The 70933-nt window shown below is 41.0% G+C and overlaps 5 protein-coding genes across 6 annotated transcripts; 3 read left to right on the forward strand and 2 right to left on the reverse strand.

Moving 5' to 3' along the window:
• Window positions 1-9359: 9359 nt before the first annotated feature.
• On the forward strand, window positions 9360-13810 carry tor1 (torsin family 1). 2 transcript variants are annotated; one of them, XM_040007238.1, is made up of 5 exons: window positions 9360-9723; window positions 11248-11513; window positions 11604-11779; window positions 12120-12247; window positions 12328-13810. In XM_040007238.1, exons 1-5 carry the CDS (start codon window positions 9525-9527, stop codon window positions 12570-12572), a joined length of 1014 nt encoding a protein of 337 aa, XP_039863172.1. In that variant the 5' UTR covers window positions 9360-9524; the 3' UTR covers window positions 12573-13810. The 2 variants fall into 2 exon arrangements, with proteins under 2 accessions (XP_039863172.1, XP_039863173.1); XM_040007239.1 differs by lacking the exon at window positions 9360-9723 and adding an exon at window positions 9803-10282.
• A 1409-nt stretch (window positions 13811-15219) lies between these two features.
• nsa2 (NSA2 ribosome biogenesis homolog (S. cerevisiae)) lies at window positions 15220-18128 on the reverse strand. The gene is made up of 6 exons (XM_040007241.1): window positions 17992-18128; window positions 16556-16743; window positions 16317-16467; window positions 16000-16179; window positions 15682-15874; window positions 15220-15489 (listed from the first exon to the last, which is right to left on the reverse strand). The coding sequence occupies exons 1-6, from the start codon at window positions 17992-17994 to the stop codon at window positions 15422-15424; spliced, it is 783 nt and encodes a 260-aa protein (XP_039863175.1). The 5' UTR covers window positions 17995-18128; the 3' UTR covers window positions 15220-15421.
• Window positions 18129-18249: 121 nt separating this feature from the next.
• On the forward strand, window positions 18250-24189 carry gfm2 (GTP dependent ribosome recycling factor mitochondrial 2). The gene is made up of 20 exons (XM_040007236.1): window positions 18250-18687; window positions 18786-18870; window positions 19246-19291; window positions 19385-19482; window positions 19605-19730; window positions 19801-19889; window positions 19990-20078; window positions 20179-20239; window positions 20639-20824; window positions 20917-20997; window positions 21103-21251; window positions 21946-22086; window positions 22205-22304; window positions 22397-22583; window positions 22679-22755; window positions 22837-22975; window positions 23068-23253; window positions 23402-23517; window positions 23599-23781; window positions 23879-24189. Exons 1-20 carry the CDS (start codon window positions 18646-18648, stop codon window positions 24005-24007), a joined length of 2310 nt encoding a protein of 769 aa, XP_039863170.1. The 5' UTR covers window positions 18250-18645; the 3' UTR covers window positions 24008-24189.
• Window positions 24180-32444, reverse strand: hexb (hexosaminidase B (beta polypeptide)). The gene is given in 15 exon segments (XM_040007237.1): window positions 24180-24551; window positions 24701-24805; window positions 26007-26097; window positions 27034-27208; window positions 27970-28042; window positions 28130-28216; window positions 28303-28483; window positions 28576-28708; window positions 28795-28896; window positions 28989-29099; window positions 29223-29269; window positions 30119-30184; window positions 31823-31977; window positions 32122-32255; window positions 32257-32444. Coding segments are annotated over 15 exon segments (1641 nt in total). The 5' UTR covers window positions 32374-32444; the 3' UTR covers window positions 24180-24487.
• A 6624-nt stretch (window positions 32445-39068) lies between these two features.
• On the forward strand, window positions 39069-51538 carry enc1 (ectodermal-neural cortex 1). Its single transcript, XM_040007350.1, has 3 exons — window positions 39069-39402; window positions 44158-45973; window positions 49065-51538. Exon 2 carries the CDS (start codon window positions 44164-44166, stop codon window positions 45937-45939), a length of 1776 nt encoding a protein of 591 aa, XP_039863284.1. The 5' UTR covers window positions 39069-39402; window positions 44158-44163; the 3' UTR covers window positions 45940-45973; window positions 49065-51538.
• The last annotated feature ends 19395 nt before the right edge of the window (window positions 51539-70933 follow it).

Below are 70933 nucleotides of genomic sequence, written 5' to 3' on the forward strand. Positions count from 1 at the left end.
GTTATAGCGAAATGATTTATTCGGGCATTTAAAAAATAACAGCACCACCGTTCAGCTCCAGTGCTTCTGCAGATGTTAATGGAGTGAATTGATTGAACCCAGTTTTTAGAGCTGTGTACATCCTGGGATTCAAAGTGAGTAATTTTCTTCCTGTGTGTGATTTTTTTTTAAATGAAGGTATGTAATGACCTTAAATTGAGTTAGAAAGTTACATTTATTTCTTTCATTCTTAGTTTTGTTTCTCGTTGGTTTTCTCTTTGGTCGTTCCCATACACAGTTTACAGGTTTGTTTTAAAACGGTACTAAATTGATGCATGTAGCTCTCCATTCAACCAAGTATGTTTACATTTTTATCAGCTTATTAGTTCCTGGCAGGTTCTCGGGCTCGTTTTCTACATTTGGTCTGTTGTAATCAGCTCCACTGATTACATCTATCCACAGAGGACCTTTCAACATGACACGGCCACATGTTTTTCACTATACTACAGTACTACACTTTACAAAATAAGATAAACAAACAAACAAAAACAAAACTATGTGGGTCGATGTAGATAAGATATATTTTATTTCCCCATATTTTGTAATTTAAAAAGAGCCTAGCAGAAGAGTACTATAGCTCAATATAATAGAAGACAGTATGATAGAAGGTAACAACTACTGTGAAATTGATATACAAAATAAAGTAAAACAAGTAGAAATATAAATAAAAGAAACCACATCCACATTACAAGGAGCTGCTCAGCCATGGAAACCGATGCCTTATAAAGCATACAAAATGCATTGTTTAAAATATTTCACCTTTAGAACGATCCATTTATTTAAATTGTTTATTTTCCTTCTGCAGAGTCACTTGTAATTTAGATTTTACACACGTTTTTTTCATCGCTAAGTGACTTTCCATGCACAGCATCAGATAAATGCGTTCATTTGATTTTGCTGTTTTTCATTAAAGCAAACAACCTTTTGTTCAGATTGTGTACCTCAATTCTTTTGTTCTCTATTACGGCAAAATGCAAACCATTTTTGTATGCATTTCGTTTTGTGTTGTCTTACTGGCTGATTTGTAAATCTGAGCAACTAGCTATGCAAAATAAAAAAATTAAAAATGTAATATGTTATATAAATACAGACTCCTACAAATAAATCTTTTGGTTACGTTTTTGATTGCTTAATTGACGGCCTTATTTGATGTTTGGTATTTGCATGAAGAAAAGAAAACACTAAAATGGACTGTTGTGTTATAAAATGCATTTATGCTTTATGTGTGTAAGGTGTTTATTTTACACATATCAAAAATAAAACTAAGAAAGACATTTGGTGGTTTTACTGTTAAATTACATTAGCAAAGACTAACTAGCTCTTCCATCACTCCCTTTCCTTGATCTGAGAGTCGGGTGCCAGGATCGTTCACCACCTGAAAGAGGAAGGCTGAGGCGGATGTTGGATATGAAATCACTTCCTGCTCGGGGTCTGAATATAGTCGTGATTCGGTAAAGAGAGGATGTTTACATATTGGGCTGCTGGCCTGACACAATAGGAACAGCTCAGAGCATCTTTGTGGCATGACGGCAAGCATTGTTGTGCAGAAATGTTCTTTCTCTCTCAGTCTCAGAGTAAAGTTCCACTTAGTCCTTATTGTCCTGCTGCATGCTGGGATATGTGTGTTCCTATTTTGCTGGGAAAAATGTAGCTTTCTGGAGGCTGATGCCTCAGAGGATGAACATTGCCTTTCACTATCTCTGTTTATCTACTTGTTGTGCGCCATGTTTGTCAGAATTTTTCCTTGAGGGTCGACTGTGAGAGGTTTTTGCTTATCTTTAGTGATGTTCGTATCTACGCCAGGATGAAGCTAATTTCGGTTTATCATGAAATAATTATTCATTCATTGCAGCTTGAAAATATTTGCAAGCCAACAAAAAACCCAGCTCACTCCTGCAGGGATCCAGAGAATAATGTCACACATATGGTGCAGTAGTACAAGCCTGAGAGCAGGTGTTCCATGTTATCTGTGGAGAATTGACTCTGCTCTCCTGGCTCATTCACGTTTCTCTGTGAGCTGCTCAGTTTATATATGAACATGAAATGTGGACGGAAGAAGACACACACAGACACAGTTGGTTTGAGTTTGAGTGTTTTGGGTGATTTTTTCCCATATTTTAATGTATCAAGGAAAGCAAAACAAGACCCCAGCAGGTGACTGCCATACATCACAGCACCAAGGCAAGAGATGTAATCTATAATAACAGTGATGTTAGCATCAGCAAAGGAAGATGTCATGTTAGGTCATTTGATGTTGGCTTTTTTTAAATTTTTATTTCTTTTTTTTTTAATTTTTAACTATGTTGTCTGAACTGCTGAAAACATTACAATGTCAAATCTTAAGTAGGTCGACCACTGAAACCAGTGGTTTTAACTGTTAAAAAACCCTCAATCCAATTACTCTCTTTCATTTAGTGTACTTGCTAAAAATGTTCATATTTCATAATTCATTCTTAAAACTGATAATAAAGTGCACTTTCAGTAATGCTTAAGTTTTTCACATTAAGGAAATCTAATGTTATTACTGCCGTAAATCACCAAAACTATCTTTTCAAACCATCTTTTCATGTATTTCACATTAGTGTGGACCACTGTGAAGTAAAAGACAAAAAACAAACAGGAGATCCTCGGTCATTTAATGTTTTATCTATCGACAAAGGAAGACATTTTCTGTAATGTCTGTCTCTGTAGGTTGTAAAGTGACGATGACAGCCAATCTCGTGATGCAATCTATTCTTAAAGATTTAAACGTTACACTTCCTGCTGTAAAATGCACTCACTAATCACCTAATGCTAGCCTGGCTGTGGAGGCCTGTCATGTTCAAGAAAACAGTTTGAGATGATTTGAGCTTTTTGATATACAGTGTGTTAGCCTGCTGGAAGGACCCATCAGAAGATGGGTACACCGTGGTCATAAAGGGATACAAAAACACTACTGATTAATTGTGGTGTTTAAACAGTTTCCAGCTTGTAGTAGAGGGCCGGAAATGTGCCATAAGAATATCCCCCCATACCATTATGGTATTAGTTTAGCAGAATGGAGCCATGCTTTCATGTTGTTTATGCCAAATTCTCACCGTACCGTCCAAATGTTAAAGCAGAAAGTAGTTGATCAGTAGTAGCTCATCAGACCAGGCAACATTTTTCCATTCTTCTAGTGGCTCAAGAGTTGGGAGTTTGCCTTGTAATCGGAAGGTTGCCGGTTCGAGCCCCGGCTCCAACAGTCTTGATCGTTGTGTCCTTGGGCAAAACACTTGACCCGTTGCCTACTGGTGGTGGTCAGAGGGCCCGGTGGCGCCAGTGTCCGGCAGCCTCGCCTCTGCCATTGCGCCCTAGGGTGGCTGTGGCTACAATGTAGCTTGCCATCACCAGTGTGTGAATGTGTGTGTGAATGGGTGGATGACTGGATGTGTAAAGCGCTTTGGGGTCCTTAGGGACTAGTAAAGCGCTATATAAATACAGGCCATTTAGTGCTCATCTTCTGTTAGTCTTTGAGAGTTGTAGCCTCAGTTTAAGCTAACGGTTTGACAGTTTGGTGTTTGACATCCTTGGCATATACTGTGAATACTGTCTGTCAACTTTTAAAAATCCAGTTTTATCCCTAGCAATACACCCATCAAATCTGATGCAGTTTTTATTCTTAGCATTCTGATCATTAAATAACATAAAACGCAAGTATCTATGATCTGTGCACAGAGTTTGTGTGGCTTAGATTTTTGACTTTTGGCTTATTCTACACTGTTTGCCCATTTTACTTACCAAATTCATCACTGTGTTAAAACTAAATTCAGCTCCCTAAGTAAGGATTAATCGTATTCTTCTAAATTTATTTATTATTTTCGAGATCAGGGTGGATAATCTCAACTTATTTTAAGAGCAAGCAGTGCCATTAATCTTTCCAATAGTAGTGAGTAGAGGTCAGGATCAAGGTATTTGTGCCGGTCCAGGAAAAAGCAGCAAACCCTGCAACAGCACAACAGGAATGAGGAATGTTTAGCCTGTAGAGGGAGCTGTAATCTACACAAACTCTCACATACAAGTCTCCAGATAAGCATGTAGCTGATCATTGGTGAGCTCCCTCTCCTGCAGCACCACCATCAGGTGGAAGAAACTGCAAAGAGGCAGTCTGCACTCTTTTCAGCATATCATCGATCAGTTTTGTGGAAATTATTTGAAAGAGATGTTTTAATAAATGCTTTGGCATCACCAGCAATACAAAATACAATCCTTCTGAGGATTTTACTTACAATTTAGCCAAAAAGCATGTTCATTAAATTGCATTTTTCCTTGATTAATCAGCAAAAACAGATGATGTTGCTTAGCTCTGAGCTCTCATGTAGAACACATTGGCAATCAAAATGTGTTACACAGACTTTTAAAATAAACTGTTCTACTTTTGAGTGGATTTATTCCAGTGTCTGATTATCATGATGCAATAAATGCGGCTCTAAGTGCCCACTACGCGTGACTCATTTTTTTGGTATTGCAGATCCCATGTCTATTTTTGTTTCCCCTTCTGTTTCTCCTCTAGTTTCCATTATCACACACTGCAACATGAAAGCGGTGAACCCCTCGTGGTGGCGGTAAGCCTGATTTTCTCACTGTTCACTTCACAGGAATTTGCTTTCAGCCGGGTTCGATTCTTTAAGTTCAGCCACAGCTATCGCTGTGAGGGGGGTTAAGGCGAGGGTTAGATGAGGTGAAAAGAGAGGGGAGTGGGGGGTCAGTGTGAGGTTGCAGTAGTGCTATTTACAGTGGGATTAGAGGTTGACCCGTCTCCTCTGTTCTTCCCTCTGAAGCTCTGATGCTTTGGGGGACAGAACAACAGCACCCATGAGAAACTGGTGGGAATAAAAGAGGAGAAAGGACTTCTAATCTGTTACTAACTGGTAACAGCAAAGTTATTTTAAAACGAGTCATATATTTTTACTCTGCAAAGTTATTCTTTCCCACTTGATGGCTGTTGAGAAGGTGCCCGATTTGTCAAGCGCTGGAGTCAGAGAGGGGAAATCCTGTAGCTTAGCAAACATAATGAATACAGTCATAGTTAAAGAAGCCCTATCTAAACTTGGTAAAGTGCTCTCAACCCACCTCCACCAAGGCCAGTGTGCTATTACTTTTAAAAGCATCTTAATCTAAATAGATTTGTTCAATGGAAGTAGCACAGGTTAACCTCTGGTTAATTTAGCTTGTTTAGCAATTGTTGCAGTAATAGGAGCACATTTATATCAATTTATGAAAGGCAGCCCTCTCACAGTTGACTACCTTGAAGGACGTTTGCAGCTGATCTGCAGAATCAGGGAACTCTTAGTGTTTCCTGTCAAGTTAATTGATAAAAACAAGGAAAGCAGCACAAATATATCATTGTTCCGTGTTAATTTTCCAGCTGTTGTGCTGGTAAACACAAATGATCTATCCACCATAAATCCCACGTGTGGTCCAACTAGACCCCACAGTGGAGCTAGTCCTGGTTTTGCTGGTTAGTTTAACTTTTTGGGATAATTATATCATTTCTTTCTATTTTTGCCTATGCATGCACATCCCACAGTGGATTTTAAGTCATATTTTAAAATTTGTCTTAAACCAGTAAATAATTTTAGATTCAAAGGGTTTTACAGAGGTATTGCATTTACTGTTTGGGAGTTCCACTCGAAATGACGTAACTGCAGAGCTGCTTGACAGGCAGCTTCAAGGCCACGCAGGGTCTGTTTTCTCAATATTTCATCACAAGCAGATAACAGATCTGGAGAAAGATGTGAAGGTGAATCCAACTGTCAAACTGGAGGCTATCGTTCTGCTTATTTATTTATTTTTTCATTTATTTGTTTTTTAAAAAAAATATATAGTGGCTAGTAGTGTCCTACCATTTCTCAAGCATTGCATTGTAGGTTTAAACCATTTCACTTCCTGTCATGTGGGACTTAGTCAAGCCTAATCTGTTCATTATTATAAATACCCTTAATCAGTTATGTTTGCACATCTGAAAGCTGCAATAACAATAATGATTGTTAATATACCAGCAGAGTGAAAACATATTGTGACCATTTTAAAATTAAGCTGCAAAAAATGATCCAGGTTACACTCTTCCCAATCAGGCCTTGCACTAGTTGTCTTAACGTGCTAAAAACATTTATGTCAAGCTGAGGCAGGAGGCGACCTTATAGGACATGAAATTTACATTATCTGCACATTGTTTAAGCAGGTAAAATCACATCACATAGTCATCACCATGCAGAAATACCAAGAATGGAGTTGTGAACATTGGATAAATCAAAATTCTGGTTGAATACTGTCAGCAATTTTTTTTAAAATGATATTTCTTTTAAAAAATAAAGCCAGCCATGTGTGACAGAACTCTTCGGGCTGTAAGTAATGTAGTATGGTGAAAAGTCAGGGCATATTGCTTTCTTTCTCTGATTTAAAAGGGCTTTTAGAGAACAAATACTTCATAAGACCCAACGTCCCTTTTTGCAAATATTCAGGGAAATTATTTTGATCTGTATCAAAATAATTGGGCTTTTTTTAAGCCTGCAAATCTTTGCATGTCATTGCAAAAAGACATAAAGAATTCTATCAATCAAGCTGTCGTGTATGTAAATGATCTGTTTGGATCTAATTGTTTGTAAAAATAGTGGCAAATATATGTTAGAATATATGTTTATATGATAGGCAAAAAAAACAGTAATGGTGGAAATAGCTAGTTAACTCATGAATTTCACTTTATGTTATGACATCTAGACACATTTTTGAGACATTTAAAGATGATAAAATGGTTAGGGCTAGGAAGCACCCTAACTGTGGTCTATCTTTAGCAAGATTTGAATTCATAATTTAAGCCCATAAACATGTCCTTCTTTGCTTTGTGATTTGAGGAAACACAACACCAGGAGAAGGAAACTAAACTGACTGCTTGGAAGACGAAAAGACAAACGACTGACAGGGAAGGACAGATGAAAGTATGCAGAACAGGGGCACAGAGGTAATCCAGAACTGAGAAACAGAATAAAAGTGTAGGATGAGAGAGAGAGAGAGAGAGAGAGAGAGAGAGAGAGAGAGAGAGAGGACAACAAGAGGTTTAAAAAAAGAAAAAAGAAAACCACATTTTCCTTAAATTTCCAGAGACTTAGCCAATTAAAAAAAAAAGAAAAGCTAAAACAACATGTTGAGTGTTTTTGTTCCAGCTTCTACTGTTCATACCGGCTATTACGAGGTCCCTGTCAGTGTAAATGATGGTGGAGAAAATCCACAGAGCTGTAGTGCAAATACGAAACTGGAAAACTAAATCTGGAAAACAACTGGCTTTAAAGTTTCATGATACGCTATTGATTTGACCAAGTCAAAGCAGTGATGCCTCACACTGGTTTAGGATAAACTTTGAAAGTGAAAGTTGCTTATATAAACTTTTATTAAAATGGATCTGGAAACCCATCTTTTAACATTTAATGTGAAGACGTGGCATCAAATTCCTTATCTTTCTGTAGTTCACTGCTCTTCCTGCTCCCAGAATAGCTAACAAGCCAGTCTAAACATCTATTTAAGCAACATAATTTATATAGATAGAATCATTATTTACAGCAGAAAAAAATACTTAACTTTATTGAACATCGTCTTTCTCTCCCAAGTCCTTGTTAATAAATTATTTAATATTTATTCTATTTTGAGTGTTAATTTCTTGAAGGAAGAATATGTTGGTTTAAAAGACCCATTTCCTACTTAAAAGGAGTAGAACTGGCAACAATCCTTACTGATGAACTAACCCTAGACAGAGATGTAATTGATTGTCTTACCATTATTTGGGCTTTTATTTGAAATATGATCAGTTTATTTTAATTAAAAGGCCAGATAGGTTTAAATTTGTTGTAATTAGACCATTACATAGTCAACCTTTGTTTGATTCAGATGCCTTAGATGGTCATAGACCAATTTCTCACCTTTTTTTAATTGCAAAAATTCACGAGTTGTTTTGTGATCACATCAATGGTTTATTTGAAGACTTCCAGCCACGGTTTAACATTCTAATTACACGACTGCCTTAACACTACATTAAATTGATTAATAGACTCAACTGGCCTATCTCAAATTCTAAATGAGCCCATCCATCATCTTAATCACACTCTCAGTCTTGTCATGACACATGGTAGAGAAATGGAAATCCTTCTTTTGTCTAAGAATTTCTTAATAACCTATTATCAGACTTTTCTGAAAACTGTGTGAGATGCTTCTAGTTCATCCAAAACACCACAGCCAGAGCGCTACCCATGACTATCCAGACACTCTTTTTTTATAAGATTGTATTTAAAACTTTCTTTTTCCATAAAGTTTTTAGTCAGGGTAGATTAGGTGACCCCTCCTTTAGTTATGTCAGATGCTGTTAAACTGTCTTCTCTCTCCTATAGTTTGTTTTTTGTCCTCTCTATTTCTATGCTCTTCTTTTTCTCCTGCCAGTCTGATCACCATGGTAGTGTGCAGATACTACCATGGTGATCAGACTGGCACTGGAGTGCAGATAGATGCTGAGTGCTCAGCTCTTTGAGGATCAGGATCAAAAAGACATCAGACCACCTTCTTCCTTAGGTCCACCTGAGGCCTTTGTTTCATTATAGCAGAACCAGAGCTGTCATATTTATACAATTAAAAATAAATATCAGTGCAAAGATTGTTGTATTGTTTCTTTTTTATTTATGTAAAATGTTATATTACGTATACATGAATAGCTTACAATTCATTTTGTAAGTACCAGAATTAGTAAAAAAAAAGAAAAAAAAAAGAGTTTGGATGTTAAACAGATGTTTTTACTGGACAAATGGCTCCGTCAGAAGTTCAGTGAATTTTGCAATAATTTTGAATGGTCTTTCAAAACTGTCATATCCTGATTTAGTCTGCAGCTGAGGTCAGTGATTTTCCTCCATAACTGTTATGCTGTGGGAAATGTTTGTGTTTGGCAATGCTCTCCACCTAAAGACCAGCTTCACAATACACAAGACAACAAAACAATATATAGTATATATAAAATATGGCGGCCTCTCCTTGGTACCAAAACTATCCTGATTGTTGACAAGTCCAATGTGACCTGGGGATATTTGGCTTACTGTAACATATTGTAAATAAAGACCTAATGTGAAACCATGGAGGAGCTTTATGAGCACAATTCCAAAGACCACATAGTGTGGAAGAATATTGTAAAACACAAATATTTAAAAATTAAAAAAAAAAAAAAGAAAGAAAGAAAAAAAAAAGGAGTGCACGTCCCTGCAGGAGTCACTGACTGCAACATCCGGACCTGGGAGAGGCAGACGTCACGCGCGAATTGTCAATCCTGCCGAAAATAGATAAGGAGAAGAAGACGCAACCTCACCTTTGGACCCATGACAACCGCAGCGCCACCTTCGCCAGCTGACTGTATCGAGTTCACTCACTCCGCTCACAGGCTCCTTGCTTTTGTCTTTTTCCTACTCTGTTTTATGAAGCGGTGACATTTGTGAGAAATGAAGCCGAGTACGCGGCACATCCTGCTGCTGTGGATGCTGGTGTGCTCCGGCACGACGCAGGCGATAGAGCCGATTAGCACCACCATAGCTGTCGGCATGGCCGCGGCTCTCACCGGGATTTTAGCTAGGTATCAGAACATTTTTTACTATTTCCACGAGTGCTGCCGACCAGAGTGGATTTCTTTCAACAAGACAGGTAGCATACCCACCAAACACACCTGAACCTATTCTGAACTGCACACAAACAACACCCCAACTGTCGCTAACTGCCGCTTTAACGTTAGCTGAGCGGGGGATGTGCTACATGATAAGCTAGCGATACGACTAGTTTATTGGTATAAACATGTATAGTACTTTTCTTTTCTTGTCTTTTTGCATCTTTAAACTTGATAAACATTTTTTTGCCTGCTGAGCGTAGAGCGACGCATTTGTCACGTGTTCGTGACGAATAAGGAAGTTCTGCGTTGTAGAGCAAGAAGCTAGTTGGTTTACATGTTTAGCACGGTATCACCGTGGTGCTATGACTATTTTGCCACAGAAAACGACTCATATCCGAAATTAGTTAGTTTTAACGATGAGAGCGAGACACGTATATGTTCTTTTGCATATTTTTTTGACTGTCGGCGTGCTAGTTAACGCATTTGATCCGATCACAACAACAGTGGTTATCGGTATAGGCGCGACTCTAGGGCGGACTATCTACAATTACTTTCGCGAAAGCTGCGATTCCAAATGGATCGCCTTCAATGCGACAGGTGAGCAGGTGCCCCGTGCAGTGTAAACATAATAGCTCTGTGCACATGGTTTGTTTGACCTCGATTAAAAGTGCAGGCAGCTGTAACGTTAATTAGTTACGTTATCGTACGGCGCCGACGTTACAGTGCTATCGGTGTGGCTTATTTTAACCCTCGAAACTGAAAGCTAACTATCAGAGTAAAAGACTTTTAGATCACCTTTCAGCAGTGAACATTATGTAGACCCATCGGGTAACCTGATCTAAACCAAAGACCGCCACTGCTGCCTCTTTAAATTCGTGAAAGGACTGAAGGAGCTCACTGTAGATGTGTATAAATGTGCTGTGAATGTTTACATTAACTTTTTATCAGCCTGTAAAATGATGGAAATGTTTGCTTATGTTTGACACCACTGTTCTAGGTAGTCTTAACTGCTCATCTCGTCTCCGTGCAGTGTATGATTAAGAGGGTGTTCTAAATGAAGTTCTTCTAAAAGGCACGATGTTAGCCATTTTTTATCCTCCAAGCTGGTCAGCTTGAGGATCTGGGAGCATCTTAAAGTACTTTGGTCACATGAACCATAAACCTAGTTGCAGCTGGAGTTTGATTCAGACCTTTTATGGCCATAATACAAATTTAATTATCCATCCGCCTTCACAGCTTATCCAATGGAGAATTGGAGGTTACCCAAGCTGTCAGTGCACTTAATTAAATTTTTTTAAAGTATTTATTCAAATTTTTATCCATTCTATTTTTTAACCATTTGATCAGTTACTCTTTCTTGCGCACAAAGTTTGTACTGTCCTGTCAGGTACTTGTTGATATATCTTTCCACTAACTACATGAACATATGAACTTATAAATGGTTTATGATAATGAAGAAGGTGAGACTTTTAGCAGCCCTACTGCTGTGGCTAAGGAATACAAGAAAATAGTTTTAGACTCATACATTTAGCCGTTAATTCCTTTGACATTCTGCTGTGTAGGTCTCCGAAATGACCTGGATACCAAACTCTTTGGGCAGCACATCGCTTCACGCATCCTCTTAAAAGCTGTGAGTGGATTCATGAGCAATGAGAACCCGAAGAAGCCCCTGGTGCTCTCCCTGCACGGATGGACGGGCACAGGGAAGAACTTTGTCAGTAAGCTGATTGCTGAAAACATTTACAAGGAGGGAATGGACAGCAGCTTCGTTCATGTGTTCACATCCACACTTCACTTTCCACATCAAAGTCAAAGTGCATGCTATAAGGTACGGAGAGCCACGCATTTAGCTTTTGATTGAAACCCAGTGGTCTTGCTCTGTTTGGTCCGATTTATTCTGCTGCCTCTCTCTCCTCAGTCTCAGTTACAGCAGTGGATCAAAGGCAACGTCACAAACTGCGAACGCTCCATGTTCATTTTTGACGAGATGGACAAGATGCATCCCGGCTTGATCGACAGCATCAAGCCCTACCTGGACTACTATGTCAAGCTGGACGGAGTTTCTTACCGCAAATCAATCTTCATCTTTCTCAGGTGAAAAGCTGAATGCATTTCCACAGGACTAAGTCACTTTAAGCAGGTTCTGTATCTGTGTGGGTGTTGCACAGTGCATGTGAACAGCAATGCTCCTACTCCTCAAAAACACATTTGGAAAGAAGTTTCTGAGATGGTAATGGCTAATGGGCTCTTATTGTCTTATTGTTGTTATTAAATCAACTGAATATGAGCAGTGCTGTCCACAAAAAAAAAATCCCTAGCAGTATAAGGAGTGTGCTATACTTATTCTCAACAATGAAGTAAATAAAGGTATAAAGGCTGTGAGTGATAACAGACAGTTGAACGCTAAATCTTATGTTTCTAATCTTTGTCATAGCAATGCTGGAGGGGAGAGCATTATACAGACGGCGTTAGATTTCTGGAAACAAGGGCGAGATCGAGAAGAGATTGAGCTCAAAGACCTGGAAACATCGCTCTCTCTGTCAGTGTTCAACAACAACCAAAGTGAGTGTAAACGACACTAATATTTCTGCCATTATCCTTTATAAATGAGTAACTGCTCCACATGGAAATCTTTGTTCCAGGTGGCTTTTATCGTACGAATTTGATAGACAAGAACCTGGTGGACTTCTTCGTCCCTTTCTTGCCTCTGGAGTACCGACACGTCGTCCAGTGCGCCATGGCCGAGATGAAAGCCAGAGACATCAAGCCAAACCAGGACGTGGCAGACATGGTGGCCAGAGATTTAGTGTATTTCCCCAAATCTGAGAGGGTTTTCTCTGTGAAAGGCTGCAAGACGATAGAGAGCAAGTTGGACTACTACACATAATGTCAGCATCTGATGGATGCCGGGCTTGGTCACTATGTGCACTTTTTTTCCCCCGAGGAAAACACTCAGCCAAAAGACTAAAGAGCTGACTCAAGAGGTCTTTGTGACAGTTTCTGTGTCTGGCCTTGTGGTCATGGAGATTATATCAGGAGGCCTTCTGTAGTGTTACATGTCACTCGCACTGAATGAAGGGCTGATGAAGAGCGCAGTGCCAGCTGAATGAAACATTAATAAGAATGAAATACTTTCCATTGCAACTGATCAAGGAGCTTGATGTCTGCTTTTATGTCGCAAGAATCTCAAAGAGAGATTTTCCTGAGAGCTTCTTGGTTATTAAGGGTGTCCTTCAGTCAGTGAAACTGTCACTGTGGTGCATTTGTTTTTATGAATGTGTAATGCATCCATATAGATTACTGGAAAACACCTGCCTTACTACTTAATTTTAAATTCTTTTTAGTACTTTTAAAGTTAGGTTTGTTTTTTTTTGTTTTTGTTTTTTTTCCCCCCCACTGGTCCACTGTACATGTAATTAAGTCAAAGGAGGACTTTGTAGGTGAGATCATCACAGTGAAGCTGTTATAGAAAAGGATTACTGTGCAGTCCAAAAAGTAATGACGCAGAATAGTTTTACATGTGTCATATTAAAATTAACATTTGCAAAACATGTGTGCTACTGTTAATGTCTTAAATTAGCTTCATGTGATTCATTGCAAATATATTATATATGATAATATATTATGAATATGTTTGTAATGCATGAATATAATCTTACTTGAAAGGACACCACAGACTTTTTTTTTTTCTTTTCTCATCACTGGAGCTGCAATTGGGATTTTTATTATTATTGTTTTGGTTTTTTTTTTTTTTGATAATTCAAAAATGTGGTTGTATGTGACTGGTTATCTTATTTTGATTTAAAAAAAAAAAAAAAAAGTAAAAAATGATTCCCCTCATAGCACAATACTGTCTGGGAAAGGAAGGGCAGGGAGCATGAGAGCATACACTTGTGTTATCGTGGCACTTTCCACAGGAGGAAATGATCTGCTGGTTCCCCCAAGTCTGACACTTTGTTGGGTTTTGAAAACATTTCAAGGATCTTTTTCATATTCTGCACAGCTGTTTATGGCTTCCTCTGACTCTGAGAAAATTGGTGCTTATGGAAACTTACCTTACCAAGCTTCTTGGCTGTAAACACCACCAGAGTAGCAATGCACAAATAAAATATCCAGTTTTCTTTGTGGGATTGTTTTTTTTTTTTTGTTTTTTTTTCCCCCAACATTTGGTTAGAACATAGGCACATAGCAGGACACAGTGGTATACAGGTTATATAAGGAGTATCTGAAAGCCATGCGGAAACAAATTAAAATAGCTAAATGTTAATTGTTACAGTACTCGTTATTAAAAAAGAAAAAACGTTAGTGGTTAAGCCGTCTACTTGCAAGGTCTTTATGAAGTCGTCATTCCTTAATGAAAGTGGTTTGACTTTTTTAAAGCAGGGGGTCTAAGCCATGAGTTGCATAATAATCAAACAACTTGCAAAACCTGACTGTGCAAAGTCTAAATGAGTGAACCTGTCTGAGTGAAGAGGAGCGTAACTTGATATACATTCAAGTACGACCTTGCTCTTGTGCCAATATAAAGTCTAGTAAAATGTGAAGCTAAAAACACATTACAGAGCAAAAATCATTGTTTTATTGAAAAAATTAAGCACTGCAAAAGTAAAGTGTGATGTCAACAGTTTGAGGAATATTAACTAAGCTTTATGATGCATATGTGCAACTTTATATTGCAACAGACAAAATTTCAGAGTTCAAAGTATATGTGTCCCATTTCGTGTACTAGAGACAGACTAATAGTGAGTTTTGAAATTAATCTTTATTTATGGGCATTATTTTATTTCAGGATAAAACAGTATAGTTTGATTTATCTGAGAATAAAGTTGAAATGTGGAGATTAACAGTGTTTTTTCAAGTCAAACAACTTTATTCTCAAAATACAATTTTGGGTTCTTATCTCAGTCTCTACACCACCACAACAGGTTTTAAATCAATCGCCTTTAACTTAAATTCAAGGGATTTTACAGAAGTATTGCTGTTCTAGAATTTCAGCCATTTTTCTACAAGGTCTCTCATTTCCAGAGGCTCAAAAGCAACTGGACAACTGACTGACAGGCAGTTTCATATTCCGGTAAAGCCTGTCCCTTTGTTTTTCCATGACATTTATGGAATTGATTCTATACACTGAATTTACATTTGGTATCTTCTAGCTGGAGCTCTCAATATGAGGTCCAAAGACATGTTAATGCAAAAGAAGGACGCCCTCATGTTTCTATGATGCTTTTCAACAGCAAAGGGATCCTGTTGCTAGTGCTTAATTATTATCTACCATACACTGCTGTAAACTAAGCAGTTTGTACGACGTTAAAGCGTCATGAACACATAGCACTCATATGTCTGATTATAGCTGTGATCTGGCTTTATGTAACAGCCCGTCAGGATCCCACACAGTCCTCCTTTGTTGAACACAGTATCTGAACCCTCAATATTATCAGCAACAACCAGTATCCCTGTTTACGCAGTGGAAAACATCATGACTACTTTACTATTTTTCATATGTGTGCACACAAGTATGCAAGAGTCAAAAAGGATCTGGTGTCATTTCAAGTTTATTTATTAAATTTAACACAGTAATTGCCACACTTTTTCCCCTCAGAGTGTCCTTTTTGTTACAAACAATGTTACCAAGCTCAGCACCAAAATCTTCATCAGTCTGCAGATTTCATTGCTTGTTGCAAATTTAGGTGGATACACAACAGCTACCAGGCACGGTCAGAAGGCAGGTCCAAAGTCTTATACCAGCAGAACTGCATTAATGCAGCCGTCGTTCTCTGGGTTATTTGTCACCTGAGCATATTTACCTAAGGAGTGAAATAGATGACATTTAAATATTTAGCATTTGTAGCCTGAAATACAGTAAATATACACACCGCTGCACTCATCCAAGAATATGTAACAATTTGTCAACACTGATATTTTGTCATCATTTACCAAGACTGGTGAGTGATCGGACTGTTGCAGCACATGTAAATGAGCTGAGTTTAAAGACTCACCCCAGATAACTTTTCCTCCTTGTGTTACCAGGCCCAGCTCACTGACATTGACTTCTATAACTGTTCCTTTTGTGATGACTCCTAGAGAGGTGTAGAGGGGTGAGGAAGGGTTCTTCTTCACTCCCAGGATCGGAAGACAGAATGTTGCTTTCAGCTCTGGGTGTGTGACGTGAGCCTTCTTAAATCTCAAACCCTGAAAACAGAACAGAAAAATGGCAATAAACAATGAGCATGTGAAGGAAAGGTGTTTCCTTCAAGTGCAGAATATAACGTGTAACACGTGCAAACATTTCAGTCTGTCATCTGCTTCCATCTTACCGTCGGTCTGATGAAACGTTCATACTTTGGAGGTTTACGGGTAAAGCCGTCGCCCACAAAGCAAACTTTTGTGACCATCCTCTTCCAGGCTTTCTTTTGTCTCTTTCCGGTTCTGATAACTTTAAGCACCTCTGTCTCTCCTTGTGCGCGCACCTTGGGCAGAGGCACTTCCCATTTGCCCTACAGAAATGAATCAAGGTGGAGTTTACAAACAGTGACAATATTTCCACACATCGCACATCGCAAAATGAAAGATGGCACTGAAAAAACAAACTAGAAAAGCTGCAGCTGATGAGCAGATATTTGCCGTCACTTACGGCCTTCTCTTTCCTCTTCTGTTTGATCATGTTGGAGAGAACTTTGGCACGAGACTGTCCCTCTCTGTCCAGCAGGTAGGCTGGCACTGCTCCCTCGGGGGTCTTATCATCGTTCTTCTGCTTCGTCTTTCTCTGTTCGTGCATTTTGATGCTGCAAAGACACATTAGATATTTGGATGTTTATGGAAGTTGTATTTTTGTGTTTTGTAATTGACTTTCTTTTTTTTTTTTTAACTCACGTCTTCTTCATCTGGATCTTCTCTGCGTGTCTCTGTTTGTGGTACAGTTTGGCCTTCAAACCTATCATCTTCTTGGCTTTGTGAGACCGCTCGTGGGCCTCACGGCTCTCCTTCTTCCTTTTCCTTTCATGGTGATCCAAACGGTAGCCGTGCCGCTTGCGGTGTAACTCAATGTGCTCGTTCTGGGGCTACAAGAAAAACAAAACAATCATGAAAATCAATTGAACCCAATTAAAACATATAATAAGAGCATGGCTTCTCTTTGCAATTTCAAGTAAAATCTACTGCACAGGATTCAGTACACCATAGCTCCAGCACTACTGATAACAGCCTGTTCAGTGATTTAACTCCACAACCGTCTAATTCTAAAAAAAAAAAAAAAAAAAAATCTATAAAGAGTACCAGAGGCTGTGAAGCAGGCACATCTGAATTTACTGCTGAGCTATACGAGTTTCTCAATGAAAGCAGATCAGTCTGGTGGTATTTCTACAGCTCTCTGAACCACCCCACCAAAAATGAGATGTAGAAAGCACAAGGTTAGCAACAAAACAACAACAAAAATAAATAGGTCAGCACATATTGTCAAAATGAGTGTGTGTTTTCACAGATTCTTATTAAAGGGCAGCAGGCTGGAGATGTTGTCCCACACACCTCTGATCATGGAGGTCAACAATATTTTTCTGATTCAAAATTCACGATTTAAATAAGTTGTAAACAGCTGACTCTTTGACAGCACTGGTTCAGATGGCAGAAACAGAAATGCCAACAAAAATTCAAACCTTAATGGTTTCATCACAACACAAAAGTTGCATTTAACTTAAACCTCCAAAACACTACGTTGGGCTGTGAAGTTATTTAATTTACATTAAGAAGCTTAGATCTACTTGAAATTTAATGAAATATGTTTATCAAATATTATATCAAAGAAAAGGGCCAGAAGGGTAAAAAAACAGAAAGACAAAACACTTGTAACTGATTGTTTACATGTAACGTTTACTCATTAAAGGCTAAATTATGAATTTGTTTTACACAAAACAGGCAGGTTTGTCCAGATGTAAAAAGACAAGGGGAGATTATTTCAACACAGAAACGCATAAAAGGTATGACAGTTCAAATGAACTTCAGTCAGCTTCACTGTCTAAAATATAAAAGCTCTACAAAAGAAGAGCGAAATGTCCTTTAGCTTCACCTAACATAGCTCTTCCACAGATAAATACCCGAAAATGTTCTTAATTTTAACATTAGAGGGAATATAACGCACTCGGTTAAGTAATATCAAAATGTTTTGACACGGTAAGAATCACAGTGCTGTTCAGAGCAGCGGAGCGCGTCACTCAGCCACATGTAATCCAAAGCTAACGCTAGCACGACATGCTAACGCGTTAAATTCCCTGATAAAAGCCAATTAGTGTATTTTAAACGATTTGATTTCTTACCATTTTGTGTGCGCGGAGTTACGTGTTACGATAAGCGTGTCGTAGAAACTAACAGTTGGTAAAGACGCAAAGTTTCGGTGTTTTTTTGCTTCAGGCTGGGGTCCTTTTGATGTTGTTTTCCCCGGAGCCGATACTTAGAGGAAGGACGTCATCGTTCTGTAACCACTTGTCCGTTCGTTTCAACTGACCGGCCTCAGTTTAATGTAACACACGGACGGATAAAGTTTACTGTACACGCTGCGAATAGAAAAACTTACAAAACCGCTATTGTAATTTATAAAAGTATATAAAATGAGCTACAGCCGCAAATATGGACGGAAACGGAATTGATTTCATAGCCGGAACTATGTTATGACCTCTAAGGTGTCCCGGGGATGCATTTTGACGTGTACCAAGCGTGAATGTTTTGAGAGATATAACTTTTTTTTTTTTCATTTATGTAGGGATTTTTTCGGTTTTGGGTAAAGTTCAATAATCGGCTGATTAGAACTACAGTCTTCCCGGCTCTCCTGTTTTAAATGTTGTGCTGCATCCGTAAAGAGTCGGCTGACATTGCTTCGTTCAGTCCTCTTCTGTCTAATGTTCCTCCAGTATGGCTCAAGTCTTCTCTGACTCTGAAGAAAAGGCAGCTCGGATAATAAGCAGATATTAAAAATGTCTCTCAGGGGATTGCAGACCTTTAGCAGGATGATTCGGGTAAGACATAATTTTTTCCCACCCCCCAAAAAAATCAGTACTGCCAGTGATTAGATATATGAACTCTTATGATTTGATAACCTGGTTTTGGTCCACAGGGGAGGCGTTTATTCGCTGCGGGGCTGCAGTGCTGCAGATGTAGACTAAGCTGTCACGTAAAGAGACATTACAGCCTTCTTCCAGGTAAGTTCTCTTATTGGATTCATTGGTTAGGTGAAGATTCGTGTTATATTTAAGATATATTTTCATATGAAGTGCCTGTCATTGTGTGTGTTTTAGTTTGAGATTGTTAAACTTAATTATTGCTCTGCATTTAAAAACAGTTTGAGACCTTCTTAAATAAATTAAATTATTTTGCAGAATGTGAAAAAAACAACTGGTTCAGAAATCTTGGGTGTACGTTTGTAAAGATATCAATAGAAAGCAAACTAGGCCTTTGCTGTTCTTTCCTGTAATACAACAGTCAACAACAGTCAGTTGCAGATAAACTAGTCAGTGATAGACTTTAATGTGGCAGCAGTGAAATCCTCATAATTGTGCTTCCTGTTCCTGTCATAGATGATGTCAAATCATTACGGGCTCTCGTCAACCCTGAAATATCCAGGTGAGTAATTTAATTGCATTCTGCATCTGCATTAAAAAGTACCCGGCAGATTCTGCTGTGTTCTTAGAGTCCCATCAATTCGTGTGTCTACAGAATCCGAAACATCGGCATCATGGCCCACATTGATGCAGGCAAGACGACAACCACAGAGAGGATGCTTTACTACGCCGGTTACACAAGGGCATTGGGAGGTGTGCAGGAAAACAGCATGCAGCAGTGATGCAAATTCTTAATTATCCAAACCTGACTCTGATTCTTTTTTTAAAATGCTTTTTTTTTAAACAATTTGATTTCATGTCACTGTTGTTTTTAGATGTTGACGATGGGGATACAGTGACAGATTTTATGGCCCAAGAGCGAGAGCGTGGCATCACCATACAGTCAGCAGCAGTAACCTTTGACTGGAAAAGTCATAGAATAAATCTCATAGACACACCAGGTAAGAATAAAGAAATAAGGCAATTTCTAATAGAAATTTAAAAAATGACTGAATGACTGCGTCACTACAGGACACGTTGACTTCACGCTTGAGGTGGAACGGGCACTTCGTGTGCTTGATGGGGCTGTGGCGGTGTTTGACGCGTCGGCTGGCGTTGAGGTTATTTCCCCTTTTCCAAACACCTTCTTTTTTTCATTAAAAAATTGGCTTCAGGCTCTGATCATTGTGTTTTTTTTTCCCCCTTTGAAAACGCCAACAGGCTCAGACTCTGACCGTGTGGAGACAAGCAGAGAAGCACCACATCCCCTGTGTTTGTTTCCTCAATAAGATGGACAAGCCTGCAGCGAAGTGAGTGACTCCGTTTAAGTTTTCCCATTTAATGCAAGTTTTGTTTTACTTTTCTGTTGCAGTGTTAAAATGGAGACTCTTTCATTTTGTTTTCTTTCAGCTTGAGTTTCTGCATTGAGAGCATAAGGCAGAAATTGAAAGCCAATCCAGTCCTCTTGCAGGTAGATCATCAGAAATTGTCAACAGCTCTTTACGTTCCTGAAAAGTTTTTCTGTTTTATTTTGCCAATTTTATTTACACATAGTTTTGAGTCTCCAGCCTCAACTGACATCTACACATCAGCAGCTATATATGTATATATATATATATATATATATATATATATATATATATATATATATATATATATATATATATATATACATATTACATTTCACAGTTTAAACACTGCACCAGTGTGCATGTAAGCCTAGGATATTAAATGTGATCCTAAACTTGGCTAGCACAAAAACAGGTTTAAAACAAAATGTACTTACTGGATGAACTGAACAGAGTGTCTTTTAGTACAACAGTACAACACAGCAGCGATATTTCACAGTCTATAAACCCCTGTGTCATAGATTCCTGTTGGCAGTGGAAAGAACTTCACAGGTGTTGTTGACTTGTTAACCAGCCAGAAGCTGATGTGGAAGATGAAATCTATGAGAGATGATGGCAGAGTGTTTGAAGTCAAAGCTCTTGACCGGTCTGATGATCCAGACCTCCTGCAGGTGGTCAGCGATGCAAGGACAGCTTTAATTGAGCAGGTACACGATCAGATTGGAGTAACGTTTTCCAGCATTTCTTAAGGTGCCTCCGATTTTTTCTTCCAGTTTACACGTCTTTTCTCAAATCACAGGTCGCTGATCTGGATGATGAGTTTGCAGAACTGTTGCTAACCGATTTTAGCGAGAATTTCGATGCCATTCCCTCTTATAAAGTAAGTCTTGCAAATTGTAGTGCCCCAATATGACCTTTTAAAGTACATCAGTGCTGCTGTTAGTTCTTGTGAATATAGACTGATCAGTTTCGAACACGTCTCCAGCTTCAAGAAGCCGTGCGGCGAGTTACTCTGGCCCGTAAAGGTGTACCGGTCCTCTGTGGGAGCTCTTTGAGAAACAAAGGTGTTCAGCCTCTTTTAGATGCCATCACTGCCTACCTGCCTGCTCCTAATGAACGACACCATGATGTGGTGTAAGTGAACCTTTCAGCTTACTGCTAACTTAGACTAGACCTGTTATAACACCAAGTTAAGTATGTTTTTTACCGTTCTTATCATTTTAGATCACATTGCTCTAGTTTAGATCAGATTAGGCTGGAAGGATTGTTTTGTTTTGGGTTTTTTTTTTTCAATTTGATATTATTAATTGTAACTGAAATGATTGTTTCTTTATCTGTTGAATAGCACTGATTATCTCTTCGTCATGGCTTCTGTTAGCTGGTGGGACATATTAGGAAGCAAGTGAACATTTTGCTCTCAGAGTTGATGCGTTAGAAGCAGGAAAAATGGGAGAGCGGACGGATTTGAGCGAGACTGACAAAGGCAAAATTGTGATGGTTAGACGACTGTGTCAGAGCATCTCCTAAACTGCAGCTCTTGTGGGGTGGTCCCGAGTTGCAGCGGTCAGTAGAAAGGTGAAAGAGAGGTGTCAGAATACACCGTGTGTCCCAGTTTGTTGCATATGGGGATCCGTAATCGCAGACCGGTCAGGGTTTCCATGCGCACCTCTGTCTACCTCTGAAAGGGCCAACAATGGTCATGTTAGCATCAGGAATGGTTGACTTGGCCTCCAAATTCTGAAAATTCAATCGAGCGGCTGTGGGATGTGCTGGACAAACAAGACTGATACACGGAGGCCCTTAAGCCCTGTTCATTATCATCTCACAGGCGGTGGTACAAAGACGACCTGTGTGCACTGGCCTTCAAGGTTCTCCACGACAAGCAGCGCGGCCCTCTGGTGTTTCTTAGGATCTACTCTGGTACTCTGAAACCACAGACGGCGCTCCACAACATCAACAGGAACAGCACGTATGCAGTTTCGAACCTCTGATGTCCACAGCAGCTGCAGTGTAACACACTTTCACAGACGTACTCCATCACCGAGTCATTATTACAACACAGCATGTCCAATCTTGTATATTTGCAGTGAGAGGATGAGCAGGCTGCTGGTGCCATTTGCTGACCAGCATGTAGAAATCCCTTCGATGACAGCGGGAAATATTGCTCTTACTGTGGGACTCAAGCAGGTAGAGCTTCTCTAAATTTCCAATATTTGCTTAAATTAAGATCCCCCCCCCCCACCATCAAATGTTCCTTATGGTTTCTCCTTTCATTTAAGACAGTTACAGGAGACACTATTGTGTCATCGAAGGCGTCAGCAGCAGCCGCGGCCCGTCGAGCCCAAAATGACAGCGAGGCGGGAAAGAGGAGCAGAGAGTGTGCCAGCGTGATCCTGTCAGGAGTGGAGGTCCCTGATCCCGTCTTCTTCTGCACCATAGAACCGCCATCTATGTCCAAACAGGCCGGTCAGTTATTTGAGGCGATTATGTGCAAAGTGTGTAGCTGTGCTTCACCAACTGTGCTCACTCACTTATTAATTTTTTTCTTTTTACCATGAAAGATCTTGAAAATGTGCTCAACTGCCTCCAAAGAGAAGACCCCAGTCTCAAAGTCCGAGTTGATCCAGACTCTGGTCAGGTAATGCATCGGATTAGCCGGGACTTTCTTTGTCCAGTGCTAGAATGAGTCACCGAAACCACCTTCGCTCTCCGTTCTCAGACCATTTTATGCGGAATGGGAGAGCTGCACATCGAGATCATCCACGATCGAATCAGAAGAGAGCACGGCATTGAGACTCACCTCGGGCCACTGCAGGTTGCTTACAGAGAGACAATTCTCCACGAGGCTTCGGCTTCAGGTACAAACACTTTTCACTTGTTACATTTGGAGGAACAGTTTTCGTCAGCTTCGCGCAGCAGCCGTCAAATTCTTTTTATGAATTTGGTGCAGACACGCTGGACCGGACAGTAGGGGAGAGAAGACATGTCGTAACAGTGGAGCTGGCTGTCAGGCCTGTGGATATCGCCTCAGCGGGTGGTTCATGCGAACTGGCTTTCACGGAAGAATTAGAGGGACAGCTTTCAGCAGAAACGAAAGAAGCAGTGGAGAATGGAGTGCACAGCTCATTTCTTCAAGGTAAATGGACCAAACTCATTTTTCCCCTCTTTCAGGGAAACACACAAAGCACTGGAACGTCCCTTATTTTGGTTAAATATTTTTTTAATTATATGCTGTATATTTATTACAATTTCCCCCCCTTAATTGCAATAACTCCTTCATTCAGGTCCACTGCTAGGTTACCCATTGCAGAGTGTGTCTACACTGATGCAGCGTGTTACCATAGAACCTGGGACATCCCCTGCCATGGTGTCTGCCTGCGTGTCTCGCTGCATGCTGAAGGTAAAAGCATTATTGATAAGCTCTAATTGGTTAGTGCTGGAACTATAAGGCTGAGCCGTGGTTCCATTTCTTTGGATGCAGGCCCTGCGGCTCGCGGGCGGACAGGTCCTCGAGCCAGTCATGTCGTTAGAAGTGACTGTCGGCGATGACCACCTCAGCTCGGTGCTGGGAGACTTGGCTCAAAGACGAGGAACGGTCAGAGACATCCAGAGCCGTCATGACAACAAGGTGCTCTTAGCAACCGTGCCCCTGGCTGAGATGATGGTGAGAGGACACTCAAACGTTAACAGATTGCTCTTTTGGAGGGTTTAATTTGCTAGTGAGAATTATTTATGATTTAAAAATTTGTGTCCACGTAAAGGGTTATTCCACCGTTCTACGAACACTGACATCTGGCAACGCCACCTTCTCCCTGGAGCTGGATACCTACGAGGCCATGAACCCTCAGGAGCAGAACACACTCCTCAAAAGACTCTCTGGCCTGCTGTGATCCCAGTTCAGTAATGTGACCAGAAGCCTTCTCAAACAGAGAGATGATTTTTTTTCCTCCCCCTCAGACAATAATAATTAGTCTGGATCAAATATTTATTCTGTGAATATCTACAGCTGGTTAACAGTGACAAGAAGTTGTGTATGATGTTCTAAAATAAATGTGAAACCAGTCACTTTAAATCCTTGGTTTTTAATTTTGTAAACAACCAGAAAAATCTTCTGAACTTTTAACTTTTTATTGACAATGAATTCTAGAAACATTCATAAAAAAAAGTGCAATCATAACAGTAACACTCTCGACATTAAATGTGATTTAAAAGTTCTGTGGAGCAAATCTAAAAAAGGACGATGTGTTTCAGAGCTCATCGGTACAGTGATCTAGGAAGTTCAGCATTTTAGTTTCATATAGTTGAAGAATAGTCAAAAGAATATGAATTTCTTCCCTTTCCATTTCATTTGCTGGGTCCGGTCTTCGTTTTCAGACACCCTTGTACTCACGTGGACAGTAGCTGGAAAACAGCGGCTCAGCTGGGATGCCGCGCCTAATGTAGGACACAATTATTTAGTAGTGGAACAACACCTTAATGCAAAATACCTAAATGAATCTCCTCTTAACAGAAAGGCACCTACTAACTGATAAAATTAGCAGGTAGATACAAATTAGTGGTACAAAGGCTCCTCTGATACTTACTCTACCATACGGCAGCGGTGCAGCGACAGTCTGTTGAAGGCATCGCCGATGTCGGTCACGTCTTTGGCGCTCCACAGCCGCTCTGCCACAGCACTGGCACGAGGCCTGGAGGTAATAACAAGAAGCAGAAGTTTTGGTTGTCTGGAGTATTCAGGTTAACTCAATGAGGGAGGAAAGCAATCAGCAGTGATCTTAGAGAAGCAATTGTTGCTGCCCATCAATTTGGGAGGGCTTATATGGACATTTTGAAAGTCTCAAATCAGAAAAAGACCGAACAAGTATGGGTTTGTTTGGAAGACTTGCCAGGAGAAAGCCTCTCCTCTAAAACATGGCAGCACAGATTTGGTTTCGGGGATAATATCCTTTGAACAGATGAGACTAAAACAGAAGTCTTTGGCCAAATTGGTGGAAATCGAACACAGCATTGGCACAAACACCTCTTAACAACTGCCAAGCACAGTGGTGGAGGGGTGATGATTCAGGTTGTACCGAGTCAACCATGAACTCCTCTGAATACTAAAGTATTGTAGAAGCAAATGTGAGATTTCAGAAAATTCAGAAAACCTATAACAGAATGGCTGAAAGAGAAAAAAGTAATGCTGTATTGGCACAGTCAAAGTCCAGACCACGCTCTCGACCTCAAACCTGATTGAAATACTCCACAGCATTAGATAAATACTTCAAGAGAGCTGTGTTCATGCAAATAGCTCTCAAAGGTTCCTGAAAACCTCAATAAACTGAACATTTTAAACCAGCGGTCCCCAACCTTTTTTGCGCCATGGACCGGTTTATGCCCGACAATATTTTCACGGACCGGCCTTTAAGGTGTCGCGGATAAATACAACAAAATAAAACTAGTACCGGTACCGAAAAAAAGATTTATTCATAACACACGTGAAAAGACCCAGGAAAACAGAGTAAACGATAAAAACGATAACAAAATAACGCTGAAAACCGATAAAAACCCTGAAAACCATACATTTCACACCTGAGCCTCAACTCTCGCGGCCCGGTACCAAACGACTCACGGACCGGTACCGGTCCAAGGCCCGGGGGTTGGGGACCGCGGTTGTAAACAATAGAGGGCCAAAATTCCTCCACAATGTTGTGAGAGAAAACAATTACTGAATGATAAAGTGCACCTCGTTTTCCATACACTGCTTCTGCATTTTTGCTTAGTTATTGAATAAAAGAGTGTAATATGTCATGTGTTGTTGAGCTCAGGTAGCATTTACCTCATTTAGAACTGAATAATATGCATATTGTCTGTTAATCACCTATTAAAATGCACCTATATCAGGCTTACCAAAGTCTGGGTGTGAGGTTTGTGGCGTCCACATACTCTCCCCACAAGCAGGCCTCTCCACCAATCACCAGCTTTTTCTGCTCATCAGTTCCTGTTTTAAAATTTAGCATTTGATCGGGTCAGGGAAATTCAACAATGACACATTCGAAAAACTGAAAAGGGACAAGTGATGAATAAAATAATTTATTTAAATTCTATATTCTCCCGAATGACAGTAAAATATTAATTTATTTTTCTGCTTGTTACTGAACAGGCTTACACCAATTTGCACAGGAGTGACCTTCCTGAAACTTGAGATCTAGGCCAAAAGTTGACTACAGTGTGACCCTGACAACAACAAAGCAATAAAATATCATCACATGAACGGGGTCAAGTTCTGACAGGTTGTAAATATGAATCGGAAATGACCTTAAAAAAAAAAATATATATATGAATCATTAATGCAGACACAAACCCTTAAAGTCCTGTGGGTCGGCCTTGTAAAAGCCCTGCCAGTCCTGCCCGTAGGAGATACGGTTCAGGTACCAGGGAGTGGACAGCAGGGTCTGGTACCCTGATGCAGTAACGCTTGCCATCTCATTCTGGTATTGTTCCTGGTTTCCCTTCCAAACGTGGATTAGTGTGTCTGCTTTCAGCTACACAGCACACACATACACAGACATCTCAGTAATGAGAACATAAGAGAAAAGTACGGAGAGGAACTAGGACAAAAGCTTTTTCCAGCTTTATAGAGAACCAGTCATGCACAAATGTACCCAACATTGTTTACTCATGACTTCCTTCTCAGTTTTTTCAGTATCATTTCAAATATGCGATTGGTCCCCCATAGTGGTGAAAACAGCAGCACATTAAAAGGAACAACATCTGAAACCACCAACCACAATGCCCCATGTTCAGTCTGTTGGCCTTTTGTCACAACTGTGCAATTTTCAAGTGTACAAGTGTAAGCCTGTTGGAAGTAACAAAAAAAAATTGAGTTCATATCAATATATATTCAAAATATGACCAATTCTTGTTTAAAACTGACCTTCAAAGTTGAGTGGTTCAACTTTGTAGTACTTCTGCCAATCCTGCCCGTAGCTAATATAATCTAGGTACCATGGAGCAGAGAGGATGGTGGTGTAGCCTGCTGCCGTGACATTGCTCATCTCCTTATCACTTCCGCCACCAATCCACACATGCACTACCGTGTCAGGCTTTAGCTGGAATGGTTACAAATCAAACTCGTGCACTTGAGTTAAATCGTTACATGAAGGTTGACTGTGACTAAAGAAATGATTAGAGGACATGACTGGTGTAACATCGTTTTGCTTTGTTGCCAAGAGTTAGATGAGAATCTCAAGACTAATTTCATGTCTGTCTCTAAGTTAGCATTAAAAGCTAGTAAGCTAAGCTTACTACAAAGTCTTGAAATGGGTAAAATGCCGTTACGGCCTACATCATAAAATCCCAAAGTCTAATAAGCAGACTTTAAATCTTTTAAGCCATTGACTCTCAAACTTTAGTAGCCAGGACCCCATACAGGCAAGACAAGCTTCTTGATGATGCAAATTGAGCTAGTTTGGTCTTAGCATCATTTCACAGTATTGATTATTTGAATATTTCTCTATGATTGCCAGCTAGCTAATATTAGCAAGCTTCCTGAGAAAAGTGACTAATTTCATGACAGTTTAACACAATTATACAGTACTGTGCAGAAGTCTGGAGTCACCTTTCCTTTCAGAGAAATATATACATGTATCATGGTAATTATAGCCCCAGTAACCGGCTACTAGTGCGAGCCTATAATTTAGCATTTAGACAATTGAGTATTTATCCAACTTTCAGCAAGAAAGTAAAAAAGCATAATTTTTCCAATTAGTCCTTCACTAACTAAATGAAAAACCTCAAATTAAATCAAAGTTAAATTGATGATTAAGCATTCAACATTCAAATTGATTTAGCTAATGTTTCAAGACCTTACCTTAACACCATTGTCAAAGACCTCCTGCCAGATCAGGTAGCCCTTCTTGGTAGAGGTCACAATATCCAAGAGTCTGTTGGATCAAGAAAGCATCAAAGGAAACTTTTTTTTTTTCATTTCAACTATTAAATAGCAAACAGAGGTTTGGTGGGAAACACACTTTTGGATGTAGAATGATTCCAGTTTTCTGTAGTCGTCTCCAAAATGTTGCTGCTCCATGAACTTCTGAATGTCTGGGTTGGACTTCCTGCAGGACAAAGCCAGCAGCTAATATCTGTTGCCTGACCTCTGAGGCGAAAAGTAATTTTTCTGACTATGCGTGCACAGTCTCACCAGCATGTGAAGTCCACCTCATCACCTCCCAGGTGAACGTAGCCATCGGGGAACACGGTGCTGATCTCCGTGAAGAACTGAGCCATGAAGTCGTACGTGGTGTTCAGGATGGGATTCACTGGCCCGAAAGAGCCAGAGGGTTTGGACCCAGAGTAACAGGGTGTGAGAAGATCTTTTTGGCCTGATGGGAAGTGATATAGAGTAAAGATCCAGACATCTTCAAATTTAAAAAAAAAAAAAAATTGTTAAAACTAAAAAGTCTAAAAGCCTCACCTTTGCCCCAAGACTGTGTGTGTCCTGGAGTGTCAAACTCCGGTATGACGCGAATGCCTCTTAGACGAGCAAACTCGATTACCATCTTCACATCGGCTGGTGTATACACGTGGGTGTATGGGTGGTAAGCTCCCTGCGAACAGTGGATCACAGCACTCTTAATACAAAGCACCCTGCTCCTCTCTGGTGAAGTTTAAAACCAACAAACTTTGTACCGACTTGCTCGCTGAGCTGTGGGAAGGTTCGGCTTAAGTAAGGGAAGGACTGATCGTCAACAATGTGCCAGTGGAAAACATTGAATTTGTTCATTGCCATTGTTTCCTGTATGAATGAACCAGGAGAGAAAGTAATTTAGAAAGTCTGTTAAATGATTGAAAGGTAAAAAAAATTTTTTTTAATGGTTTTACTCGCACCAAATTGGCCAAAATGACTTTAATGGGAAGGAAGTGCCGAGAGCTGTCCAGTAAGATGCCTCTGTGTTGAAACCTGGGGAAGTCATTGATTATTGTTGCATTGATACTTTTCTGAAAAAGATGCAAAGTTGGGGAAAAAAAAGAACTTCAATTCAAATCTAGCTCACAAAAAGTTCTTTAAGGATTAACATGGTAAAAACAAAAAACAGAACCAGCCAAATGTCTTCAACTTACAGCTCCATATTCATCTTCAAACACCAACTGGCTAAAGGTTTCCAGGCCTAGAAAAAAATATAGCAATCCAAAATAAACACATGATACAGTTCTTGGAAAACATTACACACCCATAAAACTAAATGTAATTTGAAAACAGCAAAGGATAATATGACCAAAGTTCAACAACAACAAGTCGTGTTGAGGTGTGTCCTGTGTAAAAGCTCTTTGGCATTAACATCAGCACAAAAACTGTGCACTAGGAACTTCGTGGTCTGGGTTTCCAAGGCTGAGCAGCACCTGTAGGTGGCCCAGTACTTTTGCACAAAGAGTCTATGAAGCTACAACTATAGTTAGCTTAGCATTAAAGTTATAAACAGGAAGCTGTGGCACGTCTCCCAATTGGAAGGTTGTGGTTTGATCCCGGCTCCTTCAGCCTACATGTTCCCAGTGTGTTCATAGGATTTTGAGTGTGTGTAGGATGTGTAGGACTTTGGGTGAGTGCAGTAAAAAGCACTTTGAGGGCTCAATTAGAGCAGAAAAGCACCATACAAGTATGAGTCCATTTAGCATTTGCAAACACGGAAGACATGAGCAGACTATTACTGTACACAAATAAATGAGGTGCAACATGATCATTTATAAGCCTGAGAGCTGCTGGATGACATTGTTCACCCCGTTTCTAGCTAATCAGGGCCTTGATTTGATAGCTATCATCTCGTCTCTCAGCCAGTAATCGAATAAGGAAATTTCTCAAAAAACAAACAAGATAAACAAAAACTATTCATGAGCTATTTAATTAAAAAAAAAAAAAAAGACAAAGAAATCTTGATAGAATTTTTTGTTTTCTTACTACTAAACAGAAAAGGGGAAATAAGAAATTATTTGACAACGAAAATAAATGCTGTAAATCCTACCGTGCAGAGCTCCCCAGACCTTAGGTGCCTTCAGGACAGTAACTGGCTGATTCACTGTCAGTTCATCTGTAAGAAACCACCACCTGTTTACTGCATATTCAGCGTGTCAAAACTTGGCCGATTGTTGTAGAGGTGTTCAGGTCAGGGTACGGAAATGGTCAAGTCACGGCCTTAAGGAAGGATTTGAACATTTGGTGTAGATTAAGGTTAGGGTTAATTCTAGTATTTGCTCTCCAGGTGATCACTAATTCCACTGCAAAGTCTTCAGTGTGACCACGGAAACCAGCCAAAAATGCTCTAGTGCACTGAAATTACCCTGCATTTCCAATGTAAATAAATGTATCATCAATGAAATATTAGTCAGAGCATTCACAGAAAAATGAATGTTATAACTTTCTTTGAATGAAAACAATTTCATTTGTAAATCAAATAAAATGCAAGTTGGTGGTACTAAAGTCAATACTGACGTTTTGTAAGAAGTCACATGTCAAAAATGTAATTAAACTCTGTAATTTAATGAAATTTTAATCTCTTTAAAACGTCACAATATAAACCTGTTTTTTTTCTTCATTTCAGTCTGATTTCTAAATGTACTTCTAAGTCAGGTGTTAAAGTCTAAGAAAACAGGAGAGAAACCACAAGCAAGAGTAGATAAATATCATGCTCATCATGCAGAGGCAGATAACAGTTTGCAATATTCATTTCTGCATAATCACAGATGGACGAAGTATTAAGATCATTTATATACGCTTGTGAAAACGACCTTGTCTACAGGACTACGCAGTCCTGTTAAAAACTACGTACACCCCTTGATTCAGCAGCAGAATGCCTCAAACTATTGTTTGCTTATTGTAGTATTGTACTGTTGTAGTGTTCTCTGTATGACTGGAATAGTCTGTTGTTGGTGTAGAGGCATTTTGGCCCAAAAGCCATGGCTGACAGTTGGTATGAGGTATTTGTGCTGATTAACTGCGTTCGAAATTTGGAGTTGTAAATTATGACCAAACATCACCCCTTGGGCATTGTTCCAGAAGTGTTGTGATTCATTCTTATGCACATAAAAAAAACCCATAAAAAACCTCTCCAAACAACCCATTTGGAGAGGCTGTTTGTAATTGTACTATCATGGATTTTAACCTTTAACATGCTAACTGAGGCCTGTAGTGTCTGAAATGCTTTTGCTCTGACCTTGGGGTGAATTTCCTGGGATGTTAAATGCCCAAACTTGTGCCTTTAGAGAGGTACCCACAGTGGCCAATGATCAATTAATCAAGCTGGCACCTGGCTGCCACTTAACCTTTTAATTCCTATGGGAGCTGTAAGGGTGTACTTAGTTTTTCCACATGGTTGCATAGTATGAAAATTTGTTTTCAGGTGGCAATAGTTACAATCAAGTTAGGAACACTTCATACATAATCAATATAAAACAGCTGTACAAATTTGCTCCATATTTTCATTCATTCGGTTTCACTTTCATTGCACATCTTTTTCGTTTGGTTTGCTTTGTAAAATCAGAAAGTGGGAAGTACCCTGAAAAGCTGGAACATACATGTAATAGAGTAAAAAGTACACCATTTCCCCTCTGTGACGCAAGGCAGTTTAGTAACAGTAGTTACAGCTTGTTACATGGAATAGCTGAGGAAGAGGCACCTGATTGGATACCGCCGTTAAACATGACATGAACGAGGAAGGGAAGGTACTCACATGACTCGTCAGAAGTCACACTGGGGTATCCGTCACATTCAGAGTCAGGTGATGTGATCCACACCTGCAGCTCGGACAGATCAGAGGGATCTGATCGCCTGTTGTTTTTGCTCCACCACTGCTTTTTAGCGCTGCCGAACATGTACTCATAATACCTGCAGAGAGAGACCGCACGAGGGTGGAAACTGGCCCCTGAACGCAACACGGGCTGCGGTGTTGAGATTTCGCCACATATATAAATAATGTGCAGCGATTTAAATAAATAAATATAAAAACAGCTTATAAACACAGCTGCTCACCTCCTATATGCGCTCTGTAGGAGACTGCAGCTCGGTCCAGCGGACGACGCTTTGGCATCAACAATCCTGAAGGTGCTACTGGTTAACTTGAATGAAACCTCTGAAATCTGCACTTTCTGCGGCAGAGGCCATAAGGGAGCCGTACTTTGACGCCTCGAAAACGGGCTCGGCCTCAACATAGTCGTCGATGTTGTTGTGCTGCAGGCCCTGGCAGAAACTAAGGGCCAGCAATAGCGACAAGAACTTCAGCATTACTGTTTTGTTGACAAGTTACAGTCAAGTCACAAGACCTTGCGACAGCAGCACTTTTATTTTGCGAGAGGGGGCGGGACTTCCACGCGGAAGTCAAATTTAACAGAAATTTAAAGAGAAAGCACAAACCCGCCTACTCTCTTGAAAAGTACAATGTATCGTATCGTATCAGCCAAATCATCGAGTCAGGTCCAGTATGAATGAAATGTTATTGAAGTAAGCTGATTTACTAATGCTAAACTATTACGTGTCAAAGTACTCAGTTCAAAGTAAGAAAATGACAAAAATGATGATATAGTATATGATGAAATTATTAAAACTTTTGCATTCATACTGATTGCTTCAATCGACGGTCTATTCAAATTGAATGACCTCGTTGACCTTAAAACAGTCCACATTTGGCACAGATCAAGACAAACCACCGTGGGGTAACTATCTGATCCCCTTCTGAATTTATACTTTGCTCACTTGTAAAGAAATGAACAATCGCTAATTGTAATTGTAGTTTCACTTTATTGGCGACAGGCAGAATATCGACCACAAATCCAGAAATAATCCACACATCACATAAAAGTCATACGTTGATTTGTATTTCATTGAGTGAAATAAGTATTTGATACCCCACAAACTGGCTGTCTGCCCATGTGTAACACATATGACAATCAGTCAACCAATCAATCAGTTATAGATACTCGTGTGTATAGTGTGTGTATAAAGCACGCTATTCCAACCTCTCCACCACTATGGGCAAGACCAAAGATCTGTCTGGGGCAAGACTGTAGACCTGCACAAGGCTGTAATGGGCTACAGAACAATCAGCATGAAGCTTGGTGAGAAAATGATAGCTGTTTGTGTGATTATTCAGAAATGGAAGACATACAAAATGAAAAGGTGTTGATGAGGTCCGCCCCGAGTTCCTGAAGGCTCTGGACGATGTAGGGCTGTCCTGGTTGACACGCCTCTGCAATGTTGCGTGGAGATCAGGGGCCACCACCCCAGTCTGCCGTGGACTGGCAGACTGGGGTGGTGGTCCCCATCTTTAAGAAGGGGGACCGGAGGGTGTGTTCCAACTACAGGGGGATCACACTCCTCAGCCTCCCTGGGAAAGTCTATGCCGGGATGCTGGAAAGGAGAGTTCGTCCGCTAGTCGAACCTCGGATACAGGAGGAACAATGCGGTTTTCGTCCTGGTCGCGGAACACTGGACCAGCTCTTTATCCTCTCGAGGATACTTGAGGGTGCATGGGAGTTTGCCCAACCAGGCTACATGTGTTTTGTGGACTTGGAGAAGGCATTCGACCGTGTCCCTCGGGGTGTCCTGTGGGAGGTGTTGCGGGAGTATGGGGTGTCTGGCCCATTGCTACGGGCCATTCGATCCCTATACAACCGTTGCAAGAGCTTGGTTCGCATTGCTGGCAATAAGTCGGACTCGTTCCCGTGGGTGATGGGCTCCGCCAGGGCTGCCCTTTGTCTCCGGTTCTGTTCATAATTTTTATGGACAGGATTTCTAGGCGCAGCCAAGTGGCGGAGGGCTTTCGCTTTGGTGGCCTCAGAATCTCATCTCTGATTTTTGCGGATGATGTGGTTCTGTTGGCTTCATCGGGTGAGGGCCTCCAGCTCGCACTGGAACGGTTCGCAGCCGAGTGTGAAGCAGCGGGAATGAGGATCAGCACCTCCAAATCTGAGGCCATGGTTCTCAGCCAGAAAAGGGTGGAGTGCCCACTCCGGGTCGGGGATGAGTGGAGGAGTTTTTTTTTTTTTGCCCCAAGTGGAGGAGTTCAAGTATCTCGGGGTCTTGTTCGCGAGTGATGGGAGAAGGGAGCCGGAGATCGACAGATGGATTGGGGCTGCAGCTGCAGTAATGCAGACGCTGCACCGGTCCGTCGTGGTGAAGAGGGAGCTGAGTGTAAAACCGAAGCTCTCAATTTACCGGTCGATCTACGTCCCTACCCTCACCTATGGCCACGAACTGTGGGTAGTGACCGAAAGAACGAGATTGCGGATACAAGCGGCAGAAATGAGCTTCCTCCGAAGGGTGGCTGGCCTCTCCCTTAGAGATAGGGTGAGAAGTTCGGCCATCCGGGAGGGGCTCAGAGTAGAGCCGCTGCTGCTCCACATCGAAAGGAGCCAGCTGAGGTGGTTCGGGCATCTGACAAGGATGCCCCCTGGGCGCCTCCTGGGTGAGGTGTTCCAGGCATGTCCCACCGGGAGGAGGCCCCGGGGCAGACCCAGGACACGCTGGAGAGATTATATCTCTCGGCTGGCCTGGGAACACCTTGGTGTTCCCCCGGATAGGCTGGAGGAGGTGGCTGGGGAGAGGGAGGTCTGGGCTTCTCTGCTTAGGCTGCTGCCCCGCGACCCGGCCTCGGATAAAGTGGATGAAGATGGATGGATGGATGGATGGATGGATGGATGGATGGATGGATGGATGGATGGATGGATGGATGGACAAAATGACAATGAATCACCTTTGGTGTGGAGCTCCATGCAAGATCTTGCTTCATGCGGTGAAGATCATCATGAGAAAGGTGGGGGATCAGCCCAAAATTACAAGGGAGGAGTTTGTTAATGATCTGAATTCAGCTGGTACCACAATCACAGAGAACACCACTGGTAACTCAGTAAGGACTGAATGGATGTAATGGATTGAAATCCTGCAGTGCTCATATGGTCCCTGTACATGAAGACAGGTGTACAGGCCCATCTTAAGTTTGCCAATGATCATTAAATGATTCAGTGAAGGATTGTGAGGAAACGCTGTGGTCACTCGACCCGCCATGTTTAGAGGAAGAGAAATGCTGAGTATAATCTAAAGAACACCCTCCCCACAGTCAAGCATGGAGGTAGAAGCATCATGCTTTTGGGTTGTTTTTCTAATAAGGATACAGGATGACTTCACCATTCAGCCAGAACACTGAAGCTGGATCACGGCTGTCTTCCAGCACGACGGTGACCCAAAACATGTCATAAAATCAACAAAGGATCGGCTAAAGAAGAAGCACATTGATGTTATCAGTTTAGTTTCCAGGAGATTCTAGTTTATTCTGCCAGAATAGGCAGTCCTTCATGGCAGCTGCGTTTTTAATAGTTTCTCTGCTTTTACTTTTGTATTGTGTAAGTCAAAAGCACACTACATTATTGTGACATCAGGTTACTGACTTGGCCTTTTAACAATATTCCATTTTTTTCTTTCTTTGACTTAAAAAGAAGGTTCTTTCACACTATGTTTTGGGATAGCACCTAAATGTACAGTATGCTTTGCATCACGAACCTACCTTTCTGTTTAAAAAGAAAGACACCAAACTTTGACCAGTATGTAAATTATACCTTATTATTCTATTATCTAGAGTATGTGAATGTGCTTACAGCCTAAAGTGAAGTGTGTGAATTTACATACAACTTGCCATCGGGTATATTTGCTTACTCATTTCTAACTGACGTGCTTGGCCGCTAAAGTTAGTGCTAAACAAGAACAACAGGTTTTACTGTGTATCTTTGACAGCCCACATGACAGGGTAATCTAAAAAACCGTAACATAACTAGCTCTTTGCATGCTTATTCGTCCATTAATTACTTTTAAACACAAGAACCCCAAACTGAAAAGAATAATATGCAGATTGGAGCATTTATTTAACTCACAAATTATAAAAATATAGGCAGACACTTTGGGTAAAACAGAATTAGCTGATTACAGTCTAAGCGCTTCAAATAGCTAGCATGTATTTGCATTGTCATTTGGTCATTTTAACTCATCACTGATGCTTCCTTTCAACATCTACTAACCACAGTGTTATTCAGCTGTGTGAGGCCAATACAAATGTTTTTTTGTTTCTCATGTCATATAAAGTATTTTATGCCATTGGATTGATGGCTTTGCTCCTAAATATGGCACATCATTTTGTTATCTATATATGAATCGACAAATAACAGTATAATCCCTGCTTTAAAGAAATTGGTGTATAGTATTCAGAATACCATTTTACTACAATTAGAATAGACAAATAAATCTACCAAACACCACATGGACTTGATCAATACACTATGTAGTTGAATATCTACCACTTGTAACCACTTGTATAATGGCATACCAATAATTAGAGGTATGCCATTATACAACATAGCATACCACTTTATCTATCCATGAAGCCAGATAGGACACAACAATTAGTTAAACTGCAGTTGTCTTAAAGACATAAACACCATGGATGGCCTCTAATTTTCTGCTTCTAAATTCACATAAAACTGAGGTTATTGTACTCAGCCCTAAAAATTGTAGAAATATGGTATTTAACCGGATACTTATTCTGGATGGCATTACTGTGGCCTCCAGTAACACTGTGAGGAACCTTGGCGTCATTTTTGACCAGGACATGTTCTTTAATGGACATATTAAACAAATATGTGGTACTGCTTTTTTGTATTACCGTTATATCTTTGAAATTATGAATATCCCGTCTCAGGATGACGCTGAAAAACTAGTTCATGCATTTATTACTTCTAGGCTGGACTATTGTAATTCATTATTATCAGGATGTCCGAAAAACTCCATGAAAAGCCTTCAGTTGATCCAAAATCAAGAGTACTGGCAGGGACTAGAAAGAGAAAGCATATTTTGCCTATATTGGATTCCCTTCATTGGCTCCCTGTTAAATCCAGAATCAAATTCAAAATCCTGCTCCACATATAAAGTCTTGAATAATCAGGCCCCATCTTATCTGAATGACCTCATAGGGCTGTATCACCTCATTGGGGCACTTTGCTCTCAGACTGCAGGCTTACTTGTGGTTCCTAGAGTATTTAAAAGTAGAACGGGAGTCAGAGCCTTCAGCTTTCAGGGCTCTCTTCTGTGGAACCAGCTTCCAATTTTGTATTAGGGAGACAGACATCCTCTCTACTTTGAAAATGTTAGGGCAGGATCAGGTGAGCCTGAATCCTCCCATAGTTACGCTGCAATAGCTGCTGGGGGATTCCCATGATGCACTGAGGATTTCTTCTTCAGTCACCTTTTCCACTCACCATGTCTTTATACACCTCTCTGCATTGAATCATTAGTTATTATTAATCTCTCACAGCAAGAGGATTCTGTGTTGGAATCCGCTGGAGTACCAGGAGTTCTCTGCAGGTCCTCCAGTTTCCACCCATGCTAGCATATGTGTGCAGGGTGTACCCACCTTTCACTCTATGGCATCTGGGTCAGGCTCCACCTTGAAGCTTCATGTAAAGTAGTATTACCTAATGGTGATTTGTTAGCGTATGTATTATCAACTTATTGAAAGTACAGTAAAGGGATATCACGTTAGCTTGGACCTCTGACCTCTTCTTCAAGGTCATATAAGGTCAAATTTTCATAAAAGTGTTGAGAATGAGCTGCTTAGTTAGGAATATACTGTAATATAAAGTTATTCAGTTGTCCATTGTCTACTCCTATATAATGTTTGTATAATAAAGAAAACATATGTCATGCTACATTTACCTGATTTTTACTGCACTACAAACTTCTTACAAGTGAGCAAAGAAACAATACAAAAACCTGTTTGTCTGCTAGTCTGCTGTTGACAATAATTAATTATTTGACAATAATAATTATTGGCAAATATATTAAATTGTCATTATTTGGCGACAATTATGCTGCCAAATAAAGTAGCATCCTGCACATAACAGGGCTACTTGCATGACTTTGCCCACTAGGTGTCTCTCTTGCCATACACAAAGTCCATGTTAGAGCGCAAAGACGTTTCTCTTCAACACTTTTCAGAGTGTACTTCCCTGGTGAACAGTATGCTGCGTTATCATCAGCATAAACCGATTGTTCGGTTTTCATCAACAGTCGATGGGAAAGGGAACTGGGCGTGAGTTCTCAACAGCTCTGTGGCCACCACACTGCACATCAAAAACAAACAAACCAAACAGCAACATCACAACCTCGAGGATCCTCTGAAGAGTTTAGTCACAGCCAAATGCACCGTCAACGAGCACCGCAGATGTGACTCACACAAGATGCTCACAGATAAAATTGGACTTCCCGTTCCCAGCTCTCCCCCCTTTTACTAAAAACCACAGAGACCTTTGTAATCCTATAGGACCTGACACTGGCTCAATGTGACTCAGTCAGACTTTGTGGCATTTCCTATATGTTATTGTTTCACAATGTCTTGGAGTGGCTGTTTAAAGTCTTGAGTCCACAAAGCACAACACCGGAACAATACCTTTAATTTTCTCTTGGCTCTTCTGTCACAATGCTGGGTGGATCCTGTTTGGTCTTCTGAGGAACCACTAAACCATTACGTGGACTGCTGCGACGCAGATCCTGCACACTGTATCAGCATTTTACTAAAGCATTTGCCTTTCAAACCAAGTTAAGCACCGCTCCTATCCACGCAGCCTGCTTAGTAGTTACTTTGTAGAAAGATTTAGAGACATATATATATACAGATACGTTAATCATATTAATGATTACGTTAATCATGCATTAGACTCCTCTAATGCATACTTTATTAAGAGTCTGAACGGTCAGAAAGTCCTTTAAAAAAGAAAAAAGAAAACTTTAACTGAACTCATCTTTAGCGATTACTTGGTAATTATCTTACACAGTGGGATGGTATGGTACATGTTCTCTTTCCTTCGCTCGGTTTCGTGCGCGAGGTTACGGTCCTCCCAGTTCCCACTGTGGACACACCCACTTGTTTCAGTGAGAGAGAAGTGGGAGCGCAGGAGAAGGAGGAGGACACATAGGATTCAGTCACACAGCAGCAGCAGCTTTAGAGGAGCTCATCCAAACATCTCCGCTCATCCTTCACATCACAGCTACCATCTATTGATACCCGGCTGCCCAGAGGTCCATTGAAGCCTCGGTAAACTACCTGTAACTCACAATCGGCGTGGATCTCGACTTAGTATTCCGTGACCTTTCGGATATAAATCCCACGGAGTTGCACTCCCCGAGCGTAAGGCTTGCATCGTGGCTCTTGTAGAAGTGGCATGTTCGAGGGAAACTCCGGGCACAATTGAACTCCTGCTTTCACCCAAAGAGGTAAAACAAAACAAAGCATAATAATAATACTGATTATAATAATGATGATACTAATAATGCTAAACCACCTCACTGCATCATGTTAAAGCGTGTGGCTCGATTGTTACATAGTAACTACGAATGCATCCCCCTTCTGCTCCAGGATGGAGCATTAGGAAGCGCAACAATGTTTACATTCGCTGATCACGTTCAGGTTCATTTTATTGATTTATTGATTTATCGATAGCTGATCTCCCCTCGGTCGTCTGCGTTCATGTCCTCAGCTGTTTCCTTGCACATTCGTGCATGCTGGGGATGTTTTGCTTGTTTAAAATGCGACGTCAGGTGTGACACGCTCTTCTCGACGTTACAAAGCCATGATTTTAATTTATTTAATTAGGTTTTTTGTTTGTTTTTTCAATTGTACGGCGTTTGTTTGTGCATTTAGACTTGAGATCGTACATTTCGATCTTCAACACTGAAGAAGCAGGCGAACACATCTATAGCTCATTGCTCTTTCCTCTTGTTTTGCATCTTGCTTCAATTACCGCCCCCACTCACCGAGTGGCAGATGTACAGAACGAGGTCCACATAAGCTCCGGTGTTTACTTTTGAAGTGACTCCCCTCCCATCCCTCTTCCTGAGTCCATGGTTGACTGTGAACACCTGGCAATGATTTTTAAACAGGCTGTAGTCAGCCAGGCCCTGGCTCGAGTCCAGTGGCTGCATGTGCATGTCCTTTAACTGTGTGCTTTCTGAGTGATGCGTGTAGTGTGGGCTTTCTGGGCTGTGTGCTCGGTGTGTGGATCTGATTTCTGTGAGGGGTGGGATGAGGAAGACATCTCTCTCTCTCCCTCTCTCAGCCACCGAGCCAACCACACATTTTGGCACTGCTGGCATTTCTTCCTGTCTGGACCCTTTGGTGTACTGACTGTGGTATTATAATAGAGGGAAGTCCTCCAGAGCAGCGTGGAAACCTCAATGCTGATAAGCTGTCACAAATTATTATTTTAGTCTAGTTGTTTGTATTAACTTGTGCAACAGAGATGTTTGCTTTATTATACCACAAGCTGTCACATATTGTAATGGTCATCAAAGGGTTTGTGTTTGAAATTAGGCTGCATTATCTGCACATTTGCAGTAAATTGGGCACCACCTTTGCAACTGTGAGTCTTTCTCTCCACTGTCCTTAGAAATAAACTATAAAAATGACCGCTTTGTAAAAGAAATAGAAATATTAATGGCACAGCAGAACTTCTCATTACTCACAGCAATGTCTTTTGTTCTTTCTGACCAACAGTACAAAACCTTCAGGAATTTTCTCACCAATTTGGTTTGAATGGAGGCAGGGCGGGGACTTAAACTACTTGAGGTTGAACCTCTTTGTAGGTTATGTTAATAAAGTTTCATTAACCTAAAAATCTTTGCTACTTTGCCTTGTCATAAAGCTATGAATAAGTAGGAGGAAGAATGTTGCGCAAAGAAAAAAGAGTCAGAAACATCAGATAATCAGATAAATTATGGTATGAAAAACTTGAGTCACCAAAGAGGGAAGTGCATGTTCCCCAACATGTTATGTAAATGTTGTCATTTGCTTATTATTATTATTATTTTTACTTTGAAATTGATTATATTTTCCTATATTCTCATGGAAAATGCACAAAATCCACCTTGTGCAGATTGCGTCTGCAGATGTGAAGATGTGTCCAGGAGTTTGTTCTCATTTAGAGCAGGAGTAAGACAGCCTGCATTAGTTCATAGCCGAAAAGGGTTTGTCAGTTTAATCCTAGCTTTGAAATAGTTTTCCTTTTGCATTCCGCTTGTAACTTCCATGTAATTTACAGTTTCCAGACAGCTGTCAGGAATTTTTACAGACTTGTCACACTCGTGATGTTTGAATGCGCCCTGTGCCTGTGCCCTGTGGATGATGAGATTAAGCAAATTTAAACAGTGATACGAGTTATCTAATTTCCTCTGTAATCAGTGCTTAAGATCAAAACAAGAGAAACGTGCTTATGTTTCAGAGGTTAGTCTAAGTTTAAGCTTATAATCAGGAAGCAAATCCAACACTTTTAAGCGTAAGTGCAGTCTTCAATTATTCTTTCTCGTTGCATTGTCTAAGATTTGTATAAAACTTTTTTTTGTTTTGTTTTATTTATTTCTATTTTGAATCTAGCCGTGCTTGTATATGTCACAGACCGGTTTCGGGACCAGCTGCTTGAGCTGGTAATCCAGGCTTTACCCTTTAATATGCAAATAGTTGAGGCATGTGGTTTACTGATCTTTTCATTGTTCACCTTCCCCGCACTCCCCAGTATGCGGGTGTGAGTGAGCACTTTCGTTTGACAACAGGGAAAATGAAGATTGTGCAAACAGATCACCTTTGGTAATTGTGCTGGCCAGCAGTGTTGTTTGGAGGAATGAGTGCATTGCAGTGAGATTAAATGGAAAAGCTGTGTTATGCTTTGCTATTTTATTGCCACTAAATGATTTGTTTGGCAAAAGAACAGAGACGGTTAGCAGCTCAGCTAAGTGTCTATCATTTACTGGTAGACTATAATTAGCTTGTAATCATTTTGCTACCTAGTATGAAGCTAAATTATTGGACTAACTGAAGTGTTTATCTGCCAGCTCCAGTGCCTGAGAGTACCAATGGTTCTATTTATTAATATGCCAATGATTAACAAGTGTGAAACCTCTTCATTTTAGCGCCTGACTTATAAGGATCACATATTTAAATCGAGTCACTTACAGCCTCCAGTTAGAAACCCTGAGCTGCAATGTGTCCGTGTGTGTGTGTAGCATGTGACGTGTGCAAGGAGATTAGGTGAGGATGTTCTCCTTACAGATGAGCCAGAGGCCAGGAGTTGACAGGTTGCCAGTTTTGTCACTGCAGGAATGCAGTAAATCCTGTTCAACCGGTGGCGGTTGGTTTTGGGTTTCATTAACTTGTGATAAATAAGATTCTTCCTCTTTATACAAAGACGTGGAATGGCTGTGCACAGGCATCGCTGTCCTTTGAGCTGTGCGCTGACATCCCTGTGCGAACATGTTCAAAGGGACAAAGCCCAGAATCATTAGGATTCATCCTCTGAGCACCCTGAATGCCAAAAAAATAAAATCAAAATTCATAGCTGTTCATTCAGTATGCATTGAGATATTAAGCCCAAGGTATGAGTGCCACTGCTCACCAGAAATCCCCACTGGACTTGCATTCATACCTGCAGGGATTGGGCTTGATTTCCTATTCATGAGACTGCATTCTGAGGATTTTGGAACAGATGATGCAACTTAGCGAAAATGGAAACTGTCCATAGCTCTCTGTAGCTTTCTGTTTTTTGAAGAGGAGTCATTTATGACAGCAAGGAACTTTTGAACTCTTTCACTCTTGAAGTGAAAATCCTATCATTCGAACATCAAATGCTCGCCACCTGTAGGTTTGTAAAACATTTGCTTGCTGACAGAGCTTGACCCCTTTCAGCTACAATAGATTTCACTTCAGGAGAGCCTTTGAAATGCAGAAAAGTGTATATATATATATATATATATGTATATATATATATTTGTGTATATATATATATGACTTCCTTTAAGCATTGAACCTCCATAGAAATTCAGTTTTTATTAAACGTCTACATCTGTTTTATACCTAGCATATAAATGGAAGTCTGTTCCTTCTTCTGAAGCATTTTATTGATGTTTTTTTTTCTTATTGAGCCATCAGAACTTTTTAATCATTATAATTCACAGCAGCTGTCAGGTTGTGGAGCTATTTGCAGTCAAGAATGAAATTACAAAACCATTAGAAACAAGCCCAGTCCTGTTTTTGTACTAAAACCTACCCTTATTACTAAGATTAACCAGCCTTCTATCAAATTCTATCAAGACCGATAGACTTAGGGGCAGGCTGACAACTTAAAATGTCTGTCAGCTGTGGATTTACTGGTTCAGACAGAGACTTGGTCCCTCTGTAAATAGAGTGCAGAAGGCACTTGACATGTCTAGAAATTTGTTGGAATAAAAGCGAGCTGTGAGCGAGCACAGGACGAAGACAGTGAAGATGGGAGCTGTGATTTTCTGGGAGGAGAGTGCATTTCTCAGAGGCTTAAAAGAGCCCCACTGTCTCTTTCTTTTTCCCTTTTCATGAAGAATCCTCTGCAAAGGGAAACTTCATTGTTAATCGTGGCATCTCTGAAAGAGGAGGATTAGCATTGCTCAGAGCTGCAAGGCCTTGCAGTCTCTGCAAGAACACAATTGTTATCTACTCGACCTTCAGAACCCTCAGATTTATGCTGTTTTGTAATTTGTAATCACTTGATCTCTTTCTGAATATCTTGATCTCTTGGGAAGGATTGAGATTCCTCCTCCAAAAATACATTTTACGTTTTTTGTTTTTTGTTTTTTTAATCTCATTGTGGATATCAGTGCCCAACAATATAATATATCAGCATCGACATCACCACATAGTGCATCCACTGTATTCACTTCACTAAACCTACATTTTTATGACTAATTGTACAGGACAAACAGTTTGTTTGCGCTGTAAAGCTCCTGATTAATAGCTATTACATGCCCCGTTTTTCAACATAAATTGCATCTAGCTTTAAATTTTAGTGGATGTGTTTAAAAGGTTAAGATACACCATATTACAGACTATTTGAAGACGGAAGATACATGTTGTGGAAAATGTTGAATTGGTGAATAATAATTATGTGTAGTGGGCTTCAAATGTGCAGTGCATTGATGAGAGATTTTTCTTTATCTCTTTCATTTTAGGATTCAATGAAAATGTCCGTGTGCGTCCATGAGAACCGAAAATCGCGAGCCAGCACCGGCTCCATGAACATCTACCTTTTTCACAAGTCCTCCTATGCCGACAGCGTCCTTATGCACCTCAACTCGCTGCGACAGCAAAGGCTTTTCACCGACGTCTTGCTCCATGCTGGCAGCCGCTCCTTTCCCTGCCACCGCGCAGTGCTGGCTGCCTGCAGTCGCTACTTTGAGGCCATGTTCAGCGGTGGCCTGAGGGAGAGTCAGGCCAGTGAGGTTGACTTCCGTGATTCGATCCACCCGGAGGTTTTGGAGCTCCTGCTGGATTACGCTTATTCATCACGGGTGGTCATCAATGAGGAGAATGCAGAGTCGTTGTTGGAGGCTGGGGACATGTTGGAGTTTCAGGACATCCGGGATGCCTGCGCAGAATTCTTAGAGAGAAACCTTCACCCATCCAACTGCCTTGGCATGCTTCTGTTGTCAGACGCCCATCAGTGTACCAAGCTGTCAGAGCTCTCCTGGGGCATGTGCCTCAGCAACTTTCCTGCTATTTGCAAGACGGAGGACTTCCTCCAACTGCCCAAAGATATGGTGGTGCAGCTTTTATCGCATGAGGAGCTAGAGACAGAAGACGAGAGACTCGTTTACGAAGCTGCTCTTAACTGGATCAACTACGACTTGGAAAGGAGGCACTGCCATCTCCCGGAGCTCCTGAGAACAGTTCGCCTTGCGCTATTGCCTGCCATCTTTTTAATGGAGAACGTCTCTACTGAAGAGCTAATTAACTCCCAGGCCAAGAGCAAGGAGCTGGTGGATGAAGCTATTCGCTGTAAGCTGAAAATCCTGCAGAACGATGGCGTTGTTAACAGCCCATGTGCTCGACCAAGAAAAACCAGCCATGCCCTGTTTCTTCTGGGTGGCCAGACTTTCATGTGTGACAAGTTGTACCTTGTGGACCAGAAAGCCAAAGAGATCATCCCAAAGGCTGACATCCCCAGTCCACGGAAGGAGTTTAGTGCCTGTGCAATTGGATGTAAGGTGTACATCACTGGTGGCAGAGGCTCAGAAAATGGCGTGTCCAAAGATGTTTGGGTCTATGACACTGTCCACGAGGAATGGTCAAAGGCGGCACCCATGCTGATTGCCAGGTTCGGCCACGGGTCTGCAGAGCTGAAACACTGTCTCTACGTCGTAGGTGGTCACACCGCAGCGACAGGCTGCCTTCCAGCTTCTCCATCAGTGTCTCTCAAACAGGTGGAGCAGTTTGACCCCGTGGCAAACAAGTGGACAATGGTAGCTCCTCTGAGAGAGGGTGTGAGCAACGCAGCAGTAGTTAGCGTCAAACTCAAACTCTTTGCTTTCGGAGGAACCAGCGTCACCCACGACAAGCTGCCCAAGGTGCAGTGCTACGATCCGCAGGAGAACCGATGGACCGTGCCTGCATCCTGCCCTCAGCCATGGCGCTACACAGCCGCCGCTGTCCTGGGAAACCAGATCTTTGTCATGGGCGGAGACACAGAGTTCTCAGCATGCTCGGCATACAAGTTCAGCAGCGAGAGCTACCAGTGGACAAAAGTGGGTGATGTGACTGCCAAGAGGATGAGCTGCCAGGCTGTGGCATCAGGGAACAAACTCTATGTGGTGGGTGGGTACTTTGGCACACAGAGGTGTAAAACTCTGGACTGCTATGACCCCACACTGGATGCGTGGAACAGCATAACTACAGTGCCATACTCACTCATTCCTACTGCTTTTGTCAGCACCTGGAAACATCTACCTGCTTGAGTTCAGAACCCTCTACATGCACCCTTTCCATTAGGTAAGATCGTGCTCCTGATACCTTTGATTTTACGTGCCTTGTGGAGTACTGGTATTATGCGATATATGAGAACAGTTGTATGAAGCAGGTTTTTTTTTGTTTCAGTTGGAGCTGTAAAAAAATCCAATAAATTGCCTGAAGTTACTGGAAATTTAACTAGAAATACGAAAAAAAAACCCCACCTCAGCAGTACACTTCCCTTCTGTTTGAGACTAGCACCTCGAGGCTATGTTAGCCACTGCTATAAGACACCTGACTCTTTGACAGCTCTGTCAGCATTCGTGTTTGATCTAGGGCAGTCCAAGGGTCGGGTTTTCCCAAGGGAAATCATACAGTTTGATCCTTTTTTAAGAACCCTCCATCACAAATCTGACAGTGCTACACTAGAGCGATTCTTTGAAGCAACCTTTGAAGGGTTTGACAGTTTTTGGTAGTATAAACACTCAGTATTGAATTGCATTATTAATGTTTTACCCCCGTATAGATGTATGTCTATGTGAATTGCATTTAGAGCTTGAAGTATCATGATTTTAAAGTTAAAAAGAATTCAGGCCTGTAACATGATGCAATTTTTCACTCTGTTAGGCTTTTAGATTTTCACAATAAGAGTTATACTGGCACGATAAGTGGAGTGGAGGGCAGACTAGTGGGGGATTGATAGGGCTTGTGTGCTTTAGTTAAGTGAGTTATGCGGCTGCGGGGATGGGCCGAAGGACAGAGAGGGTAATTGAAAGAGAATAGGATACTTTTATTGCTCCTGTGGGGGAAATCTCTCTAAGAGGGAAAAAGGGGTCTGCCAATTAGACAAGCTCCACACCAGCAGGCTGCAACACCCCAGCGCGGATAATCCACTCTCAGTTGCCTTCCTTTGATGAGGTTATGGTCTTTACACTGGGTGAGAGGGAGGTGGCCGGCGACTCACACAGTGTCGGAAACCATTCATCATCAGCTACAAGATGGGGCGACTGCGAGAAGTGGCAGCGAGGGACATGAGGAGGCGTTGTAAAGCTAGACGGCGTGAGACCTACCCCTCAGCCCACTCAAACACACACCATCCTTCATAGTAGTGGCCTCGCTCTGAAAATTTACGGTCTCTTCCGGTTCCGTCTGTGCCTTCCTGGTCTTATTTTTAACTACGGTCTCCGGCTCTGATGGTAAATAGGCTGGACGTATGTGGAGCATGGGTAGTGAGCTGGCAAACCTGATCTTTCTGCGCACTGCAGGCTGGAGGGTCATGATCACATCACATCAGACAATCACTGCAACCTACTCCGATGCCCACGCACACATAGCCTTGCAGACAGTCTTTCATTTTTCTCTATTTTTTTTCTGAAATGGCTAGCAGGTATGAATGCAAAGTACTGACATACACAAACGGTGTCCCACTTGATAATCCCAGGAAACTGCTTGGAGTGGCATCACTGCTATAAGGCTGTGATGTTCCTCTTCTTTACTGGATGAAATATTTTGGCATTGTTTCTTTTTTTTTTGTGACTTGTCTCTGAAAGAGAGACTGAAGGCCTGAACTATCTGTAAGCCAGCGCAATAAAATGCTCAGTGAAGTGAATAATCCTGCCACTAATTTAATAGAGAATTTGTTTTTTTTCTGTGTCTGCCTGTCATGGCAACTGACAGTCTACTCAATGAACGCGGTGAAAAGATGAAATGTGGAGGAATGGAAAAGAAGGCTGACTGTTTAGGAATAAAAGGAGAATGAAGGATGTTAGACCTCACAGGAGGAGATTGTAGCTGTGAGGGGAAAAAACGAAGTTTGCAGTCTTTTTCTCCCAGGGGAAAATTCCTAACTCCTCTTTGAGTTCTCCTTTTTTATTTTCTCAGAAAGCTGTTAGCAGGGAAAAATGGTTGAAGAATTACCACCAAAATGCCTAATGTGAGGCATAACAGAATCATTTTAGACCTCAGTCTTTGTATGGGTGAAGCGAATATAATGGTTGATGGCTTTTGTTAGCATCAGATGAAGCCACGCTAGCTTTTTCTCAATTTTCCACAGTTAGCTGCTAAGCTAAACTAAGATAAGCTAAGCTAAGCTAATAATCCCATCTTTTAGAACATGTCAGAGTAATCAGGCTTCAAACAACAAACTATTGACATAAAAGTAAACAAATGGAGATCACACAGTATCCACTGCTTTAAATACTCTAGCAAATCTGTGTTAATCTCTGGACTAAAACAAAACTCAGGACTCCAGTTTTCAGACTACTAATAATTTTGAACAGAAATCCAGTACTTAAATAGGTTTCTGGATCTGAAGGTACACAACAGCACTACCCATACGGGGAGAGTGTAACACAGACATATACTCATATGCACTTCACTCATCTCTTTTCACTCTCTATGTGTTTATGCACTACTTTGCATTTAATCACGAGTTATTATTATTAGTTTCTTCCTGTTAAAAAGGGAGTTTTTCCTTCCCACTGTTGCCAAGTGCTTGCTCACAGAGGGTTGTCTGGCTGTTGTGGTTTTCTCTGTATTATTGTAGTGTCTTTACCTTACAGTATATAGCACCTCGAGGCGACTATTGTTGTGGTTTGGCGCAATGTATAAACAAAATGGAATTTAATTAAACTGAATATACTGCTAACAGAAGGCAACTTGTAACCAACATGTGAGGCACGCTCACCCAAATGACACCAAACACTACACTTCTCTCACTGTGGTTCCCAGCAATACATTCACTGAGTTTGAATTAGATTCACTGATTCTGCAGTAAAACACAACCTGTGGACTGTTCATACTCCTAAATTGTTGTTTAGATCATGTGCATCACTCATGTCTGTAGTGATTATTAAGTGAATTAAACACAATCCAATACTGCTCATGTAAACACAAATACACGTCTCCAAAAAGCTGACTCAACAGCAGGGATACAGTCCACTAGACAGGAGTTTGGTTTTATTTTGTGCACCCTGACTCTTTAGATAGAAAAAAAATCTTTTATTCCTAATCCATCTTCTGTACTGTTTTGAATAATTAAAAAGTCACCTTTAAACTGTTTAGCAATGTTTGCTTTCAGGCATTTTCACCTTATTAGCCTGCCTAATGAGTCTTTCTTTTCTCTCTCCCTTAGATTTCCCTGTTTTGCATCATCTACTGGTCTCCCAACTGTGAAGAAGCACACATTCTTTTTCTCCAAAAGAGACACTGAGCAGTGATGTACAGACGCCCGCATTCATTTTGATGTTGCAAAGAGGCAAAAAAAAGAAAGAAGAAAAAAAATCAGAGGCATGGACAGATGGACGCTTTCACTAGAACGATGCCATCTCTCGTTTTGTGAGATGGAAGCTGAGGCGTACAGTAAAAAGAAGTTCACGCAAACAAACCAAACAAACTGCTGCTTGGCACAAACTCCCACTCTGCGTGGGGCATTTTACACTTGTGCTTTCATGCTGCCACTGGCGTGCTGAAAACATATCACACTACCTGCATTTCTTTCCCCCCGTTCAGTCATGAAATGCTTGTTAAGACTTTATTGTTGTTTTTAAATATTAAGAGAAAAAGAAGAAAAAATGTATAGCATGACAGATGCCCTGTTTAGATTGCTGGAGGTGGAACACGAGGATAGGTTAAAGTTTGACTGAACATAGATGATTTATAAAAGGCAGAATGAAGGAGCAAACACCCCCTCAGTCCTCTAATAAGCTCTTCTGTTTGTATCTTCTTTTGCCTCGTTTCAAGCTTGTGCGTCTAACAGCTGTAACACAGAAACAAACCAGGCAGTGACAGGGCACTGCCTGGTTTGTGAGGTTTTGATGGCCAACACAAGCTGAGTTGGAAGAGGTTGGAGGGGTAGATCTGTGCATGGCCAAGGAGTGGGATGGGGTGAAGGTGCCTTGAGGTCATGACCTTACATGTTTGCATGTGACGCTCGCTGAACCAACCCACTGTACACAGGGCTGGGCGGATTTCGGCAGGCTCGGAAGGAACGCCGTAACACTTCATGCTGTAAAAGACTGGCTTTGCTTCTGACAAAAGCAGCGGCTCGCTCGCCTGAGTCGTAGCTGAACCCTTTTTTGAGCATGTTCGTGGTGATTCGCTAAGAAAACAAACAAAAGATAACAAAAAAACTGGCATGGACTCTCGTCACCTTAAACGCAAACTGAGAAGTTATCAGTTTCTTCTTAAACTTGCTGCAATGTAGTCTTAATTTATATGGCAATGAATACTCTTGTTATGTTAAGATGTTTTAATCGTATTTATTTTCTTCTCTGCCTGTGTTTATTATGTGAATGTATGTTTGGGTTATGTTGTGCATGGCCGGTTGTTGTGTTTTAATTTCATCGCAGTTGGGGCGGGCGGCTGTATTTTGGACAGTCCAGTTTTTTGCGTGAGGTACTTGGTTCTTTTAAGAGAAACCTCTCCCAGGGTTTCATGGATGCAAGAGGCAAAATGACTCACACTACGGATAATGTAAAGCAGTCATTAGCAAGACTATAGAGTCCCTTACACTATAGAAGACTGAACGGCTTTGAAAGAAATGTTGTTTTAATTCTCTTTAAGCTCTAATCTGGGTCCAAACTTGCCTTAAATCAGCCTAAATAGGAGACCAAATGAAGTGGGTTAGATGAACCATAAAACAGAAAAGGCTGGCAGATCGGTGCAGTATATGACCCAGTACCAACAAGGGAGAGTAACCCTGACATGGCTAAGATTGTGACAGCTGGACGACTGTCACATGTGCTAACTTGGCTTCTCATGAGTCTTTGTAATCATTAGGTTAAGAACTCCAGTAAGCTGTGCATTGTTAAGGGCAGACACCACAGTGCTTTTCACCATAGTGTCATTCATACACATTAAAAAAAAGAAGAAAAAAAAAAAAGAGGTATCCGAAGACCAAAACATGCGTCATTAAACACTTTCATATGAAACACTTGGCAACATTATTCAGTGTTTTTCATCTGTGTGTCTGTCTGTGTGACCTGAACATTGGCGTTTTACATTTGAATATTAATGGTATCATTGAATTTCAATGTAAGAGGTAATGTTTTGGTGGAATATGTATGTAATTTTTTTTTTAAACTTCTATGTGCAGTCAAATTAAATCAACAGGGGATTAACAGCCCAGTAAATTCTGCTTCAGCGCCTCAAGCCACCCAAAAGTTCCCTTTTATTGGCAATTTCAGGACAAACCATTGTGGCTCCATAAGTTTGACCTCATCCAACCACTGAACACGGAGCCTCCGGCCCCGCCAATCAGACGGGAGTACTTCTTTCCCTGTAGAACACAAGTTTCCCTGGCAACAAGAGAGTAATGAATGCCCCTTCAATTTGCACCTAATTGCTGAGTGGCATTTCCCATTTTAGCTCTTTGCCCTCCTTTATCCTCTTGTTTTATCTGGAAATCCAGCCGGCTCAGAATCGGGCGCAGTATCTTGCTTTCATGTGCTGATGTAAATTAAGCCACCGTCGGTGTGCATCGGTTCCTTTCGTCATGTAAGAGTTTTAATTTCTATTTTTATGGCATTATTTTGTACATGTGATTTTTTTCACAATGTGAAATTCATGGCTAAATAAACATGAGAGTTTTTTCCTCTTGACTGTAAAGTGTTGTGTCTTTCTTCTCAGTGCCAAAAACCATTTGTCCATTGGCTTGTTTTAACGCGGTGGTGGTGGTGGTGGTGTGTATTTTAAAGGGCGCAAGGCAGCTTCAGCACAGCATAGGAGACTTTCTGCACTGCTGCATGTTTCACATATTTCGGCAGCTTTGGGGTGAACGCAGCAGCCAGAGCGTCCTGAGGTATTTAAGGCAGTATATCATGCGTACGGCTTTTGTTCTGTGGAGGAGGGACTGAAATCATCTTATCTGTGCCCCTGGCTTCTGAGCTTCCTGCACAAGAACAGCCAGATACTTTCCCTTTCTCTGTCAAGTCACCTTGGCAACAGCAACCTTTTTTTTCCCCTGCCAACTGTGGGGGCTGGAAGACATCATGAAATCTTAAAAAGCACCTCCCCAGCCCTGACTCCCCCTCTCACTTTTTACACCCCCTCCCCCTCCTCTATCTTCCAATGAAATGCATTGCAAAGCAGCACGCTAGTAGTGAAGTCCTTGCTGCTTTAGGACGTCCCCAGGTTTTAACAAGTAACAAGTTTTAACATCCCATCAGCCTGCGACCGCAGAGCGCACCGGTACCACCTCAGTTCCTCCAGCTCCAGCTTTGCTGACTCTGTTTACATTCTTCGTCCTGACACAACTCCTGACCGGTGACATGTGGTTGAGAAACACCAGTTCTACTGAATCCCCGACCCTCATGCAAGCAAAAACACGCTGGAGGGGAGGGGGAAGGGATGGTGGCTTGAGAAATAAACAAGTGTTTTTCTGACTGTGTCAGCATGTGCTGAGATGTTGTGAAAAAACAAAAAAAGCTGTGAAAAATCGTACCGGCACCATTTTCACTTTTCTTACAAGAATGTTTTTCTCAAGCACTCTGAGATCCGGGGGAAAAAAACAACATCAAGCTGACACTGAAGGTTAAATGCGGGGGCTTTGTGTGTGGGAGGCCCCTCTGTGCCTCAACAGTCCCTTCATTAATCAAGACAGGAAGTTGGGCTTCCTGTCCGCCAGGATGTCGGCCTTACCCCCCACCTCCCTGCGCCTCCCAGACCATACCGAGGGTGGCTCGACCCTTTAACACTGTGAATCCTTTGGGTGCTGTAAGCTTATGCAGAACTTGGCTTGAACAGACTAAAAGTCTAGGATTTTGTGTGGGCAGTCTGTATGTGTGGCCGAGTGTGATAAAAACAATGTACCTACATGTCACCGTCGCCTGGCAACGCAGGCATTAGGCTTGACTCAGTAATGTGCACACACGCACACGCGCACACAGACAAAAACATTTCAGATGTTTTTCCAGTAAAATATAAAAACTGCACATTTGTTGTGTCTTTACCACCACTCTGTGTTTTGTAAATGTCAGCAGATGATCTGGAACATGAATGAAAGATGAATGAAAAAGTATCAAAGGTCTTATTGATTTATTTATACAAATTTTGAGATGGGGCACAAAAATGTTCCTGAACAATTAAATATAATTACGTGGCTATATGGTATCATTGTATTTTATTCATTTTGCATTAGAAGGCCAAAACAAACAGTGCATAAGTCTCACAGTGCTGGTTTGTCTGGGGTACTGAACTCCAAGATCTTTGGTTCCTATAGAAAATACAAATACATATACAGATATTTAGTTTCATTTTATTTTTGGATTCTTCCATTTCTCAAAACTGATGGGCACTGTAGTTTTTAACTTTACTGCTACTCAAGCATGAGTCAGAGTGCATTTTATGTCGGTGACTTTTTACAGTTGTTTACGAGTACACATGTGATGCACTAATGAGTACTTCCAGCAGTGGCACTATGTATGTGAGATGGCCCCAGAATGAGGGCGAACATTTGGCAAATGATGTTTTTAATTGCCTTTGGAAACAATAAAGCTCCATGGTACAAAGAAATTACAGCATACAATATCAGATTAGTACTATGCTCACAGTAGGGGGAAGGCTTCTGAGAGTTAAATGTGCATATTCTCTTCAACCTAAAGCCATAAATACAATATCAGGATGACATGCCACAGAGCGGCAGTGTCAGACATGAGGCCTAGGGGGCCAGTATCGACCCGGCAAAGGACTCAATTAGCCCAGTGGATGGCTTTGGAAAATAGGAAGGATTTCTATACTACATGAAAGCAATAAATTGATCTAAAATTTATTATTAGCACAGAGGAAGCATACTAAAAAAGAGGACGTTTTCTGTAAATTAACGAAACCCTAATATTTTTTTGATTTTATAACTACAGGACACTCTGTGCTACCAGAACTTTGTGTGCAATTTTACACACATTATCATGTCATTTCACTGGTCAAGCCCACAGTACATTTGCATAATGACTGAAACCAGCCCAGTGAAGGAACAATGGGCTGGGAGGTCAGTTCCTTAATCTTAATTATGCAAATTCTCATGACCATTGATCAACACCACTGACCAAAATCCACTGATCAAAGCCCCCCCAAGGATCGGGTCCCCTGACACAAACAGAGTAACATAGTGTTTGCTGTCAAGTGCCAGGAGGATTGCCAGCATTTATACATCGGGGAAACCAAACAACCTCTGGCGAAGCGGATGGAACAACACAGAAGAGCTACCTTGTCAGGCCAGGACTCTGCAGTCTATTTACACCTACAGGCCAGTGGACACTCTTTCAAGGATGAGGATGTGCACATCTTGGACAGGGAGGAACGCTGGTTTGAGCGCGGAGTCAAGGAGGCCATTTATGTGAAAAGGGAAAGACCATCTCTGAATCGAGGAGGGGGCCTAAGGGTACATCTTTCGCCATCTTACAATGCTGTGATTGCAGCCATTGCCCAACTCTCTGTGAATGGTACTTATGGCCATTGATCAGTGGGTTTTAGTCAGTGGTTGCTGATCAATGGTCATGAGAATTTGCATAATTAAGATTAAGGAACTGACCTCCCAGCCCATTGTTCCTTCACTGAGCTGGTTTCAGTCATTATGCAAATGTACTGTTTATAAGATTGGGGAAACCTGCAGTCAGCTGAGACTGAAGAAGTCACTTGGATGAGTGACGAAACGTTTCTCCCACAAAACGCTACGTCCAGATGAACAGAATCAACTTTTGGAGACAGCTGTGCGGAGGTTCAGGTACATGGACACAAAGCTGGAAGCTTCTTTGGTTTTGCCCAACCACGAAATTTTCATGCCATTCAGGGTGGAGCTGGTTCAAACCACCCCAGACAGAAACTGTGATCATGCCAGGAATGTTTTCAAAATGAGAGAGCCTTCCACTGGGCTGTGCTCGCTCTGACCTATGAGTTACATCAGCATTCAGGCAGGCAGCTGAAGACCAATCTGCCTCAGGCAAGGGTACTGTGTCAGGGGCCAGTGTGCCACTGTCACATGTCCCAAAATGAAGCTTATAGCAGAAAAAAAATCCACATGATAAAGTTAATCTTTCACTTAAAAATTTAAAAAGTTTTCAAAGTACTCTCTAAAATAGCTTCATAGCACAAGTACACCAGGTTTCCCTTTGAAATATTATATTACATTTTCTAGATTGCTTGAAAATGCAATGGTGACATTGAAATGTTTTGGTATTTCTTTTGAACCTTGTTGTTTTCTGTGTCCTTCAGTGAAGTTTAATTTGCTTTCAAAAGCCCTTCAGCAGATGCTGCTTATCTAGACCACAAAGCAGACTCAGGAGATAACAAAACGGGCAGGAAAAAAAAGAAAAATGATAAACTGCTAAAGAAAAGGCCATGCAAGGCTCAGGTCACAGAAGACTTTCAAAACCTTCCTCTAACCTTTATCAAGGCTTCCTTTTAACTGCAGACAGGAATGTCTGCAGAGATGTTCTATGGTTTTGGCTTATTGCTGTTTGTCTCTACTAATTTAAATTTCCATTACATGTTTGTTTTTGCTTCTTTCTTTTTTTTTTTAAACGAGTTTATTCCAGTTCGTTTAAAACACCTTTGTTCGTTTTATTTATCCTCCACAGCATGGCTCTTGCATTGTTGTGAGGAAGCTGAATGAAAATGGATGGGCAGAAAATAAGTCTGAGGAAGTCTCTCCTAATCCACAATGACTCTGTTTCTTATTCTTTTATCTTTGCCCTGTGCTTTTGTCTCTTGCTTGTGTCATTAATGTAGCCTCCCCCAAGGATAATCCCACTGACCCTGTCCTTCAAATTTTGTGGGTATCCCTGGAAAGACATCCTGCTGATTATGGTGCTTTGCAGCCACAAGCTAATTTACTGCTTTACATCACCTGAAGTGAGATGAGGACATTAAGAAAAGTGCTTTAATTAAAAGAACACAAGGGAGCTACTAATGCATGACTGACCTTGGTTTTGTTCACCTCTCAGTCCAAGTGCAAATTTAGACAGCAAACTTAGTTTGTTAAAGTTTTGCTTCATAAAAAAAGAAGGGAAGGTGCCTGTTGTTGTTGTGCCTGTCAATAAACACATGAGGTGAGCACCATGACTCACAGGAAGAAGAAGTTGTTGTTAATGACTTGTTCAATAAAGTAGTGTTCAGCAAGAGCTTTCCTGCTCCTGGTTTTGTTTGATTTTGGAAGACTTTAGAACTAGGTTACTATTAAATGTGTTAATTAGTGAGCTTCAGAGGTGCTGTCTGTGTTTTTATTTTATTTTATTTTATTTTATGGACAGAGGCAGGCTAGCATTTTCATCTTGTTTTCTATCTTTTTGCTAAGTTCAGTTACTGACTACCAGCTAGCTTATCTTATCTTAGCACAGCACAGCACATCCATTCATCCATCCATTGTCTTAGCCCCAGAAATGGTTAATGGATTGTCACTTATATATATGAGGACTCAAAGCATGTTCTTCATATAAGTGTGCACCTTGACTAGTAGTCACACTTACACTCTGATGGCTGCATCTGGGGAAACTCGCCCCAAACTGGTTGAGGATGGAACCATTGGTAGAGACAGTGAGCCCCACCTTCATATAGTGTCTCTCCGTGTAAAAACTGACACAGACAGCCACTCGCCCACCACATTTGCGGCTGTAGCCATTTCAGAATCAACAATTAGTTCCGATACCTGACTTGAAGGATGCCCCATTTATACACTGATTTATACACAATACACACAATTATTAATCAGGTTTATGGTTATGCCTGGTTTATAGTTTTGCCTACACATTCATATGACTTTCAGTGGTTTTAAATCCCTACTGTTGGCTGCTTAGTGAAAATGCACATAACTTACACCAAGTCTTTAAACAAATTGTTACGGCTGGTACGTTGAATGACAATGTTAACATATAGCAGGTTTAATATTTCCAGTCATTTGAACATAAATCACTGGACAAAAAATAAGAATTCACCTGGAGGGGGCATACACTCAATAACATAAATGTCAACCTCGTGGTGCTGCAAAGGGAAAGGTCAGGGGATCCATCCATCCATTTTTTTAACCGCTTATCCAATTTCGGGGTCATGAGGTGTCAGTTGCTGGAGCTTATTTGAGTGCAAAAGGCTGGACATGAAAGGGCCAGCACAGAGAGAACAACGACCGCACGCTCACCCATCCACACCTACAGCCTATTAGAATCACTTATTAACTTAACATGCAGATCTTTGAACTGTGGAGGGAACTGTTCTGTGACACGACAATGCTAAGCAGTCCTTTTGGATCCCCTAAATGGCACATATACATTTTGATTCAGGAGTTGCTAGGGTTTTTTAGTGTGGACACACCACCTAATCAATATTTGGCACGGTATTAACAGGACCTATCCTCCGTACAATATCATTTTCCAGTCCAAGACTTCCACCAGCTGACATTCCTGCACGTGATGAAATAAAATCAACTTTTCTAGACTTTCCAAATGTTATTGGATCGAGTGGTTTGTGATGCTACACAAGATTCATCATTGCACAGCTGCTGCTGTTCCAATGACTGTGTATGGGAGAAAATGCCTTCTGGGACAGAGCACATGTATCATGTGTAATGACACACTCACTTGCATCTCCCATAGGAGCTTGAGAACAACTGAGCAACCAATCTACGGGAATCTTATCTGAATTGTCACTGAGACACCATACCTCTTGACAGAAGCACCCGTGACCCTTCTTAAATTCTCCTCTGCTGGATCTTAAACACATCACGCTGCTTCAAAGCTGTGAGACAGAAGCAATTTAGATGGCGTAGATGGTGAAAACACAAGGCTCTTTAGTTATGGTTTAATGGTTTTGAAAAGGACACAATCAGGAGATGAAGTTGTACTTAGGTGAGGCCGTAGATAAGACTGTGTTTCTACCACAGCTCAATAACTGCATGTTGCAAGTGTCATGAATACCTACACTCCTTTTTTTCTGACAGCTGCAGATTTACGAGCCTACGAATCAAAACACCACTTCACCCTCTGGTTATGCTGGCGCTTTATCAGGCCTTTTTATGTTGATAAGATGTGTTTGGGAGTCATTAGTACATACTTATTAACCGCTCAGGGATGCTTTTAAGGCCACTTAGCTTACCTCAGCTTTCTCAGGCTTATCTCAGTGCTGAAAACCACAGAAAGATGAAATGCCGAACTACTTCATAAGATGTAATAACAGTGGGGTGAGTTACTGCAGGCAGCGTGCTCCTAACATTGTTTATGTCGTCTTTGAAATGGGGTTGGTGGGTCTTTTAATCAGTGTGGCTCAAAGGCATTTGCCCTGCAATTTCTGCTGTTATATGGATTTTCACTCGGGTGTGGTTTGAGGTTGGGAAAGGAAGGGGTGGGGGGGAGTAGTTGAAGAAGGGCCTGGTGGTTTAGGTGGGTTGATGGGGTAAAAGCGCTTAACTTTAAAGTAGCATAGCTCAGGCTGAAGTCTGTAAACATTATTCCCTTGTGACGTGAATGAGAAGCCAAAACAATCAATTAACTCTTGCCTTCTAATTAAGGGAGGGAACAGGGGCGGTGGGGTCTAAATGTGCCCTGTTTGCGTCTTCCACTCCTCGCCAGCTGCCCTTTTCAAACAGACAACATTAGGAACAAGTATGGTGGCATGTCACTGTTGACCTATATCAATCTGACAAGATGTATATCTGCAGAAATCATTCAGAATAATCAGTTATGGGGGCGCTTCATGGCTTGACCTTTGCTGTATGTCTCTATCCTTTCCTACAGTTCCTGTCTGTACCTCCAGTATCACTGTCAATACAGGGACAAGTTAAAAAAAGCTACTTTGAAAGCAGACTTTGAATGTGGCATGGTTGTTGGTGCAGGAAGGGTTCATCTGAGTGTTTCAGGAACTGTTTAGTGTAGTGACAGGAAAGCTACAGTAACTCAATTAACCACTCTTTACTACAAAAGTATGCAGAATATCATCTCTGAATGCTCTTCAGTAGCAGAAGACCCACAGGTGCCACTCCTGTCAGCTTACAACAAGGCTGTGTGGTGCCAGGCGAATGGCACCATTAGACAAAGTTACACCAAATGAACGTCACATCCACTGTCGCAAGATGCCATTTGTGCCGGTCGTGCATCTTTCAACCATGTCAGTTTTTAACACAGTTTCAATGGCACATCAGCACAGAGATTCACAGATTATACAGAGGGAGATGATGTGGAGGAATGTTTTAACTTGCAACACCTACTGTTCAGGAGAATATTGCAGTGGCTAGTTAACGCCGAGCATGAATGAATGTTACTGTGTTGACATTACTGGCATGCAAAGTGACTACTGTGGTATACTGCGGCCTTAAAACTATTGCATGATGCTATCACAAGGAATTATTTCAAGACCTTGCTGAATCTGTCCACCTGGTACCAGCAAGATGTATGTTGCAAAGTGGCTGGTGAGTGAACGTCATACTTTAAATAAATCACTTGCATCCTCTTTTAGGGACAAAAGCAACACCCCATGACATAATTGATTACATTTTAGTATGAAGATTGAGTATAAGGTAATATATGGTTAGGTTTGGGTTAAGAGGTTAGGGTATAATGGCATGTTTAGAGGTAAAATTAATTAACTCTTAAATTTAGGCCCGTCAATCCAAAATGGTGCAAATCCCTCATTTCACTTTTAAGAATATTTTGAATTTTCTGTTTACCTCTGCAATTAAAGTGAAGTAAGTTTGGCATAAAATTGAAAAGTAGCTCAAAACTGTTTACTCCCAGGGACTTAAAACTGTGCACCTCTAGCTTTCCTGATTAACCAAACGACTGGAATTCTGCAATCTTCAAGGACGGACATGATGTGAACTCATTATTACCCACCGTTCTCTGGGGACAGACTTTCCCTGATCCTTTGAAACTACCTGTCAGATAAAGGTCAGCGCTGCTTTTACTCTGACAGACATGTCTGTATAAACAACTCCGGGCTAAGACCTTAATCTGCAAACCAAAACAACCTGACTAAGAGGGAAAAATACATATATATCAAGACAACAATGAAAAGAAAACATAGCTGAAGGAAAAGAAAACAGTGTTTACTGAGGTTTGCTCACAATGAGCTTGATAAATGAATGTTTGCTGATGTAAGGTAGCTTAGCCGCAGCTAATGAATGAGCGTGAGCGGTGTGCAGAGCTGCAATTTCTCAGGCATTTTTATAAGCACTTGAAGTCAGACTGCAGGTTTGAAGCATTTCTCATTAATTAGGAAAGTCTCCTTAATTAAATGCCACGCTTACAGATGGAGCAGAGGTGAGGCTGGGACAGCCGAGGGTGTTGGAGGTGGTCGCAGGGGGGGGGATCTAGAAACCCACAGAGTTTGTAATTAGCAGAGTAATGCAGGACGTCTGACAGCTGGTTAGGATTTTGACTGTTTTATCCGTTGCTTGGCTTCCATCATGGCAGGTTGTTATCTGAGCCTTAGAGGGATTTCATTGGCTTCCACTGGCTTCCCTGATGAGGCTATGAAGCTTTATCTCAGGGCCCCAACAGTGGGGGACACCTAAACTTTTAATCTTAATCGCACAAAAGGATTCCTCGCTTGACTCGGGCATGTGGTCCCCATTGGGGTATCAACAAGCACGCGTGAAGATGAAAGCCTGCCTCTCTTTCCCGTTCCGAATGTGCTCTGCGCACGCCAACCCCGCCGATGAGTGTCCGCTTTTGTTCTGCACCGGACCACACACGCACACATGAACGTAAACACTGCAAGCCGCACATGCGCCCGAGCACACTTCCAAACACCCACAGACACACTCTGCTGGCCACAGTCGCTCACACACCCAGTCCCCAATGCCCCAATGTGCAGTGAAAACTTTTCGAAACACCCAAAGCTCTGCGTCAGAAACGATGAAAAGCGTCTGGCATTTCGGAGGAGCTTTATCACGCGGCTTTACTGACAGCTTTAGTGGCCACATCAAACTTTACTTCGGGTCGGCTCCTTAAACATGTTTCCCTCTCCAGCATTTTGCTTCATTTAGTCTAAGCAAAGGAGATAAAGACGGGCAGAGAAGGACCAACATGAAAAAGCCATCTTTTCAGAGCAGATCAATGGCAACAACATAAACTTAAAGCACTGGATTGATCTTTAGAGGACTAAGTGTCCCATTTTCATCACAATTTTTTTTTAAATCCCACTTTTAAACGTGCACACTGGATGTATTTGACAATATATGTGTGATCGGGCTTAATCACATTGGCCGAGCAGAATGTGTATTTCAGCAAAGTAGATCAACATATGGAATATGTTAGGAAAAATTACTGGCTTAAGCAGGGTAAGCTGCTCTTTGCCAGCAACCTGTTTATAGTCTGGAAGCATGGCCACAACAATGCACGACGGCAAACAGAGCCATAAGGCTGAAAGGAGCAAGATGAAACATTTAGTTAGCATAACCTTGCAGAAAATGTCACACTCTGAATACAACCCATCTCGAATCCTTTCACAGGATTTAATCGCTGCGCCTTTATGAATAATGAGCCTGTGCTGTTTTTAGAAGATTTCGGCAGTTGGGAGAGACATGGACAGCGGTGCTGTGGTCCATGTGGAGCTTTTAAGGTACAGTCGCTGGCAAAATTATGAGCTAAATAACAATTTTGGAGCAGAGCAGATCCAAACACGAGCCCTCTATGGATTAGCCACAGTCCACTTTTTGTTCGAACAGTAATTATAATTGGCCTATGCCAGCTACCACTCAATCCTCAGACCTTGTCATCTTAATCTCCACTAATCCTCCTTTGTGTTTGCAGAAATTAGTTCTTGAAGTGGCCTCAATCTAGGTCAATCCTTTGGGCACTTTGGAAAGAGTCTGACGGGGGTTTTGTAGATGTGTATGTGTGTGTGTGTGTGTGTGTGTGTGTGTCCCTGTGACAGATTTGATGTGAGGTTGGAAGAAGGGAGGATGGAGCTGGGGTGCAGTGGTGAGCACTGAGTTGGGCAAACACCTATTATCGCCATTTTAATTGGAGATTAGTGTGAGGATTTAGCTGTAGTCTGTAGGGAGGCAGACAGCAACGGGTGCTGGCAGCACTCTCTGTGGGCATGACTTTGCGCTCTCTACATAAGCCTGCAAATCTGTTTATGCTCAATGTGGAGGGAAATGTCTCTTTGGGGAATAGTGAGAAGACTCTTCCTTGCTTTTTTGTCTTCCCTCGTTCTTTCCTCTGAGAAGAAAAATAACTTAAATGTGATGGAGTGAAGTGACAATTTCAATTATAGTGCCAAATGAGTTTGCCCTTCGACAACGAGAGAAGCAATATTCTTTCAGTGGATTCCCGAGACAGTGATGGAAATGGGTCATGCTGTATCATGAGCAGAAAAATAACACTGAATGTAAAATGGACGACACAATGAGGTTAGAATAGTTTGTAAGTGGCAACACATGATCGGAGTACAACCTAATATATTCTGTCTTTTGATTAATAATTTAAGATATAAATTATTGTCTCCAACACCTCACCCCAACCTGTCGCGACAGACAAAGGTTTCTTCCTGTTAAAACCGAGTTTTTCTTTCCCACTGTCTCCAAGTGCTTGCTCACAGGGGGTCATCTGATTGTTGGAGTTTTCTCTATATCATTGTAGGGTCTTTACCTTACAGTATAAAGCACCTTGAAGCAACTTTTGTTGCGGTTTGGAGTGGCTGTAGCTCAGGCGGTAGAGCAGGTCATCACCTATCGGAAGGTTGGTGGTTCGATTCCTGGCTTCCCCTAGTCTGCGTGCCAAATATCCTTGGCCAAGATACTTAACCCCAAATTGCTCTCCAATGCATCCATGGGAGTGTGAATGTTAGTTAGAAAGCACTATGAAAATGTGCTTGTGCGAATGGGTGAAAGCACAAGCTGTGTTAAGCGCTTTGAGTGCTCAGAAGAGTAGAAAAGCTCTATATAAGAACCAGTCCATTTACCCTTTACTATAAAACTGAATTGAATGTGTATCATCAATAGATGGCTAGGCATCAATCAGTGTGCTTATCCATCATTCCATATTGGATTCTAGTCAATGGATGTTGACCTATGGATATGGATAGATGGAGGATATCCATACTCATTAATAGATTCTTGATTGAGCCACATTTAAAATCTGCATAAATGTTGGAAGAAGACTGTGTATCAAACATTAAAAAAATAGTTGTGTTTGTGCAATGTGTTATGTATGACGGTTGTTCTGTGGAGAGCTCTTTTGGCCAACACTATTTTATGGTTTCAGGTTTCAAAACTATGCTATGATTAAAGCAACAAGAATGATCTTAAGATTAATATAAGGCTAGATTTGGTGTGCAAAGGTGGACACATGGTACCATGGTTGTGTTGGGTTGTTTGTATTTGGCTATGCAGAGTGAAGAATTATGGAATGCAACCTAAGCAGATGTGGTTGCGTGCAGTGCCCCCAAAAAGCCACAGTGTGTAGCCTGACAGGGATGACACAACCTGAATGCTGACTGGTTAAAAACGGGCCTTCAAAAGGAAAGGGAGCATCAGCGGAGTTCACCACAGCATGAAAAGTGCAGATAATGCAAAGGGTAGTTTGCATTGTTTCAAACAACCTGTGCCACTTTAGCTCTTTGTATGTTATAACTTACCTTCTCTTCTGACTGATGAACCAACAACAGCACATGGAAAAAGAGTCCACAGACCATTTGTTCCACATATTTCTGACACTGCAACTTGCTTGTAGACAACAGTGCAAAGAATGTATGCATAGGGTCTTTGTAAGAGCAACAGGTCCATAATTGTAAAACAGGCTTTATAAAGAATGTTATTTTCATTCTGCATAGATACTATTATATGAAATCCAAACATATTGAAAGTCTCAAGAAAGTAATACTACACCATCTCCTGTTGGAGCATTCACTGATTGACTCTGTGTGACTACATAAAAGCTTTACCTTACATTTAACTCCGTGTTAGAAGCAGCCCTGCAAACCCCTACTGAAGTTATTTACTGACCTGTCGACCGGCCCAGTGAGAGGAGCTAAGCCTTAATTATACTCTTTTAAACCTTGATCATACTCTGTTGCGGACACGGACAGCTGGAGGCACCATGGTCGAGTAATCATTCCTGTTATACTTCTTTTAAGTTGGTTTGAAGTCAGCCGCCTGAGGTGCATGCATAGTTGGTGTTTAATTACATGAAATTTCCATGGACAAGTCTGCACGGTAGCGAAAAACTAGCAGATGAAAAAAACTGGACGGATGCTCACACTCTGAAATGAAATCTGTGTTACTTGGACCTAAGTAAACTTGGAGATATGGAAAGGCAAGGCCTCGGGAAGGGTTCACATTTAGGTGTTGCTTCAGTGACAGGTGTGCTTGACATTTGAAGATATTATCACAGCGATAACAGTCACTGTAATGCTGAAATCATCATTCAGCAGTGATAGTGTGCTGGGAGTCCATGGGCAGCCCATCTACTTGAGAGCGTCTGTTATCGATGGTACAAAGTATGCAGTACAATCGGTGTATGATCTACTCTTGCTTACACTGCGACCAGCTGTGAACCGTTATAACATACAAGTGTTATAAACAATGAACACTGCAATCAGTCACTTGTTTTCATGCTATATCCTTTGATTTTTGATGTTGGTTCATTCGATCTCAAATCAACATGGGCCTTTTGCTCAAGCCTTTTGCTTCATACTTTAAAGTATGAAAAAAAAAGTCCAGTACTCCTGCAAAGTCCTATATTTGAGTGTAAACTAATAAGAAACTGCATTCTATTACTACATAATTGTATTGCCACTAGCTGTCTTTTGCAATGTGAAGTTTCTCATTAGTGTAAAATACTGGATTCTGTAGGACAACATGAATTCTTTTTTGATCTGTCCAAAATTACAGATTCTGGTTTAATTTGATGACGAGAACCACCAGTGAAAAATTTAGGCTTTCATCTTTTAATAGTTTTTGAGACATTCCTGTTAAAACATTACCTCATCCACATCTAGTAACGTGCACCTACTGCAAACATCTGCTGTCTGTATGGAAATCTGCATGCAAATGTACACACATCAGTTTGCATGTTCAGGTAACACAGGATAATTACTCAACATAGTGATCAACTTCTCCTTTATTTGATGTCAGATGACGGGCTGAAATAATAATATGATTAGACTGACTAGTGGCAGCAGTGGATCACTTAAATAAATGTGGTTTTATTGACTTCCAAATATAAGCGTTTCTCAGCTCTTCAGCACAAACAAACTGAAGGAGCAGATTGGTCCAATACAACAACACATGACGTCACCTTTTTTTCAAGGTAAACAGGATGGAAGATCGCTGAAACCTGAAATGTGTGCCTGTGAATGTGGCGTTGCTGAAATAGTAAGTACAACACACTTCACACTGAAATCAGGTACATTAGGTCAAAAAAGGCGAGGGGCAAATAAGCAAATTTTCCTTTTTAAAAAAATAAACATTTCAAACAATAATGCCGTAGTAAAACCCCAACTGTTCAAGAGTTTAAAAGCAAAGGGTGCAAAAGCACAGCCTCTTTTAAAGTCAAGTCAGCATATTCAGATTGGTGAAAGGACACGACAGATCGGAAATGTCCTCAGGGGTTTCCCTGTGCTGAGCCTGATGAGTAATAACCACAATTTTAGATTTAATTCTAAATTCTGCTGCTGCTGGCAGCCAGAGCTAGAATAATGGCTTCCTGTACTTTATTATTTGTGTCTTGTCATGTTTCAAAATACATGGCTGTGACAAAGTGACTAGGACAGAATCCATTTGTCACTTGCGTATATTGTTATTCTGTGTTCTGTTATCCTATAGTCTATCATAATGCTTTAATGTAAACACAGCACATTTAACCTTAGCTCTACATACTATCCCGGGTCTGTTTGTGGTAGCATCGGTTATATTTATGTCATCTGTGCAAATGTACTTAAAGCTAAATGTCACTTCATCATTAATTGATTTGAATCTTTCATTTGTTTATGTAGTTTGGTTATACTTACCATTGTGTGTTCCTTTGGACAGGTCCTATGTGTAGAACAGGTATGTGGGAAGGGCCGCCCCAGTACTTCCTGATTTTATAGGATATGATGTCACTGATCATGTCAATTGGGTGTAACCAAATGAAGGGGTGTTTATTTTGTGTAAAATTGTTTATTTCATTTAAAATAACCTCATGAGTCAGATTAGGTGAAGAGATTGACTTTTCAAACTGTTTAGTTAGGTGAATGAGTTTGTTAAGTGGAAAAATGATTTTATTCCTGTTTCTTTGTCTAGACTGTGTTATTTAGTCTACCCTGTTTTCCCAATGGTAGAGGTTAATGAGATCCAGGTGTGAGTGGAATTCTATATAAAGCAGGTGAGATTTTGACTCATGGCTTCTTATGTTTTGTGAGATAATTGTTGAAAGGCGACGCCAGAAAATAAAGAACACTTAAAAGAAACTTGACGGTCTGCAGATGCTGTCTTCCTATCACCTTCCATGCTGCTTATGTTATGCTACATCACAATGGCATAATTGCCCTCGATTTTTTTCATGCCAACAGAGAAATCCAGAGACGAGTCAAATGTGACAAAGTGCAAGGAGCGTATTTGTTTTGTGACTCAAAACAAATCCATTTGCACAGCAAATGATTAATATATTTGGTGATAAAACATGAGCGTGAAAAGCCTTTGCACAAGAAATCTTTGAGGGAGAAGAGAACTGTCACTATCAAGGTGAGTTTTGGAAACAAGATTGCCATCGCTATTAAGATTACAATGCTGAGAGAAACTGCAGTGTATTTCTACTTACATTTCATTTAAGGCACAATTAAATTTTACTACCTCTTGGATTCACACCTTCAGATTTATCACCAAGTTCTATATCTATACAACAAACAAGCTGTAGGTTGTAGTCAAGTTACTTTTAGTCAGCATCAGATTAAACTGTCATTCAGAAGACTGAATCACACATTCGTAAACCATAAACTCTTCAATATTTAAAAAACCACACCTCCAACAAACAAAGGATCAAGATTTAAGTAGCTCTAAACGGTCAATAGTGCTGAGACTGAGCACAAACAGGCTGAATCAGCAGCCATAGTGCAGGTGCTCATTGATAAGAGTTTTACGATTACGGTTATCTCACACAGCACAGCACCTTCAGGTGTTACCTTCTGACTACTGTCATATGTCTCCACAGAAAAGTGGACTGTGTTTAATCTTGGGTGTTTAAACTGCAGGAAAGTGTGCTGCCATAAAATATGCAGGGGTATAACCTTGGCCAGAGTGTGTTGGAGTGTGATAACACATATGGCCCTCAGCGCTAATAGGCAGAAGAGCTGAGGGGGATCTAACATGATATACTGCAGCTTAACGCAGTTAATGTGCTTGAAAGAATGTCTTGTTATCTTGCTTATTTTGCTTGTTTCCCACAAATTTATCTTCTCCGGCGCTGTATCCGCCACTCTGCCTCTCATTTCTCACTGTCCGCCCAACCATTTCTTCCTCAGCTGTAATTTTCCTCATGTGCGATATATTTAAGCTGGTTGAAGATCACAGAATGAGAAAACCCTCCACTCCACCTTCACACCCCACTTTAGACGGCCAAATTAAAGACTATTGTAAATTTGTTTAATTAATAACACTCTTGTATGTGTGCTATAAAAATGTAGCTACAGCTAGCTTAGCTAATTAGCTTAGTTAGCATCAAGGGAATAAAGTGGGGAGGTTCAGCTAGCTTGCTGGATAAACTATTGGAGATAAAACAGAGAGTTAAAAACTTCAAATTTCTCCCAGGATGCAAAGCTGCTTAAAAATTTTCTTTACAAAAAGATTTTGTAAACTCATGTGAAAATCTCCTTAGCTGTTTCATGCTTTGAATTTTTCCATGTCTCCCTGCAGTCACTGTTTAGCAGTTCACAGTGAGACTAAATATGGGTAAATGATGAGCAAATATCTGTATTTTACCCTATCCTCCTCAGATTCAGATGTGATCCCTATTTCTTTCTGCATTTAAATCTCAAGAGACACTGGCCCACTTTTCAACTTTAAACTCATCTCAACTTTTCTGTGAAAGCAGCAGCAGTAAATCTCCATCTATTACATTACATGCAGGGAGCACAACCCCCTTTCTCCCTTATGACTAATCAGCTGGAACAATTCTTCCCAAAGCACTGCATACCATCCTCTCCCACACAGACTGTAAACTCTTGACCTCACCTCACACCGTTTGCAAATCACCAGTTTTACCCTGAAAAAATAAATGAAAAAAAAAAAAACAAGCAAACAAAAAACTATCATGCTGAAATATTTACTGGGCTAATTAAATACCTCAATCTTTCACAAAAAGAAATGAAGTGTTAACTGAATGTATTTTCAAACTGATAGAAACTGACTTGAATAATAAAAAGTATTGCAAGGTTGTTTTTTCAGGTATAAGGTCAATTAAAATGAAAAATTAATATAAAAAAAGTAGACAAAACACCTGTTTTTAATTCCATTATATTTTGCTAGGATAATGGGAAATAAGTGCAAAGATTTATTGTAACATGTGCAAACATACTTGGTTGTATGTTTGCACATAAAATCTGTTTCCAAGTATTTTCATTGCAGTCTTCTGTAATTTGGCACACCTCAGCCTGTTCTTCCTGTTACCCTTCCATAAGAATACCTTCTTGACAGCTACCCTTCCACTAAGACCATTTCTGATGAGCTTCAGTGAGGAGTAGATGTATCAGCTGAAGGGGCCGATGCATCTCTCAGGTCCTGTGTCACGCCTTTGATGGATATTTTCCTGTTTCTTAAGGACATGTCTTTCAGATACTGCTCATCTGCTGTAGATGGGTAGCCTATAACACATGGGAAAAACATGACAGAAAGGATGACAAAATACCTTATTACTGTAATCATAATAGCCAGTCATAATCTAAGCTCTCCTCTCCTCTCCATTAGCAAACTCTAAGTAATGCTGACCTGCTAATAAGTCACCACTTTGGTCCTCTTTGGCACTGGCTATGCAGTGGACCATTAGTGATAGAGCTGCTTCACTGTCTTCCAGATCACTCAAGGTCACTGTTCAATACTTATATGGCTGTTCCCTCAGGCAGCTCATTTACTGTGAGGTTTTTCCTTTCCTGTATCTGAGCACAGAGAGAAATTATTTTTTTGTGTCATCGGATGTCCTGGAGCCAAAACCTGAAGGCTGTAATCCTCATAGGTTTTTATCATCAGGTTGTGAAACCATTTTAAAACACCATGGCTGGTATGTTACACCAAAATGAAAGCCACTTCCTGTGAAGTCACACTGGAATTTTAATTGACCTTGAAATCAGAGCCTTTCCTATTTTGCTTCTGCTGCAGAAATGAACACATTACGCTGTACACAGTACATTTCATCCGACCAGCTTGCCTTTATTCAGGCATGAGCACTGACTGAACTAAAACTGAAGCTCATGGAAGCTAATATAAACTAAAATATTGCTTCACTTAGAATCAACACTTTTCATCACAAATATGTTGAATGTAATGCATTTAGGCACATAACAATAAATACATTTAGGTCCTGTCATAAATGCTGAAACCTGAAAAAATATTTAGCAGTATTTTAAGTATTAACATATCGATGGTTGCATTAAAAACCACAAATATCTTTGTTAAAGCCCTCTTCCTAGAGTGCCACAAAGCAGGTCACATATCAAGATTTAACGCTACTTTTTTGGCATACGATTAATCAGACCAGGCCACCTTCTTCCATTACTGTGGTCTAGTTCTGATGCTCATGGGCCCATTGTTGGCACCTTTGGTGGTTGACAGAGGCCAGCGTGACACCCTGACTTGTGTGCAGCTATTCAGCCCAATACGCAACATACTGCAATGCTCTGTGTATTCTGACCTTTACCTCTACCTCACTATGTTATTAGAGTAAAATTTATACAATTAAAATGATTCTGAATTATTTATAATTACATAGTAACTATCCTTGCTGCGGATGGCTCTTGTACTGGCTGATAGTATAAGCAGTTGTTTCTACTTTCCAGGCTCTTAAGCTGGATCTAGCATGGCACACTTTCTCTACCACACTTCGATTACAGTCATTTTGTTGTTTGAGCTACCATCTAACTGGCCTGACGGATTTAAATATGCATCATGTTCAGGATAGTTTCCTGAACATGTTGGACAAATCACAGGAATGATGGTACACAACTGACCCAAATATAAATCAGTGTTTATCTGTTACACACAGTCACCTGCCAATGTGCCTCAGGCTGCTGGCTTGTCCAGTCTTGGAAATACCAGCAGTCACGTCTAATGCAAATCAGCTTGTGTAGTTGCATCTGAAAGGGCCACGTAAAACCACAGGTTACAGTTTAACCCTGCTTGTTAAAGCAGTCAGGTAGCGGCACTACTGTTTGCCAACCTATTTCTCCTCCCACCCCACCCCCGCGCTCGATTTCCACACTAAAATCCTAACAAGCCTATTGCGATTCAGGAGAAGGCGTTTAATTTGCCCCGGAGCCAACATTTTTTCCAGCATGTGTACACTGTAATGAGATTTCCACTGCATTTCCCTGAGCTTTGAAACCATTCTCACCACATTTGAATACAGAGAAACTACTGCAATTCTCCCCAGAAATAAAAACTCAACGGTGAATAACAATAAGCACGGTTGGTTTTTGCATCACTCTGCTGTGCCTGGGACTCAAGCCTCTGAGAAAAGACCCAGTAACATAATGCCTTGTTTACTCATTACTGGAAGTCTTCTGCTGAGAAGAAATAATGGTCTAAAATGACTCATCCTGCAGCACTGTGGGCTGAGCAGCTTATTGTCATTTGTTTTTAATTCGTTGTTTGGTGTTGAAATTATTACTAATTTCTGCTCGCAATTACAAAAAATACAGGATACCAAGTGAAATTAAATAAAAGTGTACTGCAGTGCATGAGTACGAGAGGATCATTTATAACACAAATTAAATGGTATTACTATGAAAAGTTTGCAAATATATATGAAGATAATATCACATCAACAGCGTCGTACAGCATCTGGTTATTTATCAAACTGACTGCAAAAGGAAAAGTGCCGCTGCTGG

This window comes from Simochromis diagramma, unplaced genomic scaffold, assembly GCF_900408965.1.
Source record: "Simochromis diagramma unplaced genomic scaffold, fSimDia1.1 OVJJ01000682.1, whole genome shotgun sequence".
Lineage (NCBI taxonomy): Eukaryota > Metazoa > Chordata > Actinopteri > Cichliformes > Cichlidae > Simochromis > Simochromis diagramma.

What these genes read in the sequence shown, in the direction of transcription:
- tor1 (XM_040007238.1), top strand. Translation starts at nt 9,525, where the DNA reads ATGAAGCCGAGTACGCGGCACATCCTGCTGCTGTGGATGCTGGTGTGC. An exon ending in GTCAAAGTGCATGCTATAAG is followed by an intron (nt 11,514 to 11,603) that starts GTACGGAGAGCC and finishes CTCTCTCCTCAG; the next exon opens with TCTCAGTTACAGCAGTGGAT. An exon ending in TCAATCTTCATCTTTCTCAG is followed by an intron (nt 11,780 to 12,119) that starts GTGAAAAGCTGA and finishes TCTTTGTCATAG; the next exon opens with CAATGCTGGAGGGGAGAGCA.
- nsa2 (XM_040007241.1), bottom strand. An exon ending in AGAAGAGGAAAGAGAAGGCC is followed by an intron (nt 16,180 to 16,316) that starts GTAAGTGACGGC and finishes TCATTTCTGTAG; the next exon opens with GGCAAATGGGAAGTGCCTCT. An exon ending in AACGTTTCATCAGACCGACG is followed by an intron (nt 15,875 to 15,999) that starts GTAAGATGGAAG and finishes TTCTGTTTTCAG; the next exon opens with GGTTTGAGATTTAAGAAGGC.
- gfm2 (XM_040007236.1), top strand. Translation starts at nt 18,646, where the DNA reads ATGTCTCTCAGGGGATTGCAGACCTTTAGCAGGATGATTCGG. An exon ending in CCAATCCAGTCCTCTTGCAG is followed by an intron (nt 20,240 to 20,638) that starts GTAGATCATCAG and finishes CCTGTGTCATAG; the next exon opens with ATTCCTGTTGGCAGTGGAAA. An exon ending in GCACAGCTCATTTCTTCAAG is followed by an intron (nt 23,254 to 23,401) that starts GTAAATGGACCA and finishes TCCTTCATTCAG; the next exon opens with GTCCACTGCTAGGTTACCCA.
- enc1 (XM_040007350.1), top strand. Translation starts at nt 44,164, where the DNA reads ATGAAAATGTCCGTGTGCGTCCATGAGAACCGAAAATCGCGAGCCAGC.